The sequence below is a fragment of the Zeus faber genome (genome assembly GCF_960531495.2).
Source record: "Zeus faber genome assembly, chromosome: 2".
Classification (NCBI taxonomy): domain Eukaryota; kingdom Metazoa; phylum Chordata; class Actinopteri; order Zeiformes; family Zeidae; genus Zeus; species Zeus faber.
Window position 1 is genome coordinate 49,921,861 of NC_137189.1, and position 57,500 is coordinate 49,979,360.

General features: G+C 47.1%; 2 protein-coding genes across 2 annotated transcripts in view; both read left to right on the plus strand.

Moving 5' to 3' along the window:
• The first annotated feature begins 2,196 nt into the window (after nucleotides 1–2,196).
• ube2j1 (ubiquitin-conjugating enzyme E2, J1) lies at nucleotides 2,197–34,213 on the plus strand. The gene is made up of 8 exons (XM_080020656.1): nucleotides 2,197–2,441; nucleotides 15,280–15,353; nucleotides 17,968–18,099; nucleotides 18,650–18,734; nucleotides 25,955–26,060; nucleotides 29,282–29,411; nucleotides 30,826–30,945; nucleotides 33,742–34,213. The coding sequence occupies exons 1-8, from the start codon at nucleotides 2,411–2,413 to the stop codon at nucleotides 34,015–34,017; spliced, it is 954 nt and encodes a 317-aa protein (XP_079876782.1). The 5' UTR covers nucleotides 2,197–2,410; the 3' UTR covers nucleotides 34,018–34,213.
• A 4,164-nt stretch (nucleotides 34,214–38,377) lies between these two features.
• The window catches only part of LOC307227518 (gamma-aminobutyric acid receptor subunit rho-2-like), a gene marked incomplete at its 5' end in the record, with an annotated part of 23,698 nt that continues 4,575 nt past the window's right edge, over nucleotides 38,378–57,500 (plus strand). Inside the window, 6 exons of the mRNA XM_079996866.1 lie at nucleotides 38,378–38,508; nucleotides 38,976–39,082; nucleotides 47,642–47,709; nucleotides 53,776–53,999; nucleotides 56,130–56,212; nucleotides 57,029–57,169. Coding sequence (XP_079852992.1) covers nucleotides 38,378–38,508; nucleotides 38,976–39,082; nucleotides 47,642–47,709; nucleotides 53,776–53,999; nucleotides 56,130–56,212; nucleotides 57,029–57,169 — 754 coding nt within the window. The remainder of the gene's footprint in view (nucleotides 38,509–38,975; nucleotides 39,083–47,641; nucleotides 47,710–53,775; nucleotides 54,000–56,129; nucleotides 56,213–57,028; nucleotides 57,170–57,500) is intronic.

The window sequence follows — 57,500 nt, forward strand, 5'->3', positions numbered from 1 at the left end:
GTACCGGCAGAACAGATCCACGGATGACGCGGTCTCCCAGGTACTGCACACCACGCTCACGCACCTGGATGGCCAGAAGGGGCCTATGTGAGAATGCTGTTCATCGATTATAGTTCAGCTTTCAACACCATCGTCCCCACCAGACTGGCTGTCAAGCTGATGGAGCTCGGACTGAATGCTCCGCTGTGCGCCTGGATCCTGACCTTCCTCACAGCCCGCCCCCAGGTGGTCAAGGTGGGGAAGTACATGTCAAGCTCCCTCACCCTGAACACAGGATCCCCCCAAGGCTGCGTCCTCAGCCCCCTACTGTACTCCCTGTACACACATGACTGTGTGGCCAGGTCCAGCTCCAACACCATCATCAAGTTTGCTGACGACACCGTGGTCGTGGCCTGATCACCGACTGCGATGAGAAGGCCTACCGCGAGGAGGTGGCTGACCTGTCACTCTGGTGCCAGGACAACAGCCTACACCTGAATGTCAGCAAAACCAAGGAGCTGATTGTGGACTTTAGGCGTGGATCACAATCGAGGACGCACGCGCCCTTGTGGATTAATGGGACTTCTGTCGATAGGGTGAGCAGCTTCAGATATCTGGGAGTCCACATCACAGAGGACTTAACATGGACTGTTCACACAGACACTCTGGTGAGAAAGGCGAGGCAGCGTCTCTACCACCTCAGGCAGCTGAGGAAATTCCGGGTCTCGTGAGGATCCTCAAGTCCTTCTACTCTGGAGCAGTGGAGAGCATCCTGACAGGCAACATCACTGCCTGGTTTGGGAGCTGTACTGCCCAGGACAGGCGGGCCCTGCAGAGGGTGGTGCGTTCAGCTGAACGTACCACTGGAACTACCCTCCCCCCCTTGCAGGAGCTATACACCAGGAGGTGTAGTAGCAGAGCCGTAGGATCATGAAGGATCCTCATCACCCCAACAACGGACTGTTCCAGCTGCTGCGTCAGGCAAGCGCCTCCACAGTCACACAGCGAGAACAGAGAGACTGAGACGGAGTTTTTTCCTGCACGCCATTAGAACTGTCAATGCTGACGTCACCAGGTGTCCTCACTGAGCCACACACATTGGCTCCACTACCTTACTGTACTATATGTAGCATACTGTACTGCATACTGTACTGCATACTGTACCGCATACTGTGTCACTGTTCAGGGTTGTTCGTGATGCCATATTGCTGCGCCGTACTGTTGTATACTGTGCTGTATTATCCCAAACACTACTCCCTCTATTCACATTCACATGCCACTTTAAGTCACATATCTGTATATACATAGGCATATTCCCTCTATCTATTCCATTTTATTTCTTTTTATTTTTATTGTATTTTATTCTATATATTTTTATTTTATTCTATAAGTATTCAACTTACTGTATTACGTTTTAGGAGTCAGTTAGTCAGTCTATTAGAAATATTTATTTATTTATTTATTTTTTCCTAGGACATATTGTGTGCTGAAAGTATCACCGGGTGCGTTGCATTACATTTCACTGCATTTATGTATGAAAGTATGTATATGTATGTGACAAATAAAAATCTTGAATCTTGAATCTTGAACACAACAACAACACAACAACAACGACAACAACAACACAACAACAACAACGACAACAACAACACAACACAACACCAACAACACAACACAACAACAACACAACACAACACAACAACAACACAACAACAACACAACAACAACAACGACAACAACAACACAACAACAACAACAACACAACAACAACAACAACAACACAACAACAACATGGTCAAAAGACCCATGATGCATGTTGATGACCTCATATTTAACTAGTATTTGTGTTTATTATCTAGTGACCTCCTGTGTTTCTTGTCCATTGTTTTTACATGTGTGAAAAAAAGAAAAACTATGAACCAATCAAAGGACATGACTTCCGGTCCACATGAGCATCAGCGGCGTCATCGTGTTATTAATTATGACGTGAAGACATGAACAGGGTCCGTTTGTGAGATGCAAAGCTTCATGCTCGACGGACAAACGCTTCCGGCGACATGAGAGAAACACGAGAGAAACACGAGAGAAAAACCTAAAAACCTAAAAAGTTGAAAAGTTGAACTTCAGCTTCTCCGTCCCCGTGGGGGGCGGCCCGGCCACTTCCTGTTTACGTCCGGTGCCCGTGACGTCACCACAGTTCCACGGAGCGGCGGCTGACTCGTGAGGAAACGCGGAGGTCCCCGTCCCGTCCACCCGCCGAGACGAGCACAGTGTCCCGTGTTTTAATTTGCGTTATTTATTTTAATCTCATTTTATCAGTCAATTCAGAGCTACTGAGCCGGAGCCCGGGCGCTAGCAGCTAGCTGAGCACTGCTGGCTAACGCTAGGTAGCACGTTAGCTGTGGTTAGACACAGAAACGACTCTGACAACATGGAGAACAAGTACAACCTCAAAAGTCCCGGTAAGTGAATACTTCATGCCTTTATTAATGTGCAGAACGCGGTCGGACTCAAGCCCTGGCTGCTGTTGTGACGAGACGTTTAATTCCACAGGCTACTTCCGCGTTGACCTGTTTAGTTCCAGTAATAACAATGAATGACTTGGTTCTATGACGCTGAATTCACTGAATCCTTAAAAACCTGAAACTTCTAATGTCCACGTGGTCACCTGTTCTCCGTTCCTCGTTGGAGCTCTGCTCACTTACTCATAAGTTTGTTTACATTTAATTACATTTCACTGCATATATGTATGAAAGTATGTATATGTATGTGACGAATAAACCTCTTGAATCTAATGTTAAGATGTATTGTATATTGGCAATTATTCGAATATCTATCTATCTATCTATCTATCTATCTATCTATCTATCTATCTATCTATCTATCTGTCTGTCTGTCTGTCTGTCTGTCTGTCTGTCCATCGCTCTATCTGCCTGCCTCTACCTGTCTCTCTTGTCCGTCTGTCTGTCTCTGTCTGTCTGAACGCATGCTGTGCTGATCAACAAGTAGAATTAAACCCTTAAACTGAGTCAATCCAATCCCCAGTTGAATGACAACCACATACGTGTTCAGCACTGCAGCAGGTGTTAAGCATCCCTCAAGGACACTCTTACTCTGTTCTGCAACTTGCAGTCAGGCAGTCATGCCATCCACATCCTGGTTCACTGTTCCGATTTGCTGTGATTTACACCGGGCCATATGACTCCTTGAGAGTGGGCCGCATTTCTACAAAGAACAGCTTGTTTTTTTGCGGCAGTGACAACAGTCTTGGCATCCGGCTGCACATCTTACTTTGGTACGGATTTCCAAGCAAATGGCCGGCAGTTCCACGAGTTTGCTTAATTTCCAACTGTTCATTTTCTGCCCTGCTGTCTTGTAATTATGCTGTGACAAGTTGCCAATGTTGTGGTAATGTTGTTTGTATTTTTGTAAGCAGATTGGAGGTTACTCATGCTGTGATAATGCCATACGGGAGTTGTTCACCATGGGTCCAGTGAACATTTTGCACAAAGGTCGATCAGTATGAAGCGGTTACCTCCTGAACCTGTCAGATTCCCCGGCAGCTGTGACTGTTCAAATCTACCTGGTCAACCCATTCACATTGTAGATCTAACCTTGTAGTGAACTGGTTATTAGGTCGATGTGAAAGGGCCTTTAGCAGTTGAGTGCTTTTGACCTGCACTGCAACACCTGTATAAGGAAAAGTCCATATTAAGAAATGTATGGCAGGCCCTTTTAACATTTAGTCCGTCGGACAAACGCGTCACTTTTAAGAGTTACTAGTACATTTTAGTTACAAACTTTTATTCCAACAGTTTTCTTGCTGTTACTAGTAACATTATTTAATTTTTTTACAAGTAACATTTAAAATTAAACTATCAACAAGCTGTTTTTATTAGTAATTTATCATGATGGGTAAAAAAATACATTGTTCCTGGTAAAACAATTGTTTTTACTAGTGACGACAAGAAAGGTACTAGTGACTAAGTACTAGTACTCAATTAATGGTGACTAGTAACATTGAAATAGATAATAATAACAATTGGAATAGATACTAGTCGGAGCCAAATATTTGACATCTCGAACACGGAGCCCCATATGATTCAATGAAAAAAATAGTTACTAGTATCTGATAAATAAGTACGAGTACCTAATACATTTTGACTGGTAGAACTAAAAAAGTGAGTAGGTCACCCTATGGATTAAATGCTAAAACAGCTTACCATAGAAATGTGTTCTTGTTTGTGAGCAGAACAGGAAACACCTGCATTGACTGCATTCAAACCAGCTCATAGTTTGACTGTTGCGCGGTCGGTTGGATATACGTTTTAAATGTTTCGCTGCATTTGATTGACTGGTTGTTGATTGTGTCGCCAAACTTGTGATCCCAAGGCTCAATGACACTGCTTCCTCCGTGCACAACATTTAAGGCATAGTATAATAACAAAAAAAAAAAAATCAAGGTTTGAGATTTTTAGTATAGGTCGTTTTCCTTTACTTAAGGAATGCAGTATAGGACCCAGAAGTCTCTTTATATTATTTTATTTGTTTTTGTTTTTTATTGTTCTTCGAAAAACTTGTGTTTTTTGTGTATGACCCCCCCCCCCCTTTAATTATTTTGTGAATTGCAATGACACAGTTTATAACAAATTAAAAAAAAAACTTTTAGATTGTTTTCAACAGATTCAACATCGAGACAGCCTTGCAGTGTGTTAGGAAACCAAACAGCAACTTTGTGCTGGCGGTCTGACAGATCCACAGGGAAAAAGCCAAAACAAGATAGGACAGAATTGAAGCGTTTGGCAAGTGCCACGTATCCCTAAACGGGTTTTAGGGCAGTGGAAATGTAATATTTGCTCTCCTTCTGTTTGACGCACCGACTCCAAAGACACACACACACACACACACACACACACACACACACACACACACACACGTCCCTGGCGTACTAAATTTGTTTAGAATCACTGGATTGGAACAGGCCATTTTGTTTGAGACTCTCGATTTCTAATTTCTGATTTAGTGTTTGGTTGGTGTCCTTGACCGCACTCCACTAGATCCTCTTTTCTGCAGGTGTTTGGTCTATAACCGTGGTTCTCAACTGGTGGGTCCCGATCAAAAACGGGGTCACTTTTGAGTGGACCAAGGGCGTATATTATGTTCACTTCTCGCTCTCTCTATTCATGTGGTCTCGTTTTTTTAAGATGCTGTGCTTTTATTTTGAAACACTAGGCGTTTTCGCACCGCGGTCACTTTTTCATAGTTCTAAGAACTTTATTTTTGTGTCCGCACTGCAGGAACTAGGAACAATCCTGTTGCACTAGAATGCTGTTTTGGGAGACTTTTTCTTAGCTCCTACTCCAGGGTAGGGACTACCTGGCACAAGAGGACTACCCGTCACCTTCAGTGACGTAAGTGCTCAATCCCTCGCCCAGACACACTTAGGACAGTGCGTCCCGGTCCAGTTGCATTGCTCTGGGTGGGGACCAGCCCGCGTACACTCAGTGGTTAAAAAAACAATCAATAAAAACAAATTCCATAAAAACATTTTTTTTTTGTATATGTATTTTTTATATTTTTTATTTTCCGACGTTAATTGAACGAAACAAAAAATCAGCGTGCGGTGTCCCGGTGAGAGCCTGTGCCTTATACGAAAGTCGAAGCAAATGTTTAAATTATGTCTTACAGCTCTAATATGAGTGAACATTCAGCAACTGGATTGCTTATTTCCCGCATGAAATTTGTTCAGAAACAGGTTTTAGTGGACTGATAATGTGAAGTCAGTGAAAGTTTATAGACTAAATACAACACAGAACACGGAACTCATGTTGAAACCCCATTGGCTGACATCACTTGCGAGTGCATCCACTTGTGGTGCGAGTGCAACCAGAAGAAAAGCCCTTGTAGTTAAAAGTACTTTTAGCTAGTTCAGGTATCTAGCTCTTGGGAGACCTCCTCAGTTCCCATTTGCCCTCAGGGAGTCGCCAGAACTGTTTGGTTCAAAAATGCCTTCTGTTTCCCTTTCTAACCTGTGTGAAGTTGCGGGTATCTACTTTTTTTTAATTTATTTTTTTATTAAACAATACCCATATTTAATCCTAGCTTTCTCTACTCTACATTACCCAAATAATCTATTCAAAATGTTGTTGTCATCTCTTTGTTGTGGCCCTAAAGAGGTCAGACGTTGGAGGGGGATGCACTGACCTCCACTGTGTGTTTTCGGCGTCTTTGGAGTTAGCTCATAATTATGCAATGACACCCCCCACCCCCCACACACACACACACACAGAGTCACTCACCCATCCCCGGGCCCTGAACGAATGTGAATCATCCCAAGGGTGCACATTCAGACTATGCATTACGTAAGATGATTTGGCCTGCGTGGATTATCAGCTCGCCGCCTCGAGCCAGCGCCGGGACGCCTGCGAGCCCGCGGTGCTCAAACAGGCGGCGGCCTCGTTCTTGACACTTACCGCCGCAGGAACGGAGTGACTCCAAGTACGCAGTCCGTTCTGTCCTGCAGCCCTTAGGGGTTTTGAGCAATGGCCTCAAATGTTGAGTGGTTTTGTGGGAAGCTGTTTGACCTCTCAGGACCCCTATTGTCACTGGTGTAGTAATTTCCGATCCCAGCAGTCCTTTCCTAAAAGGACTTCTGGGGGGAGCCCCTCCGAGTTTGCACCATAAACCAGAGATTGGAAAGGGTCCGGCTTACGTTTTAAGCCCGCCAGAGTGTTGTGGGGATATCCTACATAAGAGAAACTCCTTTGCGAGTGGCAAAATGGAGCTTACAGATTTTAATAAGTGTATTTCTGCAGCGACCAATCTACAGGGTGTTAACGATTAGAAACCTTTGCAGAAACTTTGTCTAAGAACGTTGATGCCCGGATAGGATTTTTTAGTCTTCCCACTGGCTATGGGAACGTTTTTATCTGTCTGGGTTAGGGTTAGGGTTAGGGTTAGGGCTGGCCCAGTTTGTGGTCAGTAATCTGTGATCCCTGCGCTCCTTTTCCAAAAGTTTTTTTAAGGCTCTGGCATTCGATGGTCACTTGACGTTTCAATCCACATTTTATTGTTCTCGTTCCGCTGGTCAGGTTGGTTCCAGCAGGGACTCAGTCTATGTAATGCATGCTAACAGAGCAACGCCCCCAGCAACATTATTGCTCGAAATAAGCATAGAAAGGGAAACGCACAGTTGACGCACATTTTAGTGCAACTCCCATCAGACTTTTGGGGCAAAAGTCAGATTTGTGAGACTACTGGAGTAGTGATTCAACTTCCAGGGAAAATTGGGGCTGGGGGATATGTTGATACAATATCGATATCGTGATCTGAGACTACAGTAGATATCTGGGATTTCTATCATCATAATATCATGATATTCATAAATCTTCGAGGCTTCATTACAGGAAAGTGATGCAGTTTTCTGTGCTTCTGTTTTATCAATGCCTGTACCTGCTTGGTCATAATATCTACGTTAATAATGATAATTTCTCAAATATTATTTTCTATGTTGGAACATTTCTAAGATTGTGTTAATAGCCCCCTTAGATTTGAAAGGAAACACATGATCATTGAATCTAATAATTTTTACGAAATGGTCATCAGCTCAAACAACTGCAATCAGGGTATGTAATGATCATGACCGCATTAGTTGTAAGGACATTCCGACTTTAACTTCTTTTAATCCTCAGACACAGGCACGACTTGTGACAGAAAAAAGGTCTTCAATAGGCTAAAGCTATACATAGATGTGTGACCCCCCCGGCCCCACCCCCCTCCGTTGTCCTGACGACCACCACAGCATCCTAGTGACTCCTGTCATGGTGAATCCCAGCAATCTGCTGTGACAGCAGCGCTGAGGGCCACACACACACACACACACACAGGGCCATCCATGTCATGTTTCATATAGTTTCCCTCCCCTCATACTGTACACAGTCATCAGAGAGAGTTGAGGCATTACCACCGTTATTTTTATGCCTCATAGCATACAAGTCCCGAAGGTTCGATTTTGACGAAATAATTTACAAGTACACTAGGAAAAAATGTGTTAATGGATCGACTTAAAAATATTGCTTCAACATAATCTTTTTAGTTTTCTCAATGTAAAATTGAGAAATTAGGTGTAAATATTAAGTTGTGGTAACCCATGATTTTAATTTATCCAATGACTCTTAAAGATTAATTTTTGTATCCCAAAGCATTTACACAGAATTTAAGTTTGTAGGCGTCAGTGGCTCACAGGACCTTCGGTAGAGTCAAACGCCCTTCTTTTCCCATTTGATCACAAGTGAGTGGGAAACCTGATAAAGGAGCTTTCTCCAGAAAAGACGGACGTGTCGATAGACGGACAGATGGATGCATGGCAGGCTTCACAGTATGATGGAGGGCACCCAGCCTTGCCCAGTGAGATTTGTTCCAGGCTCTTGTTGGCAGTTCCCTTGGTCTGCGTATCACATCCATGACCCATCGGGCTTAGAGGCGCCAAGGCTCCGGTCTGAGCTTCTTTTGGACCTGCCATCAATGCCTGGGCTGCCAGACGCCGCCCCGGCAGAGCCACCCAGATCTGACACTCCCAAGGGGCTTCTCACTTATACCGGTGCATCTGTTCCGCTCAGATAGTCCATTACACCTCAGTCGCCCTCCCTGAGTTGCTAATCAGGGGTGACTCCTGTGCGGGGAGATAGTGATGAGGTATTAAACATGAAGAACAGCTTTTAACTGTGGAGAGTTCTCTCTCATTCTCAATTATTTCTGCTTCTTGGCCATAATCTATTTAATTTTTTTTTTCTTCAAATTCAAGCCTTTCTAGAAGTGCTTGTAAACGTGTGCAGCAGCGAGTGTGTGATAGATGGGGGGTGGCACAAATTGTTTTCGGAAAAAAATCTCACGCAGAAGAGAGTACTTGTGTGCAGCGGCCCCCTCCTGAACACGTCTCAAGTGATTTGCTCAATATCTCATTCGCTGCGGGAGCTGCTGCTGTGTGGTGAAATTAGAGATGGACAGTCTATTCTTCTATATGACAGGGCTCGACAATAACAGTTGCTCAGTTTTCCAGGGCAACAAGATTTGGGGCATTGTCGACTATCTTTTGCGATCTGGTTTCTTCGTTGTCAACCGGCGAGGATCTGTTGAGAAATATATTGATCACTATCAATTAATCTATTGCATTCGCTATAATATATATGTAAAATGATAGAGATGATCCAACACTAGTTATATGACAACAAAAATGTATTTAATGGAAAATTAGGACTCCATGAAGTTGTAGCATTCACGTTAGCAGTTCCATGCAATCTTATAATACAAACTGCATGGTGATTATTCCGCTTTTTTTTTTTTTAACTCCTGCAGTTACAGAATTTGGAGACAAAGCATTTCAAAATAAATGTGCCTATAGAAAATGTTGTTTCTTGCCATGTTCATAATTCATAATGTTCATAAAGATTTTGCTCCTCTCCACTGGTTGAATGTGCCTGCTGGGTAGTTTTGGCCCAGTGCAGGGAGGACTGCTAACTCACACAGGCTGTCAGGACAGTTTAGACACCTCATCCACCCTCCTGTTACCTCCAGCAACCAGCACATGCCATACATTAGAGCACCAGCAGGGAACACACTTGCGCTACACACAATATATCTTCTGCAGATGTGACAAATAAACCTTTTAGAATCTTGAATCTTCTGCGGTACTGGAAAAATAAATTATGGAAAAATAACCGTAAATTATTCACTTGTATTAGTCACGGGCGATGTTTTGGAATTCTGCTAAATATGCAAAAAAAGAAAAAACAACACTGTCAGTTCAGGTTTTTATTTCATCTTCTTCTGATGTTCACTCTCGCATGTGCTCCACCTCTTTAGTTTCAACCATCATCTCATTTCACTCCCATTATTTTAAATAGACAGGAATAGCACGGGCATAGCTGTCCACTCTTGGTTTCTTGCACTTTGGCAGATCTGGAAGTCTTTGGAAGTCCACTCTGCTAACTCACTTTGCATTGTAAGTCAGAATCAGCTGAATTGCATGTAAATGTATGTATGTAAATGTATTTTTTATATTGAAATGTATTCCACTTCAGCACACATAGTCAAACTGAGCAGAGAGTTCATAATAACCTTAACAAAAATGTTTTGCATTACTCAATATTTCTTTAAACTGTCCCTGCCGGCCTTCCCTCTGATAGAAAGAAACCATAAAAACCCTGCTTATTTCATTCAAAGTCTCAAAAGCTTTACATAGAGTGTGCTTGATTTGTAATGTCGTGTTTTCTAGGTTTGAAATTTCGATGGGCACCTTGGAAATGCTGGAATTTTACCATAAAGCATAAAGAAAAACAAACATATCAAACAAAACAAACATATCTGAAATATCCAGGTGCTTAAACAAAGTTTGAAGTGTATTGAAAGTTGCTGGGCTTTTTCTTCATTTCGACTACATGTACTGGGTAGCCTTATTGTCCCTCATCGCTTCCAGTCATAGTGTGCGCGTGCGTGCGTGTTGGACCAACATCTGTGAATTTGAAATATTAGCCGCCGTGGATTCGCGTGACTGCGAGCTCGAGCTGCAGACTGTAGAAGTGCCATTAGCTGCTAACAGACCTTAGCCTGGTTAAGCTGCCTGCATGTTATTTAATTGTTGGCTCGTGCTGGGCTGACAGCTTTGGTGCATTTTGGGTTTCCGCTGAGGCTTAGAGGTTTCATAAAATGCAAATGTCATGTCGATCTGTTTTTTTGTCATTGTGGATGGTGATTGATGATGAACCTCTAAACTTCTATGATGTAACCAGGTTTTGTTGTAAGACACTGGGTCTCTACATGGACTTAAAAAGGTCTTAAATCTATGTATACTATCAAGGGTCCTTAATAACTATTAAATTAACGTAAATATTTCTAAGTGCAGACAGAGGCTCAATTTGCAGTCATTTGATTTTTTGCAAATCCTTAAGGCACAGACCAAAGAAATGGGAAAGATACATATGAAAAACATTTGTGAAACACAAAAGTGAGCTTTTGTCATTGCCAGCCCGTACTTAATGATTATAATAATAATAATAATAATAATAATAATAATTAATACATTAAAATGTACACTAGTCAGACTAGGCTAGGTTGCCAGACAGAACAGGTAGTAGGTTTAAGAAGAGCACCAGGCTGCGTCAAGGACATCGATACAAACTCGACATCACCAAACGTATCAGGGCTGTCACAGCAGGAGAACAAAACTCATAAAAGTCTGACATGCCAGATTACTGTCAGGCATCGTAGGGAGTCTCAGACCCTGCGTTCGTCTTTCACCATGTTATCATTTTATAATACACAAAGTAAAACGTTGAACCCATGGTGTTGTACTGTACTGTACTGTGCATGTAGTTTGCACGACACGGCTCCGCCCGCTAAGCCACGGGGTGACCCCTATGAGGCTTATCGCTCTCATGCTACTACATGCAGGGTCAGTGCATCAGCAGTGAATGTGATATACAGCGAATACAGCAGTGAATCTCAACTGTTTTCATATTACGGAGCTCCAATCTGATACGCATTAGGCCACGGACCCAATTTGGTAGGATGTGGTCTCTGGGAGCCCAATCTGAGTAGATATGATTTAGTATCTATACTATAGTTACAGAGATGACCGTGAAACTAGGATCCAAACATCATGTGCAAATGTCATTATTGGACATTATCTAGTGTTACTAACGTCTTCGAAATGAAATGATGGTGAAGTTGAACTATTAATCAATTGCTGAGGACCCCCTAGAACGTCATGAAGGACCTCTGGGGGCCCCCGGACCCCTCATTGAGAAACGGGGGAGTAACGTAGTTACTCAGTGAAACTGAATGGAATGTTGTTGTCTGGTGAATCTATTTTGAACTGCGGTGCGCAGGCGGGTGCCGTGGCCACATTCTGATTACAGGTATTGGAAGTGAATTGCTGAATTTAGTGATAACTCTTCATAGATTTGATTCCTTGAGTTGTTTTGAGATGAAAGCAGCAGAATGCCAGGAATTTACCTATTTCTTTCATATCGATTTTTTTTCTCTCTCTTTTTGGGCCGATACGCTGCATCCTCATGTGAGGGCGTTTGAATTGAATGAGTTTGAGCTCAATTCATCTGCCTCCCCCGTTATGAACGAGTTCAAGGTGGATGAGGAGTCTAAGCTCTGGCTGACCATTCGCACTTGCATGTGTGTGTACAGCCGGACGGGAAGGGGACTGCCGCCCGATGAAAACACACACACACACTGCGTAAACACAGATTGTGTATCCGGCGTGCGATGACCCTGGTGGTCCACGTCTTCTGTGCTGAGCGCCTGGCCTTGGGGCTGAGTCGGGCGGGGGAGACACGTGCCCTGGGATCCGTGTGGTGTCACTTCGACGCTATTCACTCCCACGGAGCGGAGAAAACTTCTTCTTTTCTTCCTCTTCTTCTCTCTTTCACTTTAAACCCCCCCAATGCACGCACTCCCGCCCCTCCGCAGCTCGCGCCGCTATCTCGACGCCCTCGCTGTCCGCTCTCGATTGGATTCCCAGCCAATTTGGTCTGCGTGAACCCCTCTTAGTTCTGCTTTTCCTTTCTCCATTACTTTCCAATTTCCAGTGTCGCCCTGTTCTTCCCTGGCTGCAGAGCTGGTAGCTGATATGATGAAAGCCCTCCGTGAGAGCGCGGCTCGTAGGACACGCCCTGACCTTGTTCCGCCTCGTCTCTTTCTCCCCAACACGACGCTCTCCCCGGTGGCCGACACGTTTGTTGGCTACGGAGTGACGGGTCTATGGCGAGATTTCAAACTGCGCTTTGACGATCACAGATCGCGGTCACAATCTCATTTTCGACGGGGGGTGGTTCTTGCCGTGTACATTCAAGATTCAAGATTCAAGATTCAAGATTTTTATTTGTCACATACATATACATACTTTCATACATATATGCAGTGAAATGTAATGCAACGCACCCGGTGATAGCACACTATGTCCTAGGAAAAAAAATAAAAGTAGAAAATTCCTTTCTAATAGACCGACTAACTGACTCCTAAAACGTAATACAGTAAGTTGAATACTTATAGAATAAGATAAAAAATATATAGAATAAAATACAATAAAAATAAAAAGAAATAAAATGGAATAGATAGAAGGAATATGCCTATGTATATACAGATATGTGCATTTAAAGTGGCATGTGAATTAAAGTGGCATGTGAATGTGAATAGTGTGAGGTAGTGTTTGCGATAATACAGCACAGTATACAACAGTACGGCGCAGCAATACGGCATCACGAACAACCCTGAACAGTGACACAGTATGCGGTACAGTATGCTACATATAGTACAGTAGGTAGTGGAGCCTAGTGTATGGCTCAGTGAGGACCCCTGGTGAGGTCAGCGTTGACAGTTCTAATGGCGTGCGGGAAAAAACTCTGTCTCAGTCTCTCTGTTCTCGCTGTGTGACTGCGGAGGCGCTTGCCTGACGCAGCAGCTGAAACAGTCCGTTGTTGGGGTGATGAGGATCCTTCATGATCCTGCAGCTCTGCTACTACACCTCCTGGTGTATAGCTCCTGCAAGGAGGGGAGGGTAGTTCCAGTGGTACGTTCAGCTGAACGCACCACCCTCTGCAGGGCCCGCCTGTCCTGGGCAGTACAGTTCCCAAACCAGGCAGTGATGTTGCCTGTCAGGATGCTCTCCACTGCTCCAGAGTAGAAGGACTTGAGGATCCTCACCGAGACCCCGAATTTCCTCAGCTGCCTGAGGTGGTAGAGACGCTGCCTCGCCTTTCTCACCAGAGTGTCTGTGTGAACAGTCCATGTTAAGTCCTCTCTGTACATGAACGTGAACGTGTATGTACTACATCATACATTTCTCAAGACTTTTAATGATGTTAAAGAAATAAAATAATTATTTTTCAAACTAAATTTAAATGTTTTGGTTGCTATAAATAACACGCCATGTTGAAAAAACACGGATTTTCCTCGCCGTCAATATTGAGAGGACAGTCCTCCTATCTGTCAAGGGGGCGACACAGCGTTGTGATTTCGGACACCAAACATTTACGGAAGAATTGCGTGTGAGGCGTGAGGCCGTGACATCGGCGCCTACCGTCGCAGTTTGCGGCGACTCGGCGCGGCGGGTCAGGGTCGTTGGGACCGGACCCAGAAGGCGACGCCTTGTTTCAGCTGTAAATAAATATGACTGATCACTCGTCCCTTTCAGGGGACGGCTCCAACCCCTGGACAGTGTTACATCACAACGTGTCCCTGTGTCCTTTTCTCCCATGACAGACCCCCGCCCCCCCATCCATCTTTCTCATCAGCCGTCCTCGTGCAGCCCCCCCCCGCGGCGCAAGGACATGGTTGTTTGGGTGTGTCTGTAGATTAGCACAGCGGGCCCCGGTGCACAGCCGGCTGCGGTTCGTCGCAAGAGTTAAAGTGTTGGTCACGTGGTGCTCCATCTTCCACAACACCACTGCGGGTCGCAAATTGAGCCCTTTCACAACAACACAGAAAAAAAAGAAAAAAAGGTGTTTACTTGTTTCTCCTCCCTGAGTTACAAGTTCAGCTTGATTCCCCTCCTGCTCCACCACTCGACTCCTCCGACTTAAGAAGTGATCATTTGCTTCCATTAGCAGCCAAGAGCTTATGTCTAAACAGCCCTTTGTAAAGAGGGTTGGCATCTATTCAAAAACCTACTTAAATTGGTTCTGACGATTTAATTAGCACCTTTTTGCGAGCACAGTGTGTTTTTATTTACAGTATGTGTGCGTGCGAAGAACTTGGGAGGAAATGATTGGATGTGGGGCGGGGGGGGACCCGCATTTGTTTCAGCTGAACGATCTTGAGCTAAAATTTGATGGCACAGGCCAGAATCCCCTGATTGCGGCCGCCGGACTCGAAGGCGCCGCCGTCCTTTACTGCGGCAGCGGGAATCGCTGTGACACGAGCAAAGAGAGCACATCTGTCCGCCAGCGTTAGTGTCCCGTGGCAGTGGGGAAGCACATTCCCAGAACTCCCGAGTCTCCAAACGGGGTCTGGGACTGCACCAGATGGGAATTCACCAGGACATTTTGGAGTCAGCGGCGATTGTGGAGGTGGTGGAGGTGGTGGGGGGCGTAGCGCCAGGGACACCAGCAATGAAACGTCACCTTCAGTGACTCTGAAATGTCTGTCAGCTGCTCTTATCTGGTTGATACTTGTGTGTGTGTGTGTGTGTGTGTGTGTGTGTGTGTGTGTGTGTGTGTGTGTGTGTGTGTGTGTGTGTGTGTGTGTGTGTGTGTGTGTGTGTGTGTGTGTGTGTGTGTTACCTGACTCTAGCTGTGAAGCGGCTGATGAAAGAGGCGGCTGAGCTGAGGGATCCCACGGAGCATTACCACGCTCAGCCGCTGGAGGTGAGTTCCACCACACGCTGAGCCTGCGGCCCTGATCCAAATGTTCCGACACCTGCTGTTTACTGCACTCAGCGACATGCAGCCCCCCCCCACACACGCGACATAAATGCTTGAGGGAAAAAAAGTTACGATTTAATTTGCAAACTTGTGCGCCAAAATAACCGGAAATATTTTAGTACTTTTTTTTTTTCTAAACACAAAGTACATGCGCAATACATGCAGAGAATGAAGACGCCGGAAACAGAACGATGAAGCTGTTTACATGCCACAGTTAAGCAGAATACGACTCAATTATCTAGGTCTGTCAATCGGAATGTGATGCAGATTTTATTATCATCAAATTTCACGAATGTGGTATTTACGTGACGGTACTAATATTCAAAAAAATGTCCTTATTTGGGAAAAAATTGGAAATTTAATGTGTATATAAACGCGGTGGTTGGACTGGTCTGGATAAAGAACAAATCACATGGTGTGAGATGGGGTGGAGGATTGTTGCCGAAAACACTTAAATAGCTCTGCGCTGCGTGGAGGACGGTGCGGTGCAGGAATAAATGACCGATTTCCCAGAGGGCGCGGGTCCTCTTGCCTTCCTTCAATCCAATTTACACCTTTTTATAAAAGGCCCATTTTGCTGTTTGACCATAAGGTACAAACCCCTGATGAAAGACACCGCAGGATAGAACTAAAGTGGTAGAACTGTCATGAACCCTGACATTCACCCTTTGAACACAGGGTTAGGGTTTATTAGATAGGATAAACACTGAGAAAAGTTCTTTGTAGGACAAAGTGAGTCACTTTTGTCATGGTATTCGCAAGTCATTTAAGAGGTTTCGAAAAAGCCAAAACCACAAGGCCTCAAAATGTTTCAAAGAGTGCGAAATGTGATTTTTCAGGATGTTTAATTTATTTTCTTTTGATAAATAAATTTGCACGATGTAAACCATGTATGAAGTCAGTTGGCACACACAGTGTTGCCAAACAAAAATAAATAAATAAATAAATAAATAAATAAATAAATAAATAAAATATGCAACATTTGAATGTATTTACCATCAGGAATATAAACAGTGGCCTAACTACGGACGGTGCAATTAGCGCACCAGTGATGGGGCACCCTCAGTGGATGCGCCAGTGATGGGGTGCCTGCGAACTGCGCTCCTCTATGCGTCCCCTTTGCCCCGTTCTTCGATATAAAAAAACCTGTGTTTTTATTTTTTAAATTTATTTTAGATGTAGGCTATTTTACTTTACTCCCTTCCTCATTGAAAGAAACAACAGAAGCACCGTGCATGAGGGACCGTGCTTAACCAGGATGCTCTCTTTATTCTCTTGCTAAATTAAATTCAGTGTAATCAATGAACATATTGATGATTCTCATGTTTGTTTTCGGTAAAAGCAGAGGTCTTAAATTGAATTCTTGAATTTAATTTGCTGATATCACCACCAAGGAAACGACAGCACTGAAGAAGAAACTTTTGATAAAAATCGAAACCTAGTCCCAAGGTGAAAGGAGAAATGCTGTAAGCCTCATCTTTCACCCATTGGGCTTCAACACTCAATACTGGATCGACTGCAAAGACTCTCATTAGGGATGTTAAAAACAACTCATTAAAAAATAGTTGGTTTTTTTTGGTAAAAGAAAAATAGACTTTACAATCTATGGCGGCGACACGTGCAACTTGGGCTGTGGCGATTACCACGGTCACGTGAAGTCACTGTGCATGGGCGCACGGAGGGATGGGAACTTGTGGCCGTCCCCGCTCCTCCAAATAAAACAACTAAAAACAGGATACTGAACGAGAGCTGTGTTCGTGTATGAAAACAAATTTGATTCCCTTTCTTTATAATTACAGTTTGTAAAGTCCAAAGTTCATTTTTTGGGGGTGGACAGTGCCCTTATATTTTAATATTGTCGGATAACGGTTAATGATAAATCAATGAGGGCCGGCTATCGGTCATGAAAAAAAAATGTCGAAATGAGCATCCCTAATTCTGAAGGCAATTACTCGGGTTGACTCTGATTAATTAAATGATCTGAAATAAGCTATAGGTTGAAAGATACCACCAAAGAGCTTCCCTGTACAGCTAAAAGAACCAGAATTGGGATTCAATCTGAAAGAGTATGGGGCGTTTTCGCAGATGGGGTTTCCAAATCAAAATCACAGCGATGATAATCCTACTGAAATTAATCCAGAATTTAAAAACGCCTTTCTGAGATCTTACTTCATTTGAGATTAATAAGTTCCAGACGAGGGAGTCCTGGACTGAGGTGATGAAGTACTTGTTAGCTCCTTCTGTCTGGTCTTGGTGCTGCTCTTCGTCAGAACCTGGTCCACCCGGAAGCCACACCCGTTAACCCAAAGGTTTAATTTAAGCTTCACTTAGACCTAGATTAGCTCTTATCTTCTTTCAGATTTGTTGAAAATCAGACTCGTGCAAGTCTGAAACGTTTAATCCGTGACCAAAAAAGGCAAGTGCACAGGTGTCGCCTCGGTGCAGATGCATACAGGAACTCCCACGGCGACCATGTTTGAGGGTTCTTACCATGTGCTCCACATGTGACGTTGATTCCGCCCCCTTCCCCCTGGCTCCACCCCACTCCACCCCCCAGGACAACCTCTTCGAGTGGCACTTTTCCGTCCGTGGGCCTCCGGACTCCGACTTCGACGGCGGCGTTTACCACGGCAGGATCGTGCTGCCACCGGAGTATCCCATGAAGCCCCCCAGCATCATCCTCCTCACAGTAAGAACAAGCCCCCGCCCTCACCCCCACCCCATCCGCCCTGCCGCCACTGACGGATGTGGGGAGGGCAAATCAATTATCCGCCCGTTGAAGTGATGTGAAAAGGCGTCAAGTCGGATGATCAAAGGGGTGGAAAAATGAACATCATGTACCCAGAGCCATTTCTGGTTATATCTCACACACACACACACACACACACACACACACACACACACACACACACACACACACATACATACACGTACACACACACACACATACATACACGTACACACACCAGGCGTGTGTGTGTGTGTGTGTGTGTGTGTATATATATATATATATATATATATATATATATATATTTATTTTTTTTAATGTTTTTTTCTTGTCTGTCTGAAACAGTTTGCATTCGTTCTGAGAAGAATCTCTCTCTCTCCACTTGCAGTCGCTCCAACTCGTTGCTCTGCTCTGCCGTGACATTTTTTTTTCATATTGAGTTATCAATCTTATCACACTCTCCAACACCCTCTTTTTCCTTCTCTGTGTGTTCTTTTTTTGTCTTTCCCAGCCAAACGGAAGGTTTGAAGTGGGGAAAAAGATTTGCCTGAGCATTTCTGGCCACCACCCAGAGACGTGGCAGCCTTCCTGGAGCAGTACGTATCCTCCAACACACGCACTTTCCTCTCATTTGATGAAAGCACCTGTAAAACGATGGAAATTAGAGAATTTAAACAGTTGCACCGCTCATCCATTTTCATCACACAGCCGAAATAGGGAAAATGCGAGCTAGGCTTGGTCAGAAGGACAATAATATCGTGAATTGGCAATCTACTCCATCGATCGCCAATTGACATTAATGACAGCCGATTTTTTATTTAGATTAAAAAAAATTATCCACCAGGAAAAATCCCAGCATTGAAATGGTGTACCGCGTTGCAGTGCAGTTCACCGTGTTCTGAAACTTATCGCGGGAGCGCCCCCTCCACTAAGAGGTGTTTTGAGCCCCTTTCAGTTCCTGGTAAATGACGTGGATTACCTTTCCGGCACCGATAATGAGTTTCACTATTGACACATGCAGCTACGTTCCGGAACATTTCCGTAGTGGGCCTTTTCACACATGCCATGATAACGCCGAAATAGATGGGGCAAGGGACAGTCTGGCAGAAGTCACCCGTTTCGGTCCTGGTCAGCATTCCAGTGCCGCATTCACTTGCCCGCACCAAGAGGATGTATGTGTACATAGCGCGCAAATAAAATAAAATATGCCATCGTCTGCCAAGCGATGGGCTTTTGTAATTAGGTCCCCGGAGGAAGGACAAGCCAGGATGGGTCAAATGCAGAGAACTCATTTCACCAGCCACCCTCCCAAGCGCGCGCACGCGCGCGCGCGCGCGCGTGTGTGTGTGTGTGTGTGTGTGTGTGTGTGTGTGTGTGTGTGTGTGTGTGTGTGTGTGTGTGTGTGTGTGTGTGTGGGTCACCATCACTGCATGAATGCATGTATTGTGGTGTGTGTACCGTGTGAGGAATAAAGATTCTTCTTCTTCTCTTCATGTACATGGAAAAACAAACATAGGAACATCAGATGACAACATGTGTCGACAAAAGAGAGTGAATTAAGTCCAGGAAAACTGGACTGGCACGTGCCATATTAGGCCTATTATGTTATGGCAGTAAATGAGGGAGAAAGGGAGAGGGATGCAACCAGGAGGGTGTTGGTGCTGTGTTCAAACCAAGTGCTAGTGGTGTGTGTGTTTGTGTAGGTGCGCGCCTGCACGTGTGTGTCCACCGGTGAGTGTACGGGACTTGTCCCAATTGGTTCTGGTGTATGAGGTCGGTATTATATTGGAGCAACTCCAAGCAGCAGAAACGTCCTGGAGCCACCGCTGTGTGCCACAGCCGTATAGACACTCCACGACCGCATGAAAGCCCAGAGCACCCCGCCCTTCAGTCACAGAAGACCCCCCAGCCTCCAGAAAAGCCGAGAACACACGTAGCAACACCCACACATGAGTAGCGTAAACCAGTCCCAGAGAGCGGGAGGAGACCCTGAACCCCCGAGGTGCACACATACACCGCACCCCTATGTGCCGGCACAAGACACACAGCAGGTGTAGAACCTGTGCCAGAGACGCCAGGTCACAGACCACAAGCCCGGAGCCAAGTCCCGCGCGACAGACACCCCGCCTGAATTGCCCGCCCAGCAAGCCGGCGGGGCCCCCACAGCCACCAACGCCCCATGCAAGGGGGAGGCCCACCATACCGCAACAATAATTCGCCACAGAGGGGCGCTGGTGAACTGCGTCTGAGTGAGGATGCCACTACATGTGATTTACCAGCAATGGAGAAAATAGGTCAAATTTGCAAATTCAAATGGCTGTTCAGGGCACGAATCCACTCGAGAGACACGGGAGAAGAACAAGATGTGCAGTCTGCCAAAGCACATGCCACTGGGAAAAGGATTGTCCACATTAAAATAAACATGCACAATTGACAGAAGATGAGAGACTGACAGATGTTGTTGAAGAATGCAACATTACTTTGTTTCAAAAGAATCATTGTCTGACATGGAGGTCTTCATGATGGAGTCTTTAGGATCAGTTGTAATTGACAAAGCTTGCACTACAACGGTGTGTCAAGAAAAATGGCTTGATCATTACGTCAGTGGACTAACACAGAGCGATTTATTGAAAATAGAGGACATAAAGAGTGTAAGTTCATTCAAGTTTGGCGATGGGAGTGTTGTGCAATCTAATAAGAAAATGAAAATTGCAGCAATGACAGGACAGACTAAATGTCAAATTGAAACAGAAGTTGTCCCAATAGATATCCCATTGCTTTTAAGCAAAACTTCGCTCAAAAGAGCAGGTGCAGTTTTGGACATTAAAAATGATAAAGCAACAATGTTCAAGAGACCAGTGAGAGTTGAACTGACATATTCAGGACATTATTGTATAAACAGAAGAGATGAAAGCAACCCAAACGAAAGCGAGATCAAAAACGAGGATGACATTCTCACTGTGACGGAAAACATGACAACAAAGGAAAAACTGAAGCAGTTTTGACATGTCTCAGTTGACAGACTGAAAAAACTACTGGCCTGCTCAGGTAATAATGAATAATGATGAATACACCACAACTCTGTCAAACTTATTGTAAAAAAACTGTGAGACCTGCATCAGATTCAGCAAACCAAAGCAAAAGCCAGTGGTGGGTTTCCCTATGGCCTCAACCTACAATGAAGCTGTAGCCATGGATTTGCATGAGCTAGAGCCGGGAGTGTGCTATCTGCATGCCATTGACCACTTCACGAGCTTCAATGCTGGGAGCATTGTCACCACCAAGAAACCCAGGGATATTGTGAAGCACTTTATTCATTGCTGGATAAGTGTTCATGGTCCCCTGCGCAGACTCAGTGACAATGGAGGGTGAATTCAACAATGAAGAAATGAGGGACATGGCTGATAACTTAAACATTGAATGAAATCCTGATGAAAGTGAAGAGAGACAGTGAATGTGGCTGGAAGACAGCCCTAGACTGGGCCCTGATGGCGAATAACTCTATGCACAAGGTGCATTGCTACAGTCACTACTAGCTGGTGTTCAGGCAGAACCCAAATCTGCCTTCAGTTCTCACTATGTAGCCACCAGCTCTAGAAGGTACTAGCGTGAGTACTTCGATAGCCCAGCACATCTCAGCATTACATGCTGCAAGGAGAGCATTTACGAAAGCCGAATGCTCTGAAGGATCCGAAGAGTCCTTTGTCGAAGTTCCAACTGTGGTTCATTGATGACTCTTACGAAACGGTACAAGGAAAGGTCCAGGTGTGGTCATCGGCCAAGATGGTGCGGTGATATTTGTCGGCATGGGGGCACCCACATTTGTGTACATCACTCCAGGCTTTGAAAGGTAGATGCCCCACAAGTAATGCTGGAGGGGCTTTAAATCATACCACTGTGGTGGAAAAAGGGGCGTGGTCAAGCACCGGCTGCGGATGACAGCACGGTTCCCTTTCCCGTAAACGCCAAGCTGCCTCGAATTGAGGCAGGGAGATTTCTTAATGTTTTGTCTGTCTTGCAGAGGGGATCGGCGTACAGGCTCGTCAGCAGTCCAGCAGCGGAATGCCATTCTTCCTGCGCCCGAGATCTTCATTATCATTATTATCGTCGTCACTATTATTATTAATAATTATCATCGTTCTGTTGACTAAAAACTCTGGCCATGGTGGGCCAACATGAAGCACTCTCTCTCCTTCCCTAAACTCTAACTTGTGGGAGTCTCCGCCCACAGGCCACCTACTGGACTGCAGTGGAGCAGTTTGTTGTGTATTTGCACGTTGAAATGATGTGTAAAAACAGTCAGGAGCCAGCAGACTCATTTTCATAATCTTCACAGGTCTTAAGACTGCGGTGGAAACACAGACAAGAAGGCTGAAGGAACCTTTTAGTTCTGGAAACGCAGCTTAAGACACTGGAAATGAAAGTGAGACACCCATGAAGATGACATACTTTTTGTAAATGATGACCCCTTCATGCCTGCCAAATACACTGAACTCAGAAACTGGAAAAGGAACAATGTGTTTGAAAAGGTGAAAGATAAAGGCAGGAAGAAATGAACACTCAGGAGGAGCTCCCAAAAGACTCATACATGTGCCTCGGAGTGTCTAAAAATGATCATGGCTGTTATCTGTCACAAGAAATGGAAGTTGAACTCCATTTTTACAAGGTACAGTTACCCAGAAATGTCTACATCCGCTCACCCCAAGAACCTCAGAGCAGAGGAACTCTATGGAAGTTGAAGTTTGTTTATGGCCTTGCAGATGCTTCTCTGTATTGGTACAACAGTGAAAGACACAATGCAGCAGTTGGGAGCTACTGTGTCACAAGTTGATCTAGCTGTGTTCTACTGGCTGGATGACTTATGTGATGGGAGTCCTTGCTTGTCAGGTGGATGACTTCATTTTGGGTGGTTCAGAAACGTTGTCCACAATACTCATACCTCACTTGGAAGCTGCTTTTCAAGTTAGACATGAAGAACACAACAGCTTCAGCTACATGTGAATGGAGGTTCACTCTTTGGAGGATGAGATACAGGTGCAACAAAGTATGTAGATAAAGAAGCCACCGGAGCCACACAGCGGGAGGCTCCACTAACAGACACTGAAACTGCTAAAGTCGAAGATTTGCCAAATATGGGTGGCAAGGCAGGATAGTTCAGACATAATGTGTGACATACACATCCAGGCATCAAGTACAAAGCATGCTACTGTTCAGACCCTACACTGTGCAAACAAACCTATCAGAAAACTGAAATCAGAAGAGGTGATATTAAGGTTTCAACATTCGGGAAAAGACAGCTCCGTGAAGCTGGTGGTGTTCAGTGATTCCTCAATGGGAAACCCTCCAGATGGAGGCACTCAAGGTGGACGATGGAAGATTCTCACCTATATGCTGGCAGTCTAAGAGGATCAGGAGAGTTGGCTGAAGCACTTTTTCAGAAGAGACTTTGGCACTTACAGATGTCATTGACAGTGACCTTTTCTGAGCTACACTCTACTCAGACCTTACCACAGGTGGTTGCACACGTAGCAATTTGCCCATTGTGTGTGAAACAGACAATAACTCTCTTCTTGACGCTGTCAAGTGTGCCAAATCAGTCACAGGAAAGGGACTCTGCCTCGAAATCAGCAGCATCGAAGAGCTCATCCACTCTGGGACCATCCAGCAGATCATGTGGTCAGCTACCAAGGAGCAGTTTTCTGACTGCTTGACAAAGGAGACATCTGCGCTCTTTCTGCTAAGGGCTCTTAACTATGGTGTGTGGCGACTTAAATGCTAAACGGACTAGACAACAAAGACCTTCCTACCATCAAAATGTAATCATTAAAGGCGTTTTTTTGGAGTGTTTTTTTTTTTTAAAGAGAAAGGGGAGTTAAGTGCTATGTTATGAAAAGAATTCCTGGTACAAATGCTGTCTGATACAGACATGTCATATTTGAAATCATTTAGGACTATTGTGGTATTTAATTTCAGCACTGCACGTGTTTGAAGGGTACACGTTGCTATGTTACCAACTGTGCATGTGTGAAAGGGTGCTTGTTCTGTTGGAATAAGGGGAACGTCATGCTCTTGTTATTGCTGTGGAGCACAAGTTGCAGTAAAGTATTAAAATGAACAGTTTTAGTTATTGATCCAACATGACTTCCAAAAAAAGTATCGATATTACAATTTTCTCATGGATTCAGAGATTGAAACAGTAGAATTGAATAGTATCAGAGCATCAATATTTCAAAAATGTCGATTCTTCTTTAACCAAGCCCTAGTAGCTCTTCTCTCGCTTTTTCAATGGTCTTCCTCCACACTGGACTGGATGAGACTGCCTGGAGGGACCTTCACAGCAGAGTGGACTCAAAGCGGTCGAGAGAGGGAGGGAGACTGAGGGTTTTACTCTGCTGAGAACGTCTCAGTTTTCCCGTTGTTAATCTCCCTGTGTTGAAGTGTTCATTGCATGCTCCTTTCCAGCGGGGCGGAGGGTTGTTGCTTTGTTGCAATCAGCCCTTCCTCCTAAACATGAATTTTTATTTTTTGCTGTGTTTATTCATTTGATGACATCATGAAAGCTTCCTTTGTGATCGGTAGTTAGCCAGATTAAATATAAAAAAAATAAGAAAAGAAGGAAGGAAGGGTTCTTATAAATTTGCGTTTCGGGGGACGGAGGCGCAGAGATTTCAGACTCCCTGCCGAGTTCTTAAGCCCCTCCGGTGACACTATGGAGAAGTCATTTATATACTTAGGGTTGTCTGCGGGGGCTTCTTAAATAGATCTTGAAAAGTGTTAAATTTGTTTGTTTGTTTTTTTACATAAATTCGGTATCTAAAAGCTCTTTGAAATTTGAATTCATTAGATCTTAATTTCGAGATCCATGGAAAAAGTTACTGGTTTTATTTATTCTACTTCCTTATCACTTAGTCTGTTATCTAACCTAATAATAATAACAGTTCATAGAATCATCTGGTTCAGAACCTGTTCTGGTTCCAACTAACACAGACCTCTGCCCTGTACCAAATACTTACCCGCAGTACTTTATTGAATAAGAGAGATAATTTGTCCTAAAATCAGTCTTTAAATCAAATTTAATTAAAGTGTAAAATGCAACTCTCTGATACCCGCGGACGCCCTAACGTCTTCCCTCGAGGTGTTTGGCTCCGCCTGTGGCTCTGTGTGAACCTGCGGCCTCGCCTCCATCTGAAGCTGCTGGTGCTGCTATTTCAAGGTGTTCGCCAGGATACATTTTGCGCATTCAAATTCCTGCTATGTCATGTTGACGTAGATTTATAAATATAGTTGGAGCGTCTCGAGGTGGGTGTTGCCCTGATTCTGTATTTACTTTCTTTTATGTAACTAGTATTTCGGTTTTTTCGGTGACATTCAGAAAGCGCGATATCGTAGGAAGTGTTGACGTGACGATATTCTTTGCTAGTAAAGAAAAAAAAAAAGGGGGGGTGGACTTGACATTTTTTGCCAATTCCAGCGATCTTACTGCGACAAAGAGCACAACGTTTTCACGTTTTAGGCAAAGCCTCTTGAGGTGCCTTTCATCGTCGTCCATCGTAAATATTGGATAATGAGGCGAACATGGCTCCCTGTGCCACCGGTGCGCCTCCGGGCAGAGGAGTGTGAGGAGGGGGTGTACTGACCAGGGCCTGCTAAATCCAGGCTTTACGCACAGAAAACAAAGCATGCTCCCTCTTACGTAACCCAACATGCGGTTTAGCCTTCACTGCATTATCCACCATTGTTTAGCAGGTTCTCATTCTTCTCTCTTCTTTATTTGTTTTTTTTCTACCCCCCCCCCCCCCCACTACTTGTCTTCCAGTTCGCACGGCTCTGATAGCTATAATCGGATTCATGCCAACCAAAGGCGAAGGTGCGATAGGATCCCTTGATTATACCCCAGAGGAGAGGAGAGCCCTCGCCAAAAAGTAAGATTTGCCGCCAGATGAAAATCCATTCCAATGTTTACCCGCTGCAGACGGGGGAGTTGTTATGAGGGGATTGTGGGATACGCTGTGGAACAAACTGTATTCTGTAGACCACAAAACAACTTTGCACACTCAACTTGGATGCCCGTGCACACTGTGGTGCACGTGAGGGAGGAATTCTTCTTTGTGAGAGTATTTTATGCAGCGAACCTCGTCCCGGTCCTCCAGTCATGTAACGCAATTAACACCTGCCCCTCCCTGAGCCCCCCCCCCCCACAGACATAGAGCGATTCCTGCATCTGACCCTCTGGAGGCAGCGTGTGTGAGCATGCATGTTGCTTCACATTTCAGATTAGTACCAATACCCTGACACTATGTTAATCCAGTTAAAGTGAAAGTACCACATTTACATTTCTACTGAATTAAAAGTAAATAAGTACTTGCTCTTAAGTGTACTTCAAGTACTGTATTAAAAGTAAAAGTCATCATATCTTGTGTCCTGGTCAATAATCTATAATACTTCATAAAATACGACTGGAGCTTTTTCTTCTTCTCATGATCATGCCTTGTGATCGTGTGTGTAATTCACGAGAATATGGACGTGTATTGAATGTAGTAAATGATGGATGAGCAGTTTGCTTGATCCAGCCCCTGATTTTGATTTGTATCAATATACAGTGAATCCTGATTTTATTTTATTTTTTTAAAGCCAGTGACCGTGTGAGAAATGCGGTGCGGTAAAAAGTACAGATATTTGCTTTAAAATGTGATGGAGTAAAAGTCGAAGGCTGTGAAGAACACAGCGTTCCAGTGGTTATTATCCAGCTGTTTCAATTAGCACGTAGCAATCAGATGAGTCGGGACATGCACCCGGCTATAAATACATGGCTGCCGATACCCCCCTGTGGGAAGCCTTGAGATGAGGCAGAACTCTGCGTTTCTTCTCATTTCCTGTTTTTGTGCCCCCATCACCCCCCCAGGGTGATAGCTGGAGCTGTCACTCAGAGTGGGAGTGGGGGAAGGACCCCGGCCAACACTGTCGGGGTTTGCTGTGTTCATGAGTGAAATTTTAACTGGCAGAGAACCGGCCTGTTAACTGTACGGGTCTATAGATTCCACCAATGTATTATGGAAAATAGAGATCAATAGAATTTATTATATATTATGAATTTATTAATTTATCATTATAGTTACTCGTAATTGTGCCAAAATATCCTACTCGGGTGCAAAAGTCTTGATCAACAGCAGTGTCACCCTTGCGGTCATTTCTAATATTGTGAGCACAAAGCATGAATTGAAACCCTAGTAATCCAGTGTGAAAATTAAAAAATGAAAAATCTATTAGTTCTCAGCGGTATAATGGCATTTGATATTTTGTTCTGGTATTTTGCATGCTAAAGAAGAATTCTTTAGAAGAAGTAGAAGAAGAATCTTTCATCGTCACACAGCACGCCACTACAACACATGCAAACACACACACGCGCTTTGGATGGTGCCGGTGAAATGTGTTCTCTGCATTTGACCATCCTGGCTTGTCCTTCCTCCTGGGGGGCAGCCAGGAGCAGTGGGCAGCGTTCAGCGACGCCCGGGGACCAGGTTACAAATGTCCATCACTGGTCAGACGATGATGATGTGCATGTTTTTGGTGGGGGTCCTTACTGATGTTAGGTGGAGGAAACCCCATGTGAGCACGGGGAGAAAATGCAAACTCCAAACAAAGGGCCCTAATAGGAAGATAACCCACCGGAGCACGGTGCCAACAGCGCCCCAGGCGGGAATCGAACCCAGGAGCTTCTTGCTGTGAGGCAGCAGTGCAATGCCCGTGCCCCTTTAGCATGCTTTGCAGGGTTTACCTCTCAGCCAATCAGGGAGTGCTGAAGAATGTTCAGCTGTGGAAACAGCAGCTCTTCTGTGCTAAAGGTCCTTGAATTAATTTCACACAGAGTGATATTTGTGTGTCTCAGACGGACGTCAGCTGCATCTCACTCACTGCCCTCACATCCATCACGTAGTTTCAACTTCAAATGCGCCGCAGTGAAAACGTATATTCCTCAGTGCGACTCGCCCCCATCAGAACACAGACTCAACATAAAACCGTTCTATTCTGCTGGGACTGATTATCCTACATGCGCCCAAACCCAGCTGCATAAAAGCCGTTTTTGATGCACACCCCGTTGCCCTGTGTGGTGGCGTTGAGCCTGCGCTCCGCCATTTAATGAGGCAATCAGTTTGGACGGGGGCCGACTGTGAGCGCGGGCTATGGACGGCTAGCTGGGCGTAAGCAGCTCACTGAGCCACAGGTGTTGAAGGCCAGAGAAGTTGTCACAATGGGGCCTCTGCTTGAAGTAGACATACCGTGGCCGAACGTGCACAAGGTAGCAAAGCAGCGAAGTTCAATGTTTTATTGTTCGGTTTGTTTGTTGAATCCACTGCTTTTTCACCACCTTTCGAAGCAAAGCCATCTTTGTAACTTTGGTTTTGGCCAAATTGTCTGTACACCATCAGTGAGATGACAGGAACTACAGGCCACATTTCGACATTAAATTGGATAAATGATTGTTGTTTTTAAATTAATGCCGAGGGGACTTTGAACTTATCAAACTCTCGTCCATCTCTGATTTTGTTGGAGTAACATAAACATTGCATGATGGGCAATTGTGAAGGCTTTAAGAGTTTAATAAGCCTTTAATTAAACAGACGTAGTCATTACTAAAAACACTGAACCTATAGTCATGGTTCTTAACTGGTTCTATAAAAGGTTGGTGGGTCCATCACTGATCAAAAGACCACTTTACTTAGCGGTTCTTAATGTTCCTCATGCAGATGTTGGTGATATTGAAAAACAGTTAGTGGATGGTGGAGGATAGCACATTACTGGAAAATACACATTCTCTAATGATCCTCGGTCCGAAAGGTTCTTTGTGGAACCAAAAAGGGCCCTATGGCCTCAATCAGAAGACAACGTTTATTTAAATTTTTCTGTGTTCAGACCTGGATGTTGCTGTTTTTGGTATTGATCTGCTGTAAACTCTATTGACTTTCATGTCAGCCTGACGTGGGATTTAATGTGACTCCAACCAATGGTGGGCATAACCTTTTTCTTTTTTTTTTTTTTCTTTGTTTTCCCTTTTTTATTCATTCTATGACTCACCCGTTTCCCAGAGAACATGGGGTATTTCTGAATACCTCGAGTGCTCCTGTTCACGTCGTCTTTCTTCTAGGTCACAGGACTTCTGCTGCGAGTCGTGCAGCTGCTCCATGCGCTCAGCCCTGTTGGCCCTCTCCCCGGACAGTGACCCCAGTCCAGAGGACAGCGAGGCCATACAGCTGGCACAGCAGATCAACTTCAAGGTGCACACACTGGCTCACATGCTGGCCGTGCTAGTTTCACAATAAAAGCGTGTTTTCAAACGTGCGAATCGGCGCTGCAACAATCTTTTTACCCATGATGCATCACTGAGTCTGAAATAGATTCTCTTCTAGCATTCATGCCCTTATTAGGTACACTGCTTCAGATGTTATTGATTTTAAAGCACTTAAAAATGATCCACTGTAAACCTAAATTGCACATACAGTGGCAGTTCAAATCAACAAATTAAAGCCATTTTTTCTCAAAAGGTCGATCTGAAAAAATCTATACAATTATATTTCTTGCTGGATTTTTACTAGTGAAGTTAACAATTAATAGACTATCAATTAATTGCTAATAAAAATGTAATGTATAAGATTTAAAATTAAACAATTAACTAAACAATCTGCGGGTCTTGTTGTAATTGTATGACCGGGAATTGTTCGCCCGTGCAGAGAGAGCAGGGGGTGTGAAAAGCTGGGACATTCTCTCGCTCAGGGAGGAAGAGGAAACTGTTTATTGTTGCTCAACAACAAACACTCAACTCACGCAGAGACGAGTCGTAAATATTCCTTATGCGCTGACCAGCTCAGCGAGTCTTGCCTCTAACTTCTCCATTTTGAAACGAAATGAGAAGAAATGCCCCTGGCGCCAATTCACAAAATCTTGACGGTGCGCAACCTCGCGTACCTTAACCTCGTGTAGGTCCCCGCGGGGCATGGCGCCGGCCCCTGTTGACGCCTTAGCTTTTATGTTTAATTAATCGACCACTGTTTGTTAAGGTTAACAACTGTCGATTAAGGACACTTCTTAAATTTGCATCCCTAGTTTATACCAGCTGTGATGGATGACTTCTGCACACAAAGCCATTGGGCTAATAGGAGAGTCAAGTATTGACATGTGGAGTCACGCAGTTGAGGCCTAAATCGTGCAATATTTCAAATTATGATTTAACATTTACGGATAGTTATGGTGGCTATTGCATGTTAATACCATATGAACTTTTGTTTTACTAGATGTATTCCACATGATAAACGAATTGAGCTGAATGTCTTCCAACATTAATTGATACAATTTTGATCTTTGGCAAGCGGTCAGATAAAACAGTCCACGCTGTGCGTTTAAAATAATGCACCTCTAGGTTAGGAAAGTCCAATCCCTCTCCGGCATTTGGGCTTAACCATCCCGTGTTTCCTAATTCGCTGAACCCAGAGGTCCATCTAGCGAGTCAAATCAGCCGGCTCAGTGCAACCGTGGAGGGTAAACATGGCAGGACCTTTACTTTTACATTCTAAAGCTGGAGTTGACCGCCTCCAGACACGGAGGCCTTCTCCGCCCCTGTGTCCTGCATCACTTGTTCCTCGGGTGGAGGTACAAGGTGGGTGACGGATCCTCCCTGTGTGTGGATGATTGCAGGCGGACTCCAGACAGGCCAGCGAGAGCGGTGGGGCGGGAAGCGAGCCCTCGACACACACCCCGGAAGAAACCTCCGCCTTGGGGGGCAGGGAGGCCTCCGACCCACCGCGGGAAGAACAGGTGGGGCGAACGCCACCGGGCCATGGTCTTTTAGCGGGTTTGCATTGTCACGAAATACACAAATTTAATTATTCTGACATGAACTGTATCAGAGGATGTTTAATTTGTGAACTGAGTTTGGTTTGATGTCACACTCGGTTGGAGTTTTGGATTTGGATCTAATGTGTGATTTTGAATTACTAATTATCTATATTGTGTAAACTCTACACAGATTTGCACACACACACACACGTTATGAAGGTTTGTTTTTCTCAAACACAGTTAACCCCCCTCTTCAAAATCAATACAAGCTCTTTTATGAAAGTTATTTTGCTGAGCGGTGGTGCCGCCAGGGGCAGTCCTAAATGGATTGCCATTAATCTTATTTCATTGTCAGTTTTAAGACCTAGAATCTTTCAATTTCGGTAACCTTTCTTTATAACTGTTAGCGCCGCTCCGCGCCGCCTCTAACCACACGACACGCGGATCAATAATTTTTAATGGCGTCGGCAGGGAATACGTTCCATGCCATGACATGATTGCTCGTTCCCGACTTCAGTCTGTAGTATCAGGCAGCCAGACGCGACATCACAGCAGACGTGCCGCTGTATTCGGAAGCCAGTTGTTCACGTGGTTTAGTGTCACCAGCTGATTCAGACGAGGCAACGTCCACTAAGAGGATTGATTTTGAGAGCCAGCTGCTCCCCGCGGAGGCAAACCGCCTCCCACCCCAGAGGAGGAAGAGGAGGAGGAGGAGGAGGCGGAGGAGGAGGAGGAGGGACAACTTAGATAAGAGGTCGGTTGTCCCGAATGTGGATAAAGTGAACCCAGGAGGGCAGCGCGGCGAAAATAGGAGTCACCATCTGCCGTCTGCGTCTCTGTGCAGAGGTTATCAAACTCGTCCCGGAAAAGAGAGGAGGGAACGCTGGCGCTGCTTAAGAAGTTCACAGTGACGGCAACTCTCCGTTCCCCTTCCACACCCCCTCCGTAACCTCTTTGTACCCCTTCCTTACACCCTCTGTACCCCCCTGCACCTGCTCTGTAACCTCCATACCCCTCAGCGTCCCCTGCGCGCCCATCCACATCCCCTCTGCATCCCCTGCGTGCCCATCCACATCCCCTCCTTACCCCCTCAGCGTCCCCTGCGCACCCATCCACATCCCCTCCTTACCCCTTCCGCTTCACCTGCGTACCCCTCCATACCCCCTCTGCATCCCCTGCGTACCCATCCACATCCCCTCCATACCTCCTCGACATCCCCACCGTACCCATTCCGAACACCCTTCATACCACTTCCGCATCCCCTCTGTACCCCGTTTGTACCCCGTTTGTACCCTTCTGTATCCCTTCCGCCACCCCTCTACACCCGCTCCAATCTCCTCCGTGGCCCCTCTGTACCCCCTCAGCTCGACAAGCTTCCCTGCAGCCTCCTAATTGGGCCAGTGGTTGGCTCCTTTTGGAGTAAAAACCTGAGCTCTGTGGAGTCGCTGATATGTTGCCCACCCCCACCTGAAACCCCGCTGCGTTCTCTGGAGAGGAGCGACGCTATCTGGCATCGGCTACTGTTAAAGAACGCAAGTTCTTATTTATTAAATTTTTTTTTAAGAAACTTTTCAAAGTGGGAATCTCAGAAATTCTCGTTAAATTGCTGATCCAAGTAGTTCCGCGAGTTGTGCATAATTACCTCTGTGAGCAGATGTTGAAAACGGGGGCGAGTCAGTCAGGCACTAGAATGAGCTTTTCAAACTTGCTTTGTCTCTTTGTTTTATTTGTCTTTTTATTGATGTCTTTTGTGACCATCTGTGTGGGTGTAGCCATGTGAGCATTTTAACCAGCGCGCACGACTGCGATCGTCCCACGCTTTAACAGATCACACGTCAAGACGGGTCCGAATTTATTTCAAGTGCATTACCGCACAAGAGCCTCAGCGGCAATTAACTCTGAAACTAGGAAAAAGTCCAATCACAATGAATCAAAAACGACAAAAGCCAAATAGTGGGAACATATTCCAACGAGCTGATGAAAGGACCAGACAAATGTGGTGGGGGTGGGGGGGGGGTTTTCTTTTTTTTTAGCTTTTCCTGCCGCTCCGTGATTTAGGAAGAGCACAGCAGAGCTAATGAACCCTGCCCACTTTAGTGAGCTTAGAAACATGGAGGATGTCCACCGCTCCTCTCATTTTCCTTCCCTGGGCTTCTGGGAGTTTTCACCTCCCATCCGAGGGCTTCCCGTTGGGGGGGCTGTCGTCAAACTTGGTGAAGGGCAATGAGTCGGCAACAAACGCATCCGCTCTGCACCGCTGCCGATCTGATTTTTTTTGTTTGTGGCGAACTCAAGTTTGGGAGTGAGATTTGGAGCAACTGACACTTACAACCCACTTAGCGGCGTCAGGGTCTGTCAGCAAAACCTTCATGATTCCAAGCCACACGGCTTAAGTCAGCAGCCATTTGAAGAAAACTCTGGTAGTTTTTTCAACCAAATTGTATTTTTCAATGATGTGGAGCCAACCCGAGGGATTGGCATAAGAATATTTTAAATTGATTTGACTCTGGTAGTTGCATTCAGTCAGAAGGAACTCGACCAGCTTCACCAAGCCTCTAACTGTCAAACACTTCAAAGCAAAATCAGCAAAATACTGATTAAACATTTTCTGCCTCTTTTACTCAAAATTTAGTATAATTTTTTTGATATTTTTTCCAATTATATTTTATTTTTGTATCATACTTCATGTGAAGCGCTGTTCTGCATAAATAAACTTGAATTCATTCAATGTTTTAGTAAAGCTGACTGTTTTCCTTCTCTCTGACCCCCCCCCAGGCGGAGGCTCCTCCTGCCCCCGATGGGGTCGAGGGTCCGAGCCCGGCCAGCGCCCACTCCCTGAGCCCCCGGCAGCGCCGCGCCCAGCAGGCCCGGCGGGAGCCTCAGGAGCCCCCCCGGACCAGGGCCACCTTCCCTCCGCCCCCCCAGCCGCCGGGGCAGGGCAGCCACGCCGGCCTGGCCGTCCTCATCCTGGTGCTCACGCTGGCGCTGGCCGCGCTCATCTTCCGCAGGATCTACCTGGCGCAGGAGTACAAGCTGGACTACGAGCTGTGACGGCCCCCGCCCTCCTTGCCCCGCCCGCCCCCCTCCTCCACCCTTACCCCCCTCCCCTCCCCGCTGCCCGGCCCCCGTCTGGACAGTGAACAGCCCAGGTGGACCCGACACGACTCTGCGAGGCTGGTGCCCCCCCCCCCCCCACACCTGCAGTCCCACATAGTGGGAAGGTGGGGGCGGGGGCAGTTACATTCATTCCTGGGGGGGGGGCAAAACTCCAGTCGCCCCCCCCCCCCCCCCCCCCCCACCCCCCTTGAGTTAAAAATACTTTAAAATATACAAAAACGAGAGGCTGCTGTTGTTGGTGATCAACAGACTGTTGTGTATCCACCGGCTTCTGCTTCCTCCCATTATTTAATTAAAAGTGTAATATAAGGTGTCAACTAAAAAATATATATTAGAGGATTTTTAGAGGATTTTTCCTGATCTCAGATCTTTGTTTTTTTTTTTTTGTTTTTTTGTAATTATGTGAATCGCAACAGCATCAGCACATGCTAATGTACTGTAACGATTGTACTACAAAACAGTGTACCTCCCGGAAGGTGTGGAAGCAGGTAAGTCGGAAGGAAATAGAGATGTCACAAATGTAATATTAAAAAAAACAAAACCCTGTGAATTCAGTCCTCTCTCATTATCTCACGAGTGAATTGTCCGCGAGACGCGGACAGAGCGACTGGACGACGACTCCAATGTCGCTCTGTGCAGAAAAGCATGCGCACGGCAAGGTTTTCATCCGAGAGACGTGTGGTGGTGTCATTAAAACTGACGTGGCTCCGATCCGCTACCGATAAAAGCAGAAAGGTCCGGTTGAAGTCTCCCGAAGCGGAATTAAACCTCCTGACCCCACTCATCATCATCATCATCATCATCATCATCATCATCACAAGTGAATTTACTCTTATCTACTTTTTTGATGTTTTCTTATCTCGTTTCAACAGCTTTTCGTTTTATTAGAGACTCATAGTCCTCCCCGGTATTTTGAGTCAACCGCCTGGATTTGCTTATTCCCGCGACGCTGAGGTTCCACTGAAACTTAAACGGGAGAGTTGAGATGGTTCAGTGCGCGGCTGGAGTGGAAACGTGGCAGGACTGCGGTACCAAGAAGAGGGGCGGGGGGGTCTCATTTCTGAAAGTTTGAAATGGGCGTGGCTTCACACTCCCCGCTGGGTCAGTGTGGTCGGTAGGGATTGGACCGCCCTTCTTCATTTTTCCTTATTTTTATTTTTTATTTTTTTTATTTGTGCCGTAAAGAGCCACTGAATGTACTCATCTACTTGAGGGTCCACCCCACACTGATTCCAACCAGTAGGTGGCGCCCAGCCACACTTATTGTCTGTAATCGCGATTTAATTACATTTCTAAAGAAACGTTGATATTCTGACCAGGATTGATGTGTTCCGTCAGAGCACAGTCATTAATTCTGCAGCTCAAATGTTGGTGATGTAACTGGTCCTTGGCAGAACCATCAGGACAGACCAATCAAAACGCGGTGGAGCTGCATCTTTCTAGTTTTCAGATTGTAAGTGCACTAATGCCGGAGGATCCCTGGAACTTGGTGTTAAATAGGCTGCACTGGTCTCACGTGAGTAATATCTGATGTTCTTGTACAGCTATATAAATATAACCTGAAGGTGTTGGTGTTCTCTGGCCCCATCTGGTCGTCCTGGAGGCGCCACCGGCTGCAGCACATGGACTGTTTTAACAAGAAAACATTTTGGGAATCTGAGCGGGACTCGGTGGGCCGATCAGATCGGCAACCTCCACCGCCTCTGCCCTGCGGTTTCCGGCGAGGCGCTCTTTACAGAAAAGTTATGTTTTCATACTGCAGCTGGAAGGTTGTGATTCTGTTTCATACGTTGTGCTCCACGCTAAACACCCAGCGGTACAGTCGGCGCTCGGCCTGCAACTGGTCAGCAGAGTCCTGATACCCGCGCCTGTTGACCGGAGGGAAGGAGAGAACTAACACATAACTCCTTTAAGATCTTTAAAACAGCGCTCCGTCTCTGTTGTTTGTGCACCCGAGGTCCATGTAACTCAGCAGAAACTGAATCTAAAACCCACTTGGTTCGGAAGACAAGACATGTTGCCTGGTCTAATGTTATATTTTCGCTTTTGGACTTCGCGGCTCCCTTGGGCAACATCTAGGCGGGAGGAAAGATATTACTTTCACCAGACTACGTGTTTGTTTGCTTACCTCAGGTTGAAAAACTACAGATCAAGGGGAGTATAGTTTGAAAACATTTTCGCGGGGAAATAAAAAAATAAAATGTCCACACTTGACCTGAGGGCTCTTCTGTTGTGCGTGTAGTGCGCCGATTGATTATATTGCCATCAGGCAGTGCTGAACAGAGAACGTCAAACGGTTGAACAGGGAAACCCCAGAGATTGAGAATAGGCTCCTCTGAATCAATGCTGATTTTCTCATAAGGTATAATCAACTCAGCGAACCGGCCGCACATATGGACTCTGTGTGTAAAGGTTTTTTGTGTCTCATGATCTTGCACCATTTGCATTACCAATTTAAAGGGAGAGACACCTGCTTTTTCTGTATAATATTGTATCGTTGCCTTTTGCAGACTCCTCTTTCCAAACGGTCAAAATGTCTCAATGGGACAGAATAGAACATCTCTTCATTGTCATTGTACAAGGAGGTTACAACAACATTTATCGTCTGCGTTTCACCCATCCTATACCTAGTCAAAGTGTTTTATTTATCAGATGCACAGTGTAACACAGGGGCATTCTCAACAGTGAAATTCTTGTGACAAGGCAAGCGACAACTACGTAGAAGACATTGAAAGAAGATAAATTGTTTAAAAAAGAATCTGCAAATGATGGCCAAACAGGCAAAAATATGCCAAGAATAGCAAAAATAAACATAATGAAATGAAGGTAATGTCCTCACCGCAGTCTGGAGGGCCTTGGATCAGCAGCCGAGCAGCTGTCGTACCAGGCAGCGATGCAGCCAGAGGGGATGCTGTCAGCGGTGCACCTGTAAAAGTTTTGTTTTGCAGACATGCCAAACTTGTTGGGTCTCCTCAGGAGCAGTGGGCAGACGCCCGAGGACTCCAGCTCTTTCACCGATGCCTTGGTCAAGGGTACCGACAGGAGTACTAACCCCTAGCATACATGTCATACATTGATGGTGGGGGGAAACCCACGCTAACACGGGGGGAACATGTAACGTCCACACAGAAGAACCTGGGACAGCAGGGAATCCCACCCAGGTCCTTCTTGCTGTGAGGCAACAGTGCTAACCACTGACCCACCGTGCTGCTGCATCTGTAGACCTAGATCAGTGATTCTCTACCTTCTTGATATCGAGGACCCTCAGTCTGACACGCACCAGGCCACGGACACCCTTTGATAACATCTCTGTGATACAATCTAAGAAGACTTATTGTTACACGTGAGTTAGTGTAAATTAAAGAAATAATGGTGCAGTTAAACTATTAATCCTTTTGCTGGGGACCCCCTGGGACCTCTTGAAGGGCCCCTGGGGTTCCTGGGAACAAGCCCATGTTTGGATGAGAAGCCACTAGTGTAGATAATGTGATTTATTTATTTTTTTTATAATACCTCAAATCCCTTGAGATTAAAACAGTGTTTTGTTTTGGGGGAATTAAAAATTGCGTTTGAAGAAACAGTAGAGTCTCTAAGCCCAGCAGTCCCTCCTCAGCCCTCCACAGAAATCTCATCTCTAAACAAACACACCAACTGTCCCAAAGCCTATTTACTGTGGTGCTGGTTTGTTTGTGTCCAGAAGCCAATAGTTTATATAAGAAGGGATGGCTGGCTCGTAGCTCTACAATGTGGCAGGACAGATGTGAAAATCTGGGTGTTACGTCAGTTGGAGCGTGTGCGCTCTACGTGGTCCTGATGCTGAGCCCTTTTGCTTCCGAGCGGCTGAGGACCAATCAGGAGGCTGAGGACCAATCGGAAGTATGCAGACCTGAACCAGGAGGCTGTGGACCAACCAGGGGACTCCAGACCTCAACCAGGAGGCCGCAGGCCTGAATCGTGATGTCGCGGACTAATTTGGAGCCTTCGGAACGTCTGTGAGGCTGCAGTCCAACCAGGAGGCGTGGAACAACAAGGAGATTACAGACCAATCAGGGGACTCCTGACCTCAACCAGGAGGCTGTTGACCAACCAGGAGGCTGGCGACCAATCAGGAGGCTGCGGAGCTGGACCAGGAGGCTGCGGACCAATCAGGAGGCTGCAGACGGAGCGCCGTCTCCCTCCCTGGAAGCGCTCGGCTCACTCCTCCGTCCGTCGCTGCTCCTATGATGCTCGGACCGCTCACGACCAAAGCGACCGCCGCTGTGTTCGCCGGAGGACCCGTCACAGCGCGTCCATGATGCCTTCATGTTATCACTGCACCAGACTTTTGCTTTTGCTTTTCTGTTTGGTTCTCATCGTGGAATGCCGGAAACACAAAAGCAGGAAAAAGCGCTGGTCCGCACCGGCGGACACGCATAAGCAAGGATCGTAAGTGTTAAACTCTGATCTCCACACTTCTTTTCCTCCGATTCCGTTAAAAAAAAAAACGCAAATCAAGACATTTTATTCAGTTTATGTTGTTGCAAAATGGCTGTTGTGGGTTTTTTTTTTAGCGTTCCACGTATGTCACCAAAGCCGTGCGTAAAAGTTATCCAGGGCGCACCGCGTCTCCGTGCGCAATCCGGTGGCGCCGTCCGTCCCGTCGGAACGGTGACGCACGGGGGCTGTCTCGTGTATCGTTTGTGTAGAGAAGTCGTTACCGCACCGCGGCTTCCTCCGTCCCAGTGCTGGGACAAGAGCACCGTCGTAGGAAGTATTCTTGCACCGGAGATACTGTACCTCCCGCTGTGTTTCCCTCCGTCACACACGGCCTAGAATGGTCCGAAAAGACGTGTGTGTGTGTGTGTGTGTGTGTGTGTGTGTGTGTGTGTGTGTGTGTGTGTGTGTGTGTCCAGCCCCCTCTCCAAGAAAGTGGCGGATGGCACCAAGACCAGGAAGGTGAAGACCGACCACCTGCTGCGCGTCGACGACCACGACTTCACCATGAGACCCGCCTTCGCAGGTAAGAGCCGCGCGCTGCGCATCTGCCTTTCAAAGTGCAAATATATCCAAGATTATTTATTCTTCCAAAAAATCACATAGTGGATCCTTGACTTTGCTGGGACTTTATGGGGAACAGCCATTCAATGCGTTTGCTCCAAGACACGCCGTTTCAATCGTTGGTGGCGGGGTCCGCCTTTCGCAGGGAGAAAAGGATGAAAGTTCACCCCCCCCCCTCCCAAAAAAAAGATGAAATATCCACCCACCGCCTCAGACCATGTGGGAAAAAAATCAGCGGATCAGAAGAAGGCAAACTTTGGAGAAAGTAAAGAAATAAAAATGCAGCTTTGAGTGGAATCGTGGGGCTTAGCAGCGCTCACCATGGTATGGATTTGCACTTTAAAAGCCGTTCACTGCCACGGATACCACTTGATCACCGGGGTCATTGGAACCGATTGATAATATTGTTCCACATCAGCTTCTATCTGTCACAGCAGGAAACCGGTGGATTTTCTTTTTCATGTTTTCAAATAGTCTAAGCCAGGGGTCTCCAACTGCAGGCCCGGGGGCCACATCCGGCCCAGGAGACACTTTAAGGTGGCCCGCGACATGGTGATAATAACAGATATTTTTTTCAAATCACAATACTTAATTAATCCACGCAAATGAATGTTTTCAAGATATGACACTAAGATATGACAGGAGAGTTATTTCTCACAGGTTTACGAGGCAATTCACTAATGAGCAGGAGAAAAAAAACAACAAAAAAACAAAACAGGTCGTTCAACACAACAAGTTCAACACGGCCCCCTGGAAGAAGACAACCTTGCCAGTGGCCCCCAGGTCATTGGAGTTGGAGACCCCTGTTGCAAAACCCTGGATCCCTGTTCCCTCCGGTACCAAAACCCTGTTTCGGCCTGATGACATCATCCATGGCCGGTCTTGCTGAAATGCAATTTTTCGCCAAACTCCGCACTTTCTAGGAACGTACTGCGTTGCAGCAGCGTCAAAGTGCCTTTGTTACCTGTGCGACTTGGAGTTTCACCTCTGCTCGGCTTTCACGCTTGTGTGACGGTGAAGCACCAACTCAAGGTTGAATAACAACAGAATAATAATAGTTATTATTATTATTATAATAATAACAATAACAATGATAGACCAAACTGTCCTCGATTCCCTCGGTGTCCTCCAAGTATTTTCACGCAGTCCACAGCAAATTTAATATTATTTAATATTTGTTATTCAATATTATTGTTTTACACATTTTCATATATTTCATACATTTTTCAAGGAATATATTTGCTCGACTCCACGAATGGTGTCGAGTTTTTATTGTGAGATTTGCCACTTTTTGTGACGACGAATTTACAGAACGGACTTGGCAGGAATGGAAAATAATATTCATAAGTCTGTTTTATTTAGTGTATGATCCCATGAAAATATGAATCGTTGTGTTTTCGTTTGCTTAGAATGAGATGTTTTAATCTACATAGGGAGCGGGTACGCTTCACGGAGGCCGCCATGTTGCACCGCCATATTTCTTCTACAGTAGCCCAGAACGGACAAACCAAACAATGGCTCTTGAGGGGGAGAATTGCATTTTTTTTGTTTTCGCGGTACCCGAAGCGTAGCATCGTAGCATCTTGTCATCGGAAGGGAGGGGTTGTGGGGATGTGTGTGTGTGTGTGTGTGTGTGTGTGTGTGTTGGGGGGGTCAGTATGTTGCAATCTGCAACTCCACCACTAGATGCCACAAAATTCCTCACCCTGCACCTTTAAGTGAAATGTTTAGTCAGATAAGGACATAAATGCTGTTCACCCCACAGATGAGTCCAGCTCAGGGGTATGTGACCTGCTATTCACATTGGATTTGACTGAAATTGAAGTCGAGTCAATATTAGTTGCACATCACATTTCACACAAGAGCAGCTCAATGTGGTTCTTATGCAAATACCCAATAAATATATATGCTTTAAATGCATTAAAGCAAAAGGGCGTATAGAAGCATAAAATAAGGCATAATGATAATAAATGGGAGAGGGGCAGCGTCCTGACCTGGGAAACACAATCCTGCAGCAACAACCAGCACGCCGCCTTCAGATGGAACGGTTCAAAGAGCACAAACCCTGACAACTTTCAGACGAAAACCCTCATTACCACAGACACAACAACCTCCAACTGCCCCCCCCCCCCCCCCCCCCACACACACACTCTCACTGACGTTAACCAGCAGCTCGACGTCAAAGTCAACCCCACAACGCCGCTCCGCTGAACGGGTCGTGTACGTTGCTGCTTAAACACCTTGAATGACGCCGCCGCTGGGATTTAGGAACTCAATTAAAAATAATAAGAAGCTTATTTGTGGAAGTGAGGCGTCTTGCAGGCTGTTTCAGATTTTTTTGGCATGAACGGCAACCCTCCTCAGCCAGGGAGGTTGGGGGGGGCAGACGAAATGAGACGCCCCGCGGTGAATCTCGCTCTGTGGGACTGTGTGGAGGAGAGCTGCAGCTGAGGACGCTGATCCACATCCCCCATCTGCAGAGGCACAACACACTCCCATAACTCACACAGGGCAATGCAATCGCCAAACCCCATAACATAATAAGTGGTTTTAAAACACGATGCCGTGGGTTTCCTCAATTCAACTGTCATTATTAAGGCAAAAAAAAAAAAATGGTTTCACCCAAGTTGCAGGAGTTGGGAGCTCTGTTGTCTTTTCCATTGACTGTGTGAAAGAAATGGAAGCCGTGTCCGGCACTGCAGCCGCTGGTCTCCAAACACATGTTTCGAAGCCTTGAGTTTGGCTCTGTGCTCGCTGCCATCTTGGCAGGATGGAGCCAGAGCTTGATTTATTCGGGGGGGGGACGCAGATTACACACCTGTCAATCAAGGCGACCACGCCCCCAGATCTACACATCTTTCAGCCCAATTATCTGCTGTAAAGAACAGTAATTTTCAAAATTACAACCGGGACATCCATTATAAGAAGTGAACTTTGCTGTTGAGACCATAAAGTCTTGCTGGAAAAAAAATGATTGATTTGATTTCTTCTTTCTCCATTGACTTCCACCGAGTCGGAGGTTTTCGGAAGCGGCACCTCGTGGCCAACAGCCGAAGCGCAGCTTGAAGCATTGCTTCCTGCCTGATCTATGCTTCTTACAGTTGAGGAGAAACAATCACTAGAGAGTGTCCTGTGGGGGTCGTGCAGGAGGACCCCCCCCTAGAAGGATGGAGACCTCCACCCAAACGTACGTCCTCGCTGCAGGTGGTTTCAATTTGTCGGGTGTTTGCTTCGTCTTGTTCGTCGGTGCCACGAGCAGTGCTTTGTTTCCCGAACTCCCGCAGAATGATATTGTCCTCGTCTGAGCACTCGGAGGCGGCGTGTGTTCATTTGGCAGAGGAAAGCAGCGTGAGCACCGGCTGCAGCTTATCTCCCCCCCGGCTGCGGGAGGCGTGGTGCGGTGGTGCTAATGAAAGCCTCTTACACGGACGCTTCCTGCGCGCTGGAGGACCCGCATCAGCATAACAGCGGTTCCTGCCGGTGGGGGCTCCCCTCCGTGAAAAACATTCATCCAACACAAACGTGCATGGTTGTGCTTCTCTCAGCCGGGAGAAAGCACCTTTCTTAGCAGCATTTCCAAAGTTTGCGCCGGGGCGACGCTCCTCCGTTGTGTTCCGCCTCATGGGGCCGACGAGCGCAGGCGCATCTGTGAATGTTGATAAGGACGCTGCTCCCCCAATTAGAGCGTTTGCACAGTTCCCACAGAGTTCCCACAGTTCTGCTGCGGGCCTGACCTTCAAGCAAGTTTTATATACACACACACATACACATACACACATCTCCAGCAGGTTTTAAAACCCTCCGGGTTTATTTTGCATATTTGCATTAAAGAGGAGAGCCTGTTGCACCCGTTGCTCCCTCCAAATGCATTATTTCAGTAGGATTTGATCCTGGAGGCCTCGCTGTCTCATCGACCCTGGGCAAATCAATAGTGGACTTACAGTCACTAATCCCTTAAGATGAGCATAGTGTACTGAATCGCGGTCAGCTTTTTTACATTTCCTTTTCGGCATCCCCCCCTCGTTCTACGCATATTTGGCCCTTGTGTGGTCGCGCTTGACACCGTTGGATCAGAGCCAATAGTAAATCAGCATCGTTGCAAAGTTCCGTTTGAGAAGCGAGACACCGGACTTGGCCTTTCTGCTGAAAGCGATTCCGTACGAGTCTGCCCTTCCATGGAGGCTCAGTCCCCGCTGACGCCGAGATAACTGCATGGCCGGAGTCGGGTTTTTCCGCTACCTGACGCCTCCACTTGAGTGGAAATTCTTCAGAGGACAGCGGCAGGAAGCGGCGAGACACGGCGCGCATCCCAAACACATCCCATTAGGATCCTGCCTCCCTCAAACCAAACGCCAGCACAGGAAGGAGTCGACGGCTTTTGTCAAAAGAACGGAAGTTAATATTCAGTGCCCCAGTGAGTCAGGATGAAAAACATTAGAAATGTGCTTCCTGCTTCCATCTTGTCTCTGCGAGGCATGAAAATTGGATTCCTCCGTGTTGCAGACAGGACACGTCACAGTAAAAGCGCAGCTTGGCTCCCGGGAAAAATGGCTTCTCAGGATGAAATATCGTTCCGTGACCGGATCTTTTGGGACACGAGGAAACGGTGCACTCTCTGCCCGGGACTACGGATGCAAATGAACTTGAAGTTAAGCTGCGGTGCAACTCCTTATAAGTTGTGCATTGTCCCGGGCCTGGCGCCGCCAGTGTTTCCTTCTTTTGTCCCGATCACGAGAGCGACCGGCCTTTCGCAGCGAGCATTTGATTTGAATCCAGGCCTTGACAGACAACTCCTTCAGCCGATCTGGTTAATCCAACGTGTGATGCCGTCACTGCAACGCCGCATTTACTTTATTTGAAAGCCTAACTTCACAAAAGCATGTATATACAAATACCACACTGACTGATGGGTACATTCAAATTTCCAGCAAGGCGCGCATGCATGCAGGGGAAGCCACTAGAGCTCCACAGTGATTTTTTGACGCCATTTTTTGAATGGCTCCATTTCCGGAAGTGAATTTCCCATTCGTTCACTCCATTGATGTTTCGGAAAATCATTCTGTGATTGGTTGGAGCCAAGCCGACCAACGACAAGCTGAATCCTGGCCAAAAAACACTCGATTCAAAGCAAAAATAAATTGGAAACGGGACAAAAGGCAAAGGTAGAAGACTGTGTATATAATCATTTTAACAGTGAACTAGCTTTTCATTCCATGAACCATTGCGAATGCCTCTAGATTTCTGACATCATACGGACCTGTGGCTTCTCCAGGAGGACGCACGGTCGTTCGACAGCCTCACGGCGTGTGCTTCTCTACCTCCGACGGCAACGCCGTCAGAACTGCAAACTCACGGTCGAGCTGCGTAGACCGATCAATAGATTCATTTTCCTTCATTCACTATGGGCGCAGAAAAGCGAAACCACGATTGCACTTTTTTTTGTGATTGAAAGAAATTTAACGCCATGCATTTTAACTTTGCATCTGCAGCCCACCCCCCCCCCCACACCCACACACACACCTTCTATAGTTGAAGAAAATCTCCCAATTTAAATGCATTGCCTTGAATTTCGTTCTGGTAGCACAAACACAGTCGGACAATGGTGCTCCCGGACACGATTCAGTAGATTAATTTTCGTGACCATGAGCACAAAGAAAGCGTGAGATCGGGTTGCTCCACCACCCCATCGACCCCGACTGGGGCGGTGGAGCAAAGCGTCTCCCAAAAGAGAGAAAAGTCCTCCACCACCTCGGCAACAGCGTGGACGAGCTGGGGTTCAGCTCAGATGTGATACCCACTGCAGTGAGAAAGAACACTGGAATCAAGATGGTTTCAGGTTTCAACAAGATGTTGTATTAAAACCGCAGTAAATTCCTTCAAGGTGACAGTACCTTCAGATTCTTGACGGAAAACTTGATATGACACGATATGAGACGAACCTGCATTCTTAACCCGGGATCCAATGTGAGATCAATATTTGTAATGTTAGATTCGATATAGTGTCTCTACTGTGTGAAGGGAGATAACAGTGGAACTAGGATCCAAACAGTGATTACTGGACTTTCTCTAATGAAAATGACATAACCGTGAAGTTTAACCACAAATCATTTTGCTGGCGACCCCTCGAAGGGTCCTTCGAGGGGCTCCCCGAGGGCCCCCGGACCGCACTTTGAGAACCACCGGTCTCAGAAACATCTGGAGAGGATAGAGCTTGTATTTCCCAGCGGGCACCCCGTGTTCCCTCCCTCCCCAGATGTGGTTTATTTGACCGGTGGCATATGGTTTGGGGCGTGGCGCTGACCGCTGCCCCGGGCACCGAGCCGATGTCCTGCTTCCAGGTAGCAGCTCTGCCGCCGGTTACGTAACGCTGGCACCAGCAGCGCTGCCCGGATTAAACCGCACCGTGATGGGCAGCGTGGGGGGAAGCCGTGTCCCAACACAGAAAATAAAGGCGCGGCGCGGGTGTGACTTTATTTTTGTACCCGTGATAAGATATGATTCCATATCCGCCGCAAAAATCCCAGACGGAGCCCAAAGTTTATCCCCTGGGACGGAGGCCGCCGGAAAAACGACTTCCTGAGTGAGTCAACGATCAGCCGCCCGCGCGCCGGTTGCTGCTGCTCCTGGTTTGCTGATCAAAGCGGAGGAGGGAGGCGCGCCCCCCCGCCTGCCCAAAACACCCCCTGACATTTTGAATGTTAATTGGCTGCTGTTCCTCCCGGGCAGACGTGACGCCGGTTCCTGCAAATGCCACGTAGACGCCGACAGAGCTGTGGTGGGAAAGTGACGGGGAGATATTAGGCAGCGCAGGGAGGCTGCGGCTCCGTTCACGCTGAGAAAAATGAGGAAGAAATAAACAGATCTCTCAAAAGGATGTGCTAATGGGGGCGAGGAAATCAAACTGTTTATATTCTCAAAACCGGCAAAATACCAATTTGTACTGAAAGGATACTGGAGTCTTACAAAACAATCCTGAATACAATGTATTCCTAAAACGAGAAAATGTGTTAAGAAATTCCTTCTTCCAGATTAGAGAGCCTAAAAAGAACCCTCTAAAAAAGTGACTTATTTCATCTGAACAGCTCTATAGATTGTATTTCTTGTTGGACAATGAACTCAGGCCATTAAAACCATCTAAATGATGTTACACACACAAAAAACAGAGAAATCAATCAGTCTCAGAAGGAAAAGATCTGCTTTTTATTTTCAAGTTTAATACGTGCGGATGTATATTATATATACTGTACACAGCGATCAGCCACAACATTAAAACCACCACTAATAACACTAATATTGTGTAGCTCCACCTGGTGCCACCAAAACAGCTGTGACCTGTGGAGGCAGTGACTCCACCAGACTCTGAAGGTGTCCTGTGGTATCTGGCACCAAGACGTTAGCAGCAGATCATTTAAGTCCTGGGAGTTGGAGGTGGGGCCCCCATGGATCAGGCTTGTTGTTCCAGCACATCCCACAGATGCTCCATGGAATCAGACCCTAACCCCACCCATCCACACGATGTAGAAGAAAAGGTGATTCTTCAGACCTCCACCTTCATCCATTGCTCCATGGTCCAGTTGTGACGCTCACGTGTCCATTGTAGGTGCTTTCAGGGGTGGACAGGGGTCAGCATGGACACTGTGAGCTCCCATACGCAGCAAGCTGCCATGCACTGTGTGTTCTACACCTTTCTATCACAGCAACATTCACTGTTTCACCACTTTGTGCTGCAGTAGTTCTACTGTGGGATCCAACCAGATGGACTCGACTTCACTCCCCACGTGCATCAATGAGCCTTGGGCCCCATGACCCTGTGGTCGGTTCAGCGGTCGTCCTTCCTTGGACACTTTTGGTAGTAACCACTGCAGAGCGGGAACAGCCACAAGACCTGTGCTTGTGGAGATGCTCTGACCCAGTCGTCCAGCATCACAATGTGCTCCTTGTCAAAGTGGCTCAGATCCTTACGCTGCTTCAACACATCAACTTAAACTACTCACCCTTCACCTGCTGCCTCATATATATATATATAATATATAACACTATATATAATAATAATATATAACACTATATATATAATAATAATATATAACAATATATATAACTTAACACTATATATATTATAAAAATAGTACAACACTATATATATAATAATAATAATAATAAAAATACAATATACAGTATATATATATATATATATATATATATATATATATATATATATATATATATATATATATATATATATATATATAATAATACTATATAACAGTATATATATATGTATATATATAATAGATAACAGTATACAGTATATATAATAATAATAATATATACCAGTATGTGTGTGTATATATATATATAATATTATATAACAGTATATATATAATAATATATTCCACCCCTTGACAGGTGCCATTGGAACCAGATGATCAGTGTTATTCACTTCATATATACACATATAATAATATACATATATAATATTATGTTTCCTTATCATGTGTATAATTGGAACGTTCGCCCACAGGCCCGGCTGTCCCCGTGGGAGTGGACGTTCAGGTGGAGAGTCTGGACAGCATCTCTGAGGTGGACATGGTGAGAGACGGTCTGTCTATCTGTCTGTCTGTCTGTCTGTGTTTCTGTCTATCTGTCTATCTGTCTGTCTAACAGTGAATATTGATTGATTCTGCATGTTCTGGACATTCTGGAGCCTCTTCCTGAGCCTCCAGGTGGCTGATCACATGCTGATATGTAAAGATTAAATCATGATCAGCGTGAGAATGATTTGGAGACGGAGCCCGGAGCACTCCCACTCCGTCCGGACGGCGCTCCCGTGGTGTCGCCAGCCAGCAGCCGGATTTACGTGTGAGATGAATGATGAGGAATGTGCAGCTGGAACCTCAAAGTGAAAGTCAGAGGTTACTGTGAGAGACTTCCACGGAGGAAGGATTCTGGTTGTTTGGTTCAAACTTTGGCCGAGTTCATGCGGCGTGGTAATGAAATGAAATGAGCCTTCTGCTCGCGCCACAAATTGGATTCCAGAGCGGCGTCCTGTTGTGTAAGCTCGCGTGTCGGAGGACGGGCGAGGATTAGATTTAATTTGGATTCGAGAGATTTGTATTTAATTGTTGTTGTTTATTTTATTTTACGGGACAAAATGATGGCTGCTCTTAATGACATGATGTCCTGATGACCCAGCGCTGAGCCGCTGGACGGTGGAGACAAGGTGCACGGAGGATTATTTATTATTATTATTTATTATTATTTGTCCTGGAGCTGTCGCTGAAACCCATTTATCGTGGTTTCAGTTGGACTTTTGGAGCCTCGGAGCCTCTACTGCAGTGAAAGTGCAAATACGCCGACATAGAAAGATTCAGTTAATGTGAAAGTACCACATTGATGTTTCTACTAAATAAATAAATAAGTACTTTATGTTAAATGTACTTAAAGTAAAAGTACTTCCCGATATAACGTCTATAAAGTCTATAATACTTAGTAAAGTGCTACTGTAGCTTGGTTTCTGGTTGGTTTCATGCAAATCCTGATTATCATTTACTATAAATTGTATAGGAGTCATAGTAATTAGAAAAATATATAATGTAAAAAAAAGATTTAGATATTTGCTTCTCACATGTGTGGATGGATACAAAAAAGAAAATGCAGTGGAGTAAAAAGCTGAAAGTCTATAATATGCTGAAGCAAGTCGAGAAAGTTGAAAAATGCCGCCGCTGACGAAGGCTCTCCGGGTCTCCCACGTCCCAAAACAAACAAGCAAACAATCAGAGAAATAGAAATAAACAACTTTCTAAAGATCAAAGTGTGTCGTCTCCCTAACGTCGTCTTATGCAACATCCAGGAAGCCAAGCACATTGTGCTGCGGCAGCCATTGTGCCAAACTCATCTGCTGTTATGTAAGTCTGCAACGGGGGGGTAGCGGGGGGGGGACCTATGTCGGCATGGCAACCAAGAGACGGAGACGGGGTGGGGGGGGGGGTCTGCTTGGGGATGTGGGTGAACTGCCCACGTCGGGGATGGATGTGTTTGGATCCGTGAGGAGGAGCTGGCTCCTCCGTCCTGTGTCTTCTGCTTTGAACCTCGCTGGTAGGATCCTGCAGAGGAGCAGCTCCGGTGCTGTGCACAACGTAGTCAAAACACTTTCTTCTTCCCGTATTATTCCAAGATTCGTGAAAACTGCATTTAGGGATTTTATTCGGCACTGTGCGTTGCGGCACTGTGTGGCATGGTGCGTTGCGGCACGGTGCGTTGCAGCACTGTGAGTTGCGGCACTGTGCGTTGTGGCACCGTGCGTTGCGGCACCGTGTGGCACGGTGTGTTGCAGCACTGTGCGTTGCGGCACTGTGAGTTGCCGCACTGTGCATTGCGGCACTGTGAGTTGCGGCACTGTGAGTTGCGGCACTGTGCGTTGTGGCACCGTGCGTTGCGGCACCGTGTGGCACGGTGCGTTGCAGCACTGTGCGTTGCGGCACTGTGAGTTGCCGCACTGTGCGTTGCGGCACCGTGTGGCACGGTGCGTTGCGGCACGGTGCGTTTCGGCACGGTGCGTTGCGGCACTGTGCATTGCGGCATGGTGCGGCACGGTGCGTTGCGGCACGGTGCGTTGCGGCACGGTGCGTTGCGGCACGGTGCGTTGCGGCACGGTGCGTTGCGGCACGGTGCGTTGCGGCACGGTGCGTTGCGGCACTGTGCGTTGCGGCACTGTGCATTGCGGCAATGTGCTTTGCGGCAATGTGCTTGCGGCAATGTGCTTGCGGCAATGTGCGTTGCGGCACGGTGCGTTGCGGCACTGTGTGTTGCGGCACGGTGCAGTGCAGCACTGTGCTTTGCGGCGGCAGCCGTTGCGGCGAGTTGTGGCACTGTGAGTTGCGGCATGTTGCGTTACGGCACGGGGCGTTGTGGCACGGTGTGTTGCGGCACGGTGCGTTGCGGCACGGTGCGTTGCGGCACGGTGCGTTGCGGCACGGTGCGTTGCGGCACTGTGCGTGGTGGCACGGTGAGAAGTGGCACTGTGTGTTGCGGCACGGTGCGGTGCGGCACTGTGCTTTGCGGCGGCAGCCGTTGCGGCGAGTTGTATTACGGTGAGTTGGGGCATGGTGCGTTGCGGCACGGGGCATTGTGGCACGGTGTGTTGCGGCACGGTGTGTTGCGGCACGGTGCGTTGCGGCACGGTGCGTTTCGGCACGGTGCGTTGCGGCACGGTGAGTTGCGGCACGGTGCGTTGCGGCACGGTGCGTGGTGGCACGGTGAGTTGCGGCACGGTGCGTTGCGGCACGGTGCGTTGCGGCACGGTGCGTTGCGGCACGGTGCGTTGCGGCACTGTGCGTGGTGGCACTGTGTGCTGGGGCACGGTGCGTTGTGGCACGGTTATCTCTCTATCGGGGTTTTTTTTGCGGTGCGTTGCGGCACGGTGCGTTGCGTTGCGGCACGGTGCGTTGCGTTGCGGCACGGTGCGTTGCGGCACGGTGCGTTGCGACACTGTGCGCTGGGGCACGGTGCGTTGCGGCACTGTGCGCTGGGGCACGGTGCGTTGTGGCACGGTGCATTGCGACACTGTGCGCTGGGGCACGGTGCGTCGCGGCATGGGGCGTTGCGGCACGGTGCGTTGCAGCGCGTTGCGGCACGGTGCGTTGCGGCACTGTGCGTGGCGGCACGGTGAGTTGCGGCACGGTGCGTTGCGGCACGGTGCGTTGCGGCACGGTGCATTGCGGCACGGTGCGTTGCGGCACGGTGCGTTGCGGTGCGTTGCGGTGCGTTGCGGCACTGTGCGTGGTGGCACGGTGAGTTGCGACACGGTGCGTTGCGGCACGGTGCATTGCGGCACGGTGCGTTGCGGCACGGTGCGTTGCGGCACTGTGCATTGCGGCATGGTGCGGCACGGTGCGTTGCGGCACGGTGCGTTGCGGCACGGTGCGTTGCGGCACGGTGCGTTGCGGCACGGTGCGTTGCGGCACGGTGCGTTGCGGCACTGTGCGTTGCGGCACTGTGCATTGCGGCAATGTGCTTTGCGGCAATGTGCTTGCGGCAATGTGCTTGCGGCAATGTGCGTTGCGGCACGGTGCGTTGCGGCACTGTGTGTTGCGGCACGGTGCAGTGCAGCACTGTGCTTTGCGGCGGCAGCCGTTGCGGCGAGTTGTGGCACTGTGAGTTGCGGCATGTTGCGTTACGGCACGGGGCGTTGTGGCACGGTGTGTTGCGGCACGGTGCGTTGCGGCACGGTGCGTTGCGGCACGGTGCGTTGCGGCACGGTGCGTTGCGGCACTGTGCGTGGTGGCACGGTGAGAAGTGGCACTGTGTGTTGCGGCACGGTGCGGTGCGGCACTGTGCTTTGCGGCGGCAGCCGTTGCGGCGAGTTGTATTACGGTGAGTTGCGGCATGGTGCGTTGCGGCACGGGGCATTGTGGCACGGTGTGTTGCGGCACGGTGTGTTGCGGCACGGTGCGTTGCGGCACGGTGCGTTTCGGCACGGTGCGTTGCGGCACGGTGAGTTGCGGCACGGTGAGTTGCGGCACGGTGCGTTGCGGCACGGTGCGTGGTGGCACGGTGCGTTGCGGCACGGTGCGTTGCGGCACGGTGCGTTGCGGCACGGTGCGTTGCGGCACTGTGCGTGGTGGCACTGTGTGCTGGGGCACGGTGCGTTGTGGCACGGTTATCTCTCTATCGGGGTTTTTTTTGCGGTGCGTTGCGTTGCGGCACGGTGCGTTGCGGCACGGTGCGTTGCGACACTGTGCGCTGGGGCACGGTGCGTTGCGGCACTGTGCGCTGGGGCACGGTGCGTTGTGGCACGGTGCATTGCGACACTGTGCGCTGGGGCACGGTGCGTCGCGGCATGGGGCGTTGCGGCACGGTGCGTTGCAGCGCGTTGCGGCACGGTGCGTTGCGGCACTGTGCGTGGCGGCACGGTGAGTTGCGGCACGGTGCGTTGCGGCACGGTGCGTTGCGGCACGGTGCGTTGCGGCACTGTGCGTGGTGGCACGGTGAGTTGCGATACGGTGCGTTGCGGCACGGTGCGTTGCGGCACGGTGCGTTGCGGCACGGTGCGTTGCGGCACGGTGCGTTGCGGCACTGTGCGTGGTGGCACTGTGTGCTGGGGCACGGTGCGTTGTGGCACGGTTAACTCTCTATCGGGGGTTTTTTTGCGGTGCGTTGCGGCACGGTGCGTTGCGGCACGGTGCGTTGCGGCACGGTGCATTGCGGCACGGTGCGTTGCGGCACTGTGCGTGGTGGCACGGTGAGTTGCGGCACGGTGCGTTGCGGCACGGTGCGTTGCGGCACGGTGCGTTGCGGCACGGTGCGTTGCGGCACTGTGCGTGGTGGCACTCTGTGCTGGGGCACGGTGCGTTGTGGCACGGTTATCTCTATCGGGGTTTTTTTTGCGGTGCGTTGCGGCACGGTGCGTTGCGGCACGGTGCGTTGCGGCACGGTGCGTTGCGGCACGGTGCGTTGCGGCACTGTGCGTGGTGGCACGGTGAGTTGCGGCACGGTGCGTTGCGGCACGGTGCGTTGCGGCACGGTGCGTTGCGGCACTGTGCGTGGTGGCACTGTGTGCTGGGGCACGGTGCGTTGTGGCACAGTTATCTCTCTATCGGGGTTTTTTTTGCGGTGCGTTGCGGCACGGTGCGTTGCGGCACGGTGCGTTGCGGCACGGTGCGTTGCGACACTGTGCGCTGGGGCACGGTGCGTTGCGGCACGGTGCGTTGCGACACTGCGCTGGGGCACGGTGCGTTGCGGCACGGTGCGTTGCGACACTGTGCGCTGGGGCACGGTGCGTTGCGACACTGCGCTGGGGCACGGTGCGTTGTGGCACGGTGCGTTGCGACACTGTGCGCTGGGGCACGGTGCGTTGCGGCACGGTGCGTTGCGACACTGTGCGCTGGGGCACGGTGCGTTGCGGCACTGCGCTGGGGCATGGTGCGTTGCGGCACGGTGCATTGCGACACTGCGCTGGGGCACGGTGCGTTGTGGCACGGTGCGTTGCGACACTGTGCGCTGGGTCACGGTGCGTTGTGGCACGGTTATCTCTCTATCGGGTTTTTCTGTGTCTCTGTCCACATGTGTGTGTTCCTGGTTGTCACCACTCTCTGCGTGTGTGTGTGTGTATTACGTGCATTTGCACCTGTGAGTATGATTAACAGTGATAGTTCTTCCATTAACGTTCGTGGTTTGTTTCTTTCCGTCTTGATACTCGGGCGTCATCTGAAGCGTTTGGCTAAATCGTTTGGTCTTGACTAATCCAACGTTCTAGTCCAGGAATGGTCGTGGGAAACATATGTGCAGCTGAGATTAACAGCACAAAAAATACTCTGATTCTCTGTTTTAATCCAGGATCCGCGGGCGAAGCGGGGGCAATCCCAGCACCGTGCCCTAAACCAGCTTCAGCCACCATTAGTGACCAGCTCCTCCACCGCTGCACCTAATCCATGGTTTCTGTTTGCTTTTAACACCCACCTACCCATCCATCCACACATCCATCCACCCACTCATCCATTGTTCCATTTACCATCTATCTCTCCATCCACCCACCCACCCCTCCATTCATCCATCCATCCACACATCCATCCAACCATTTGTCCATCCCTCCTTCCGCCCATCCATCCATCCATTAACTCATCCACCCACCCCTCCCTCCCTCCCTCCACCCCCCAGGACTTCACCATGACCCTGTACCTGCGTCACTACTGGAAGGACGAGCGCCTGGCCTTCCCCAGCTCCACCAATAAGAGCATGACGTTCGACGGGCGGCTGGTGAAGAAGATCTGGGTTCCTGACGTCTTCTTCGTCCACTCCAAGCGCTCCTTCATCCACGACACCACCACCGACAACATCATGCTGCGGGTGTTCCCCGACGGCCACGTGCTCTACAGCCTCAGGTGCGAGGGCAGCGCTGCTTCCACCACAAGCCATCACTGAACCATGAGTCAGTGGGAGTCATGGAATCAAATGGAATTATAGTTACAAGTCTTTAAAAGAAGGGTTTTCCCCGCGTTGCCTCACAGAGCCTAGAGTAAGAGCAGAGCCTGGAGTAAGAGCAGAGCCTGGAGTAAGAGCAGAGCCTGGAGTAAGAGCAGAGCCTGGAGTAAGAGCAGAGCCTGGAGTAACAGCAGAGCCTGGAGTAAGAGCAGAGCCTGGAGTAAGAGCAGAGCCTGGAGTAAGAGCAGAGCCTGGAGTAAGAGCAGAGCCTGGAGTAAGAGCAGAGCCTGGAGTAAGAGCAGAGCCTGGAGTAAGAGCAGAGCCTGGAGTAAGAGCAGAGCCTGGAGTAAGAGCAGAGCCTGGAGTTAGAGCAGAGCAGGCCCTCATCTTGTTCCTAGAGAAGCTTTGACTTGTTCCTGTAAAAGCTACTTATCGTCAGTGGCTTTGGACAAAAGCCTCTGGTCAGTGATAATGAAATGTCATTCAAACTAAAGCAAGGAGGCAGAAAGAAAATACAAATATAAAATACAAAATTATATATATATATATATATATATATATATATATATATAGAGGCCTTATGGATACAGCATATATTGTAAAAAACTTTGAATATGTTGGTGTAGTGAGTACTAATGCATATTCTGTTTACTAACTTATAGTACAGGTGTGTGAGTTATATGTACAAATACAGAAAAAAACTGAAGTAATGTTACAAAATCCAAGTAGAATGGACACACATAAAGTAAAATTCAAGTAATATGTATATACATAAAGTAAAATTAAAGTAATATGTACACACATAAAGTAAAATTCAAGTAATATGTATATACATAAAGTAAAATTAAAGTAATATGTACACACATAAAGTAAAATTAAAGTAATATGTATATACATAAAGTAAAATTAAAGTAATATGTATATACATAAAGTACAATTAAAGTAATATGTATATACATAAAGTAAAATTAAAGTAATATGTACACACATAAAGTAAAATTAAAGTAATATGTACACACATAAAGTAAAATTAAAGTAATATGTACACACATAAAGTAAAATTAAAGTAGAAAGTATGTCTATTGGCTTTGAATTGTCTGAAGAGTTTGTTCTTTGTTGCCACGGGTTACGCTGCTGTCTGAGTTGAAGGTGAAGCTTTAGGATTCAAACCCAACGTCCAGCTCAGCACTGGAAACGTGTGCACGTGAGGAGTCACAGGCACAGGAAGCTCCAGAGCAGAGCACGGAGCCTGAGTCATCAGCTGGAACGGTGCAGCGCTGATGTTTACAGCCGTGTGTGTGTGTATGTACCTGTGTGTGTGTGTGTGTGTATGTACCTGTGTGTGTGTGTGTGTATGTACCTGTGTGTGTGTGTGCGTGTGTACCTGTGTGTGTGTGTGTATGTACCTGTGTGTGTGTGTGTATGTACCTGTGTGTGTGTGTGTATGTACCTGTGTGTGTGTGTATGTACCTGTGTGTGTGTGTGTATGTACCTGTGTGTGTGTGTGTATGTACCTGTGTGTGTGTGTATGTACCTGTGTGTGTGTGTGTATGTACCTGTGTGTGTGTGTGTATGTACCTGTGTGTGTGTGTGCGTGCGTGCGCGTGTGTGTGTCCGTGTGTGTGTGTGTGTATATGTATGTATGTATGTGTGTGTGTGTGTATATGTATGTATGTGTGTGTGTCCGTGTGTGTGTGTATGTATGTATGTGTGTGTGTCCGTGTGTGTGTATATGTATGTATGTGTGTGTGCGCGCGTGTGTGTGTATATGTGTGTGTGCGTGTGTGTGTATATGTATGTATGTGTGTGTGCGTGTGTGTGTGTGTGTATATGTATGTATGTGTGTGTGCGCGCGTGTGTGTGTATATGTATGTATGTGTGTGTGCGTGTGTGTGTATGTATATGTATGTATGTATGTGTGTGTGCGTGTGTGTGTGTGTGTGCGTGTGTGTCTGTGTGTGTTTGTGCGTGCGTGTGTGTGTGTGTGTGTGTGTTTCTGTGTTGTGTGTGTGTGTGTGTGTGTGTGTGTGTGTGTGTGTGTCTGTGTGTGTGTGTGTGTTGTGTCTGTGTGTGTGTGTGTGTCTCTGCAGGGTTACAGTGACAGCTGCCTGCAACATGGACTTCAGCCGCTTCCCTCTGGACTCTCAGACGTGCACGTTGGAGCTGGAGAGCTGTAAGCTCCGCCCACTCTCACCTTTTACAACACAGACTTATTGATTCGTCCTGTAGAGAAATATCACAAATATATTATTATAGGGAGGGTTCCACGACGAGGGTGCCACTCAGCCCTCGGAGCTCCGAGAAAACTTCATTTTGTAATCATTTCAAAACACTGAATCCAAGAAAACATGTATTTAACCGTTCAGCAGGAAGTGTTTACCTTTCTCAGGTGATAATATCACATTTGAACGCAGCTTCGGTCCTGAACACGGAGTGAAATAGAACCAGGGTTGACTTTCCAAGCTTGAATTATCAAATATACAAAACCCATCGGTGCTGACGGCGTGAGGACAACAAGGACATTCTACCTAAAATAAGTCAATTAAATAAAATAAATAAATGACTCCCAAGCTTTCATTTTGGCGACGGGGTTGCACTGGGAGAGTTGCACCTGCTCCGTCAGTGTCACAAAACCGGTGAAAATACTGAAATATGAACGAGAGAACTTTACCTAAATTTGTAAACTCTTCACTTGACATGCATATTTGTAAATGTGATATCAGTGGGACACAAACAGCACCACAATCGTGGAATCACCCATATTTATATGGAATATGGATGCCATGTATGCCACCCAGCCTCCGTCACTGCCTTTCAAATTCACTCTCCAAATAGAACATGTTTTGTTTATTTTTAGTTTTATGTTCATCATCTGTCTGCACCGAACGTCACGGAGAAAAGGTCCTTGTCCTCATGTGAGGATGAGGATGAGGATGGTAAATAAAAAGCTGATCCTGATTCGCATCTTCCTCATTTGGTTTTCTTCCAGACGCGTACACGGACGAGGACCTGATGCTGTACTGGAAGAGCGGCGACGAGTCTCTGAGCACGGACGACAGGATCTCCCTGTCCCAGTTCCTGATCCAGAAGTTCCACACCACCTCCAGACTGGCCTTCTACAGCAGCACAGGTAGGCACCACCCAGGTCGACGCTCCGCCCGCCGCCCGCCGCCCCACCTCGTTCTTCAGGCTCCACAAACAGGAGTCAAAACATTTCATACCTTATTACGTCGTTGTATCGACAAATTCAACAATCAAGTCTGTACGAGAGAGAACGGGAGAGAGAGTGATAGAGGATATGATGACGGCAATAGAGAGAATATTTGAGAAAGGTATAAGCAGTATGGCATGAGCACGACGATAAATGAATAATTTAAAAAATACATTTTTTATAATAAAGTAAAAAAAAAAAAAAAAAGAGAGCAAGCTAGAAAAACTGCTCCTGCATAATAGCATCACCG

Excerpts from the sequence above, each read along its gene's own strand:
- ube2j1 (XM_080020656.1), top strand. The coding sequence starts at position 2,411 with ATGGAGAACAAGTACAACCTCAAAAGTCCCG. Across the intron at positions 18,735-25,954 it reads GTGGCAGCCTTCCTGGAGCA|TTCGCACGGCTCTGATAGCT; the intron begins GTACGTATCCTC and ends CTTGTCTTCCAG. Across the intron at positions 29,412-30,825 it reads CACAGCAGATCAACTTCAAG|GCGGACTCCAGACAGGCCAG; the intron begins GTGCACACACTG and ends GGATGATTGCAG.